Below are 72,089 nucleotides of genomic sequence, written 5' to 3' on the forward strand. Positions count from 1 at the left end.
AATCGAACGGGCAACGTCTGACTGTACCTGTTAATAACTTCTTATTTTGTCAAAGAGTTTATCATATATATATATATATATATATATATATATATATATATATATATATATATACCAACAAATCGAAGGTATGTTTGAGGTGAGGAGCACATTGTGTGCTATATAAGCAAGAAACCAAGCAATGCAGAAATGACATACCCATCTATTGAAAAATAATATTTAGGAAAAATAGGCTTTTTATTCCTTGAAATGCTATTTATTAGGCAGGTATTTCAATCTGGTAACAGATCATGTCACTTTGCAGTGTTTACAAAGGCAAACTGATGGCCAAATAATAGATGTGCCAGTTATATTATTACTCCAACTCTTTCAGTATACAGTGACCCATAGGCCCAGCCTAGCTAACAGAAATATTAATGGGTTGGTCTGGGTCCATTACTAATTGGTTTGATTCCAAAGCCTCTTGTTTTGTGCCATGAGGAAGGTAGTAGAAGCATACTATCTGTGAAATGTGTAATGCCCCATCAAAATGTCTAAAGTCATTTTACTATGGAGAATAGGAATATTCTCAGATAAGTTAGGTAGCTAACAAGGTTCTAGCTAACAATTCAGCATGAATAAAAGGAGGTTGCCTGAAAGCAGCAAACCAGGAAGTTATTCTCACCTAGAAGATCATATAAATCAAGGCTATGAAAGTATAGAATGAAAGCCCAAATGGGGCTCACTTCTAAATTTTACCTGTGGAAGGACTTGTACTTAGGCAGGCACTGAGTCTGGGAGAGGCTTGCAGCCTTGGATGTAGCTTTTTCAAACATTATACATCCTGGAGGTGCTGTGTGGATGTGTGGACTGTGAAATTTGAGAGGCTATACACTGCTTCTCTTTACTGGCCCCAAAACTATGACAGTCACTTCCTCCTGATTTAACTGTTCATATATACTACTCCCTGTTCAGGTCACAGTTCAAACAATGCTTAATAAATCAGTTTGAATGCAACTGTCCATCTAAAGGACATGTTAACTAAACTGATATCTCCAACTGCGTAGTACACTTACCTCTCACATACCCGACCCACCTGATTAACTCACTCATCCTAAGCTGTGATTCAGTTTACTGCAACAATACTGCTCTTAACCCACTACATATAATTTAATCCCCTCTTTCATCTTACAGGTCTGTATTAGCTTTCCTAATTGCGCTACTACTGCCCATATCTCCAGCATGTCTACTCTACCGCCTACTTTAACTCTCTTCTCCCTTTTCTGTTCCCCATACAAAACTGTACATATATTTTGTTTGTTATACCTTCTGTGCAAATATTGTTAGTCAGAATTATCCATACTTGCTCATAAATGTAAACTATTGTTACATCATGATGTTTCCTGGGCTGAGGCTGTAATTGGTCATTGTTATATCAGTGTTGCACCCTGCTAAACACATTTAAACAAACAAACAAGCAAACAAATTTGACTTTACAAAGCCAAGAAGGCTATGGTTTTGACTTGCTTACATTTATGAAAATAAATATGCTTTTTCTTTTTGTGTTTTAAGTAAAGCTCTTCCATATATCTCAAGAAAATGGCACTAAAACACATTTTAGAGGTAGAATGTTAAACAAACTGTGGCTCTAAGTTTCCGATACAAACACATACCTCTCCCCACACATATCCCAACAGAGAAGAATGGGCATGTTTTTCAGTAGGGGTCTTTGCAGCTCTTACTGTCTACTTAGTAAACGATTCTCCATCATAGGTTGCATAACTCTCTTACTGTCTACTTAAATGACTCTCCTTCATAGGTTGCATAACCCTCTTGGGTCTATATTATAACATCGAAATCTACAAAGATCGAATGTTATAATATCGAACCCTAAACACCGAAATCCGCAAACATCAAACAGTCAGAATAGCAATTTTTTTCCCAGGGAAAAAAATCTCTATTCCGAGAAACATACACACAACACAAACACACACAAAAAACAGCAATCCACACACATACACTTAAAATCCTACACCTAAACTAAACTTCACATACACTACTAGCTATCCACTTACCTTAACCCGACCCTAACCCTAAGGTCCATCACTATCGCACACTCACCTCATCCACGCCCTAACCCTAGCTCACCTAACCCGCCCCCTAACCCTAACCTACACACAACCGCACACTTACCTGAACCCAACACATAACGCTCCAACATATTGAACGCTGAAAACAGCAAAGCCACAGCAACGGCCCACCAAATTCTTTCCCTGGGAAGGAATTCGGTGTCCTGCACCTTCGCTGTTTTCAGCTTTCGACAAAACTGGTTTGATATTATAACATTCGAACTTTATAAAATTCGATGTTATAATATAGACCCACCCTCTTACTGTCTATCTAAATGATTCTCTTTCATAGGTTGCATAACCCTATTACTGTCTACTTAAATGATTCTCCTTCATAGGTTGCATAACCCTCTTACTGTCTATTTAAATGATTTTCCTTCATAGGTTGCATAATTTATTTATTTATTTTATATTTGTTGACTGGGTTTGTCCGACAGGGCTACAATTGCTCGTTTTCAGCAGAGGCCCGAGGAGAAAAGCTCAAACAGAAAAATAGAAATTTTACATATTGAATACATATAGAATACATTCATCAGTAATACACATTACTGCATTAGAGTGTCATGCATTACACTGTGGCAAGTGAAATAGATATAGAAATGCATTCATCAGAGATATACATTCTTACATAATTACATATTATATACATAATAGTGCAATAGTTACATAGGTGAAATATTTTGCTAGTTATGTTTGTACAGTGATGTAGCAAGAGGAGAAGATAAAGTTTTAAGTTTGTTTATTGAAGGGAAGGAAGAGAGGAGAGAAGTAGAAGGTTATAGTGGAGTGTTTATGGGGGATAATTACATTGGCAAGTCCATGTTTCATGAAGGTATTTTTTTGTAGCGGTTTTGAATTGATTGGGATGGTCAAGGGGTCTTATATCTAGTGGTAGGCTATTTCAGGCCTTGGAAGGGTTAAAGCTATAGACTAGGTGACCCATTTTGGTCCTTGGTTTGTAGATTTTTAGTAGGCCTTGTTCAGAACTGCGGAGTAATCTAGTGGGTAGGTAATGAGAGATTAGAGATGAGATAGTTGGACAGATTATACTGAAGCACGTTAGGCAATTCTAGCCAATTTAGTTCTTTTAGTGAGAGACAGTAATGGGACTTGTAAGAATTTTGGGCAGCAAGTCTGGCAATCCTGTTATAAGTTGTTTCTAACTTGTTTAGTAGTCCAGTTTTGAGGCTGGTGAGAATTTGGGAGCTATAGAGTAAAGTGGGTAAGAGGTAGGCATTTGAAAGGGTTAGTTTTGCTCTTTTGGTAAGATATTTTTTGTTTCTATAGAGGAGACTTAGCTTGAGATGTGTTTTCCGGATACAATTATTGACATGTAAATCAAAGGTTAGTCTATCATCAATAGTAACAGCTAAGAGTTTTGTACTGGTGTCCACCTGTATTTGAGTATTATTTTGTGACAATATGGAGAAGGAAGACTTTATGTGGTTAAGATTTTTAGGGAGAAAGAGGAGTAATTTGGTGTTCTTTGGATTAAAGATAAGTTGATTTTCAGATAGCAAGTTTTCTACAGAGTTAAAAGAGGAATGTGTGTGTGATTTTAGTTGAGTTGGTGATTTGGCAATAATGAGAAGTGTAAAATCATCTGAATATTATATTAGTGAGGACCCAGGACAGGAAGAGTAGAGAAGGTTGGTAAAGATGTTAAAAAGAAGTGGCCCAAGGTTGGAGCCTTGTGGAACACCTGTTAACAGGAAGAAGAAGGGAGAAAGCTGAGAGACATTTAACTGATTGGAGTCTATCAGGGAGATAGCTGTTAAACCACAATATGGTGGATGGAGAGAGGTGTAAGTTTGCTAGTTTAAGGAGAAGGAGTTTGAGAGACTGTATCAAAGGCTTTAGAGAGGTCACTGAAGAGACAGGAAATCAGTTTGTTCCTGTCTCTAGCTAGTGATACAGTGTTTAGGAAAGACAGGAGAGCTGTAGTAGTGCTGTGCATGGGACGAAAGGCATGTTGGGTAGATGTGAGTAGATTTTCTTGCAGAAGGTAATGTAAGACTTGATTGTGTATACATTTTTCTAGAATTTTGGAGAGTGGTGAGAGTATGGCTCTGGGTCTAAAATGAATTATATCTCTGGAGTTTCCTCCTTTGTGTATTGGAAGGGTGTAAAATTGCTTCCAGATAGAAGGGAATGTGGATTCCATGATAGAGCGATTTATTAGAATAGAAACTGGGAAAGCAAGAACATCAGCAGCAGCCAGAAGGAATGTGGAGGCAATGTTGTCTACAGATGTGAAGCAAGGTTTTAATTTAGATAGTAGAGTTTTAATATAGTTAGTGGAAACAGGTTTGAGGGAGAAGGTAGTGGTAGGGTTACTATTGATGGAAGAGTTTGAGCTATTAGGTCTATTATTGTTGATGGGATGGTTTGTGTCTTGATTTAGTAATTTGGATAGTAAAAACAGGAACCAAGAAGAACACAACCACGACAGCCAAAGTCTCCAGCATCAATCTTTACTTAGTGCACAAAGAAACACCAGCGCTTCATAATATCTTCATCAGGTGTAATGAAAAAGCACTACCTAAACACACCTTATATACAAAAATAGCATAGTCACATGACAAAAGCAATTACAAATTAAAAGGGTAACAACTATATGCTTATGTGAAACAATTTTAAAAACATACATATACATTTTATATCATAAAACTACTTAAAATAACATGTATGAGACAAAACATACATATACATTTCATATCATAAAACAACTTAGAATAACCTTCATAGTGCTGCATGAGTTTACTAAATAAAAACGATCTCTTTAGAGGTCTTGATTTCAGCCTCGGTCTAAGTGGTACACTTTCATTTAGCCCACTGCCTACATTTGTCCTCATCCTGACAATCCAAGTAGACTCAAGTTCCTCTGTTTTATGCCTCACGTCTCCTATTCTAATACTATCAAAAATTCTCCCACTATAACTAAAAACTTAAAACTGTGTGCAGAGTCTGTATCATGAATATGTTTAGCCAAGGCATTTACACAATTAGACTTACTTATGTAATAAATATGTTCCCTTATTCTATCTTTAAAAGGCCTGTCAGTCTTGCCTATATAACATTTACTGCATTTCTGACAATACGCAAGATATACCACATGTTCTGTTGTGCAAGTGGCAAAAACAGTAAACTTATATAACTTTCCATTACCGGAGAAAGAACAGAAAGTTTGGAACCAGAAGGAGCCTGGGCGAAGTCGGAGCAGGAACAACGTGAAACGCAAATGGGAAGGTACTGTGAATCAACAGAATACCATAAAGAAAGCCTTTATGAATGTGAAAAAAGCTTAGTTTGCAATCTTTCGAATATTGTATTAACAGAGACAGAATTAAGTGTCCTATGTAAAGGACTACCTTTTATACCCTCTGTTGTCTTAAATTATACTGAAGTGATTTTTGATATTAAGAAATTTACCAGAAACTTGATGTTGAAAATGATGTATAAAGATAACAGTGATACCAATATTGATTCTCAGACATCTAGAGGGTTGGTGTTTAAGAAACCAAGTACTTTTGTACCTAGAATGAACTCTTTAATAACTGCTTTTGAAAAACTGTGTGTCCAGGACATTTATGACCTTAATTTTAAAGTCAATGTGAAGCCGTATATTTTTAAAATGGCTAATTTAACTAGAGATGAAAGGTCAACTTTTTTGATGTCTGGAGATGAATACTAATATTATCATCAGACCGGCTGATAAAGGTGGACCCATTGTGGTCCTAGATAGGGATAAGTATGTCATAAAAATGGATGAAATGTTAGCAAATGCTTCTTTTTATATGAAAATTACACTTGTACAACTGACTACAATTATGTATGATATACACATTTATTTGAAATGTTTGCATGAAATGGCGTTTGATGATGATTTACTTTTATATTTTTTAGTTGCCAAACCTACTGTACCTTTAATACAGGGCCTACCTAAACTCCATAAGAATAGGTTGGATCCACCTTTAAGGCCAATAGTTTCAGGCAGGAATTGGAGCACTGAGACAGTATCCATTTTTCTTGAAAAGCATTTAAGACCTGTGTTGGATAATTTACAACATATTCTTAGGGACACATAACATTTTTAGGAGACTTATATGGTTATACATCTAAAAACAATTTGAAGAGTATGTTTATAACTGTAGATGTTGCCTCCTTATTTATGGTGATTCCCAACCATGAAGGACTTTTGAGTGTAAAAATTTCTTTGAGGAATTATTCTGATTATAGTCAGCAGAAAATAGACTTGCTTGTTAGGTTATTAGAGATAGTACTGAAGCATAATGTTTTTGACCAACAATACTACAAGCAATGCGATGGCGAGCCATGGGCACAGCCTGTGCCAATAGCTACGCCAATGCAGTTATGGTAGCATGGGAACTCAACTATGTACTCCAGGGTCCTTATAAAGAGTTTGTGTTGTTTTATAGAAGGTTTAATGATGACCTTTTTATCTTATGGGGAAGAACATATGAGCAGTTTTAAGAATTTTTTTGTATATCTCAGTAACATTACTTGCTATTTACGCTTTACTTGTAACCATTCTCTGTCTGATATTGAGTTTTTAGATGTTAAGGTTACTAGGGAATATACAGGTGAAATTATAACAAAATTATATAGGAAAGAATGTTATGTGAACCATTTGCTGTACAGAGAGTTCACATCCTCCCTACATTTTTAGGAATGTTACACAAAATCAGATTTATAGGGCTTCTAGGCTGAATGTAAGAGAAGCTGACCTTGAACAACATGTCAGTATAGCGGTTGACCATCTTTGTGATAGGAGCTATGAAGAACATATCATTGTACCCAATGTAGCAGCAGTGATTAAAGAGAGAGGTACAAGAGCGCAACTATATTTCTCTGATAAGAACACTAGTTCATCTAGTACAGGGACTGTAGGAAGGAACAGAGACATACATGGAGCTAGGTTGAAGGTCCCTTTATCTTATACATCTAATTTAGCTAAATATATGGGAATAATAAGGAAACATTGGAATATTCTCACTACAGATGAGGAAGTTTCCAGATATGTGGACTTTGAACCGAGGTTCACATTTAGGAATAGTAAATCTTTGAAAATGAGATTGTGTTATCCTAGGATTAGTGAACATCAAAGGGAAGGTATAGGTACCACACCTTATGGTGAGTGCAATTATAGTCAGTATTTGGATACAAAAGGTGTTTTTTACCATCCAGATCAAAAGAAGTTGTATAAGTTTACTGTTTTTGTCACTTGCACAACAGAACATGTGGTATATCTTGCGTATTGTCAGAAATGCAGTAAATTTTATATAGGTAAGACTGACAGGCCTTTTAAAGATAGAATAAGTGAACATATTTATTACATAAGTAAGTCTAATTGTGTTAATGCCTTAGCTAAACATATTCGTGATACAGACTCTGCACACAGTTTTAAGTTTTTAGTTATTGGAAGAATTTTTGATAGTATTAGAATAGGAGATGTGATGCATAAAACAGAGGAACTTGAGTCTACTTGGATTGTCAGGATGAGGGCAAATGTAGGCAGTGGGCTAAATGAAAGTGTACCACTTAGACCGAGGCTGAAATCAAGACCGCTAACTTTTTATTTAGTAAACTCATGCACCACTATGAAGGTTATTCTAAGTTGTTTTATGATGTAAAATGTATATGTATGTTTTGTCTCATATATGTTATTTTAAGTGGTTTTATAATATAAAATGTATATGTATGTTTTTAAAATTTTTCACATAAGCATATAGTTGTTATCCTTTTAATTTGTAATTGCTTTTGTCATGTGACTGTGCTATTTTTGTATATAAGGTGTGTTTAGGTAGTGCTTTTTCATTACACCTGATGAAGATATCGTGAAGCGCTTGTGTTTCTTTGTGCACTAAGTAAAGATTGATGCTGGAGACTTTGGCTGTCGTGGTTGTGTTCTTCTTGGTTCCTGTTTTTACTACTTTTGTTTCTGTGAACACAACTTGTGAGTTACTGGTAGTATTGTTTTTAGTATTTTTATTTTGCTTTGTTTTCTTTACCACCTTACTCACAATGACGGCTAATGTTGAAGATGTGGATGCTATAGTGGAGTTGGACAGTTGTCCTGATAATCTTGGCATCACTGGTAATAGACTTAATAACTTTATACATGACTTTAAGCTTAAAACTAATCCATTGTTCAACTGCTCCATGTTGGAAGCGAATGGGTCTGAAGAGACTGTTGACATCATAACTTTAAAAATGCAATTGTTTGTCCTTGAGAAGGATTTATACAAGATGAAACACAGTCAGTATCAGCGTTTTCATTTGGAAGTTTGTTTGGTAGAGAAAATAATACCTAGGGGCTTATGTGTTCTTAAAATGCCCTCTTACACAATTGGTGATGATGTACTGTTGATGGAATGGCAGAAGCTTAATTTACAGACTAGTTTCAGCTATCTTAGAATATTGATAGCTGCTGCACAAAGGGAGACTGATAACTTGATACATGCTGTTAATCTCAAGTATGAAGAGTTACTTAAGAGCTATTCTGATTCAGTACTTGAACCTTATTTGTCAGATCTGATTAATTCCCTGAAGTATATGAAAACAAATTGTTAAAAGGCAAGATCTCTAAGATCTGCAGACATCGTAAAGATTTTCAGCTGGGTAATATCTTCACTTGGCCAAGAACTGATGATTTGTCGGCTACCAATTATACCAGAGCATCTTTTATGCAGGCTGAAACAAGTGTTACAGTGGCAACACAGCCAATGACTAGTAATACGAACAGTACTGATAATCCGAATGGGCATGTTGTTTCATTGGTGCCCAATGATGTCACTACACAAAATTCCAACTCTACAAACAAAGAACTAGGCGCACAACATAAGGTTGTTGTCAGGACTGCTTTGGTACATTCGGATTCAAATAAAGTGAAGGAGAATGTGACGGAGCATATCAACGAAACGGATGTCCCTTTGGGAGAATATCAATTGAACTTGCCATTAACAGTGAAAGAAAAGAAAGTTTGGAACCAGAAGGAACGTGGGCACAGTCGGAGCAGGAACAACGTGAAATGCAAATGGGAAGGTACTGTGAATCAACAGAATACCATAAAGAAAGCCTTTATGAATGTGAAAAAGCTTAGTTTGCAATCTTTCGAATATTATATTAACGGAGACAGAATTAAGTGTCCTAAGTAAAGGACTATCTTTTATACCCTCTATTGTCTCACATTATTGACATTAAGAAATTTACCAGAAACTTGATGTTGAAAATGTATAAAGATCACAGTGATACCAATATTGATTCTCAGACATCTAGAGGGTTGGTGTTTAAGAAACCAAGAACTTTTGTACCTAGAATGAACTCTTTAATAACTGCTTTTGAAAAAAATGTGTGTCCAGGACATTTATGACCTTAATTGTAAAGGCAATGCGAAGCAGGATATTTTTAAAATGGCTAATTTGACTAGAGATGAAAGGTCAGCTTTGAGAGGTCTGGAGATGAATACTAATATTATCATCAGAATGGCTGATAAAGGTGGACCCATTGTGGTCCTAGATAGGGACAAGTATGTCATAAAAATGAATGAAATGTTAGCAAATGCTTCTTTTTATGTGAAAATTACACTTGTACAACTGACTACAATTCTGTATGGTATACAAATGTATTTGAAATGTTTGCATGAAATGGTGTTTATTGATGATGATTTACTTTCTTATTTTTTAGTTGCCAAACCTACTGTACCTTTAATACAGGACCTACCTAAACTACATAAGAATAGGTTAGATCCACCTTTAAGGCCAATAGTTTCAGGCAGGAATTGGAGCACTGAGATGGTTTCCATTTTTCTTGAAAAGCATTTAAGACCTGTGTTGGATAATTTGCAAGATATTCTTAGGGACGCAGAACATTTTTAGGAGACTTATATGGTTATACATCTAAAAACAATTTGAAGAGTATGTTTATAACTTTAGATGTTGTCTCCCTATTTATGATGATTCCCAACCATGAAGGACTTTTGAGCGTAAAAATTTTTTTGGGGAATTATTCCAATTATAGTCAACAGAAAATAGACTTACTTGTTAGGTTATTAGAGATAGTACTGGAGCATAATGTTTTTGTTTTTGACCAACAATACTACAAGCAATGCGATGGTGTGGCCATGGGCACGGCCTATGCCAATAGCTATGCCGTGCAGTTATGGTAGCATGAGAACTCAACTATGTACTCCAGGGTCCTTATAAAGAGTTTGTGTTGTTTTACAGAAGGTTTGTGTTAGAAAAATATGTATTAATGTGTATATTAGTGATTTTAAAAGCCCAAAAGGGTCAACACATTTATTCTATTTCATACTGCATAAATCCATATAAACTGCGAATGCTTTCTGACCTTGTATTTTGTCAGCACAGCTGAAATCCTGCTTATGCCTTTGGAAATTTACTGAGACGCAGATGATTTTCTGCTGGGTCAGGAAAATAATGAATAGAACAATACCGTTTCTATAATGTTATTAAACTTAGACAATTAGGTCTGTTTGTGCTATGAGAACATACACAGCTGCAGGAAGGATCGATAAGTACAACAAAGACTGCTTGAAGAATATGAACTATAATCTGTGTTTGCTTTGTGCTTGAATTAGCAGAGTACCTTGAAATGTAACACAACACTGTAGAAATAATTGTAACTAGCTAGTGGTCTCCAAGGCCATGTTATTTTAAAAAAAAAAGGTTTCTTACAATGTAATGTCATGTCAGCAGAAAATCATGACCAATATCTACTGTGAAAAACAATATTGTAGGCTTGTATTTGATTACGTCAGCTTTAGAAGGCAATGTCTTGTAAAACAGTATAAGAATAGCTTCACGTCCTGTTACTAATCAGACAAACTCTGTATTTTTGCATGTTTTTGTCTCCTTGCTGCAAGAATTAAAAGTGCCTTAACCTGAACCTTACGTGTATTGGTCTTTGAAGTTTTTTCCTTTGACAGTTTGTTGATGACCTTTTTATCTTATGGGGAGGTACATATGAGCAGTTTCAAGAACTTTTTGTATATCTCAATAACACTACTTGCTATTTACACTTTATTTGTAACCATTCTGTGTCTGATATTGAGTTTTTAGATGTTAAGGTTACTAGGGAATATGCAGGTGAAATTATAACAAATTTATATAGGAGAGAATGTTATGTGAACCATTTGCTGCACAGGGAGAGTTCACATCCTCCCTACATCTTTAGGAATGTTGTACGAAATCAGATTTATAGGGCTTCTAGGCTGAATGTAAGAGAAACTGACACTGAACAACATGTCAGTATAACAGTTGACCATCTTCGTGATAGGGGCTATGAAGAGCATATCATTGTACCAAATGTAGCAGCAGTGATTAAAGAGAGAGGTACAGGAGCTCAACCATATTTCTCTGATAGGAACACTAGTTCATCTAGTACAGGGACTGTAGGAAGGAACAGAGATATGCATGGAGCTAGGTTGAAGGTCCCTTTATGTTATACATCTAATGTAGCTAAATAAATGGGAATAATAAGGAAACATTGGAATATTCTCACTACAGATGAGGAAGTTGCCAGATATGTGGACTTTGAACTGAGGTTCACATTTAGGAATAGTAAATCTTTGAAAATGAGATTGTGTTATCCTAGGATTAGTGAAAGTCAAAGGGAAGGTATAGGTACTACACCTTGTGGTAAGTGCAATTATTGTCAGTATTTGGATACAAAGGGTGTTTTTTACCATCCAGATCAAAAGAAGTTGTATAAGTTTACTGTTTTTGTCGCTTACACAACAGAACATGTGGGATATCTTGCGTATTGTCAGAAATGCAGTAAATTTTATATAGGTAAGACTGACAGGCCTTTTAAAGATAGAATAAGTGAACATATTTATTACATAAGTAAGTCTAATTGTGTAAATGTCTTGGCTAAACATATTCGTGATACAGACTCTGCACACAGTTTTAAGTTTTTAGTTATTGGAAGAATTTTTGATAGTATTAGAATAGGAGATGTGATGCATAAAACAGAGGAACTTGAGTCTACTTGGATTGTCAGGATAAGGGCAAATGTAGGCAGTGGGCTAAATGAAAGTGTACCACTTAGACCGAGGCTGAAATCAGGACTGCTAACTTTTTATTTAGTAAACTCATGCACCACGATGAAGGTTATTCCAAGTTGTTTTATGATGTAAAATGTATATGTATGTTTTGTCTCATATATGTTATTTTAAGTGGTTTTATGATATAAAATGTATATGTATGTTTTTAAAATTGTTTCACATAAGCATATAGTTGTTATCCTTTTAATTTGTAATTGCTTTTGTCATGTGACTATGCTATTTTTGTATATAAGGTGTGTTTAGGTAGTGCTTTTTCATTACACCTGATGAAAATATCGTGAAGCGCTTGTGTTTGTGTACTAAGTAAAGATTGATGCTGGAGACTTTGGCTGTCGTGGTTGTCTTCTTCTTGGTTCCTGTTTTTACTACTTTTGTTTCTATGAACAAAACTTGCGAGTTACTGGTGGCATTGTTTTTAGTATTTTTAGTAATTTGGATATTGAGTCTATAAAGCAGTTGTTGAATATGGAGGCAGTTTCCTCATGTGTTTTGTCAGGATGAGGGTTAGGGGAGACTAGTGTACCTGGGTATAGTATTTGATTTACAGAGTGTCAGAACTTTTTCCTCTTACTGTCTATAACCTTCTTATTGTCTGTCTAATTTATTCTCCTTCATAGTTTGCATAACTCTCTTACTGTCTATTTAAATGATTCTCCTTCATAGGTTGCATAACCTTCTTACTGTCTATTTAAATGATTCTCCTTCATAGGTTGTATAATCATCTTACTGTCTATTTAAATTATTCTACTTCATAGGTTGCATAACCCTCTTACAGTCTACTTAAACGACTCTCCTTCATAGGTTGCATAATGCTCTCACAGTCTACTTAAATGATTCTACTTCATAGGTTACATAATCCTCTTACAGTCTACTTAAACGATTCTCCTTCATAGGTTGCATAACCCTCTCACAGTCTACTTAAATGATTCTACTTCATAGGTTGCATAACCCTCTTACAGTCTACTTAAACGATTCTCCTTCATAGGTTGCATAATGCTCTCACAGTCTACTTAAATGATTCTACTTCATAGGTTACATAATCCTCTTACAGTCTACTTAAACGATTCACCTTCATAGGTTGCATAACCCTCTCACAGTCTACTTAAATGATTCTGCTTCATAGGTTGCATAACCCTCTTACAGTCTACTTAAACGATTCTCCTTCATAGGTTGCATAACCCTCTTACAGTCTACTTAAATGATTCTCCTTCAAAGGTAGCATAACCCTCTTACTGTCTATTTAAATTATTCTCCTTCATAGCTTGCATAACCCTCTTACTGTCTACTTAAACAATTCTCCTTCATAGGTTGCATAACCCTCTTACTGTCTGTTTAAATGATTCTACTTCATAGGCTGCATAACCCTATCTCTGTCTATTTAAATGATTCTCCTTCATAGGTTGCATAACCCTCTTACTGTCTATTTAAATGATTCTCCTTCATAGGTTGTATAACCTTCTTAATTTCCACTTAAACAATTCTCCTTCATAGTTTGCATAACCCTCTTGCTGTCTATTTAAATGATTCTCCTTCATAGGTTGCCTAACCCGGGTGTTGAGTCAGATCTTGATACCAGCTGTTTAGCATATCTTACTCATCTCTCAGGTTGAGCACAATAGGAGTTAAAATCATCTGGTAGGTGTGATCTTCCATATTAGGATGTGCAGGAAGTCTTGCTTCCTCCTTGTCAAAAGGTTTTGCATTTATTGATGTTTTTGTGAACAATCAAAGTATGGCCAAATGTTGCACATTTTGATGCAGATTTTAACAGTGGTGTCATTCTATGATTGGACCATTTATTTTATAATCATAACGCATGTCTTTTTGTAAAATCTCAAGATGCTGCATTTATTGACCTTAAATTAGAGGTCATTATTACTACATTGTCTGTGTCTTTCTCATCTTGGGGAAGTTTGACACTTTTTATTGAAGTAATTATTCTACCCAGTTCGCAGTCATCAGCATATCTGAATATCCATTACCTATTAGCCATGTTTGTATCTAAGAAATAAAGCCCTTCTGAAAAAAGGAAAAAATGACACCAATCCAGAGTCCTGTGGGCTCCCCCACTCTCACCTGTTGGGACAGGTTGATAACTTCCCATTGTGACTTTTGTCCTGACTATTAAGTTGTTATGCCATTTATTGTTTTGTAGTGCATGGAGCACCATGATTATGCTCCAATGTCAGTTAAATGACACACTGGTTCAGCACTGCTCTACCTGTCTTATCAACATTTAGAAGGGCGCTTAGGAATTGTTAAGCACCAGCTACAAGATGTTAAGATGATGTCTGGAGCTAGGATCTAAAAGCCGACAGTGCCAGACAGTAAACCACAGCAGCAGAACATGAAAATGCTTCATTTCTGCTGTTACTAAATGACAACAGGTATTAGAATTTCAGACTTCACATCCTTCATAAAGTACATGCTAATATTCTATGCTTGTAAGGTCATTCCTTGAACTCTGTTCCTGATTTTATCCCTTGTCCCCCATTATTGTTGGCTTTGTTCAGAATTCTTTTTTTTCTGCTTCGTCCAGAGTTCTTGAGCTAAGAAGTTGAGTGGTATGAATTAATGGACTAATTACCTCATACATAAAATCACATACTGCTGCTTTTAATAAGTCTACTCCAATTTCATAACTATATTCATTAAAAAGAACTGTTGCAAAAATCTCATCTTTCATTAAAATTAAATGTTGAACAATTTTAAAAATAAACATTGCCAGAAGGATGTGTTGGGGCATGCACTCCAGAGAGTGAAGTATACTGACAGAACTGTGATTCTTTGTGGAGCTGTAAACAGATGGTTCCTTAATAAGCAAGCAATGCTATTCTAATTAGAATGCTATGTATTCTCTCTCTACACACAAATGACATTTTCTTTGTTTTTTCTAGTTGGTAGACTGGACCCAGGGGCCCTTTTCAGCTACAGCATTGTTACATTGCAAATCAAGCCATAACATGAATACAAAGTATCAGATTTACATTTACTTTACAACTGTACAATGCACATGACAGAATAAAATATGGTAAAAAGGTGTATAGTTCAGTGATTACATTCATGTACAAGGAAAGTGGAAGTTCATGTGCCGTGCATGGATATTATCTGACTATTCCTACTGTATGATACAGTTTTGATTTATCTATATTTTAATAACATCTATTAAATGTATTAAAGGTGAAGCTCAATTGCTGTACAAATTTGAAAAGGATTTTCTAGTGATAGTAAACAAAGAAAATAATTTAAAAGACTTGATTATTCTCACTCAAATGTCAAAAGATACCAGAGATGTGGAAATTACATTGGATAATGTCAATAATGCAGACTGACTAAAAAGACATACATGCAGAGCTAGTATACAGTATTTGTTGTTATGGTATATCCGGTAGTGTGCATGAACAATAAATACATAAATACACCCATATATAAATATTAAAAACACTATAAATACTAACATTTCATTATCTGTTGTACAAATGTCTATATTTACTTTGGTGCACTTCTAATAAATGGCACTTTGGAAGGACTGCATAAATCTTAAGTTCAGAATAAAAAAAATCATAACATACTTCAGTGGATACTCTTGTTGTTGGCACATTGTGATGCCACTTGCTGGAGATGTGTCCAACACAAAATTAATTCAATGTGAAATGGCACTAAAGCATATCAATTTATGAGTAAAAAAAATGGAATTATAGCTTTCATGCAATGAAAAAGGAAAAGAGTGGTTCTGTGGATCAGCTGATTTCCACAGTATATATGAAATGTGTATTCAAGTAGAATTTACTGAAAAATAACAATAACAACTGTATTTGGATTTATAGAAAGCATGCAGTCAACTCAAATTCCAAATGAAATTTTGCATCCTTATATTCCAGCATTTTACACTCCTTGCTATGCTTATGTTTGTTTTTAATTATTACAGTTTTTTACACCTTAGTCAGAAATATTTTGTTTTTTTTTCTTATCTCAGTTTGTTGTACATTAGTCATGAAATGCAATGGATCATACACATTTTTAAATGTCTTTATTAAAAGATTTCAACTTTGTAATTCCATCTTATTTCATCTTGCATCAGTAACAGTCACATTTAAATGAGCATAAAAGTTTGATGTGCATAAATCATCATCATTGCCATCGTCAGCCTCCTTTTTTTCATTTTCTGCATGGGGTCAGAGTGCCAGATTAGCTGTTTCCACTTTTCTCGATCCATTGCCATTCTCTTACCTTCTTCAATAGTCATGCTTGACTGTTGCAGGTCTTTTGTCATGCAATCTTCCTATTGCTTTGTTCTTGTCACTCCCATATCTTCTTCACCAAATCATCTTCTGCTCTCCTGCACATTACCTGAGCCACTCTAATTCCAGCTCATTGTCCTTCTGTGCAATTGGACTTACTTTGGCATCTGCTCTGATGTCATAATTTCCTTCACTTCTAGCATCCTCAACTGCTCTGGCTTTATTGCCCAGGTTTCTATACCATACAGTGTTACTGGTAGCACAACTATTTTGTACACCTTACCTTTCAGCTTGTTTGGCATTTTCTATCATATACTATACCTGACACTCTGTGCCAATTGTCTGCATCCTCTCTGATTCTAACTTTGACCTCCTCATTCAAACCCTCCTTCTCCTCAAGCACTGGTCACAGAAATTTGAAGTTGTTAACTATTCTACTGTTTTCCTTCTAACTCAATTTTCACCTTCTTCTACTTGCTGCCATGGCAACTACCTTGTCTGCTCAGTTTCATTCTACACACATCTCCTGCACATGCATATATTGTCTTTCCCTCTTTAACATAACTCCAAAATGTATTTGTTTTTCTCATTTAACAATAACTTGGCTTTTTATGCCATATATACAAATTCTATACTTGCGTTTTCTAAACTGCTACTCCTCCGTTCAACTTTCTATTAGCCTGCCATACATTTTCTACAAAATCTTTCTCTAACCATCTGATTTCAGCTGCAAACCATTCTGATATGCAACATTTTCTTTCTCCCCAAATCCTGATATTTTTTCGCCAAGCATCCTTTCTCTTTCTTTCTCTGTTCCTTCCATGGAATATTCCTGGTTACTTTGCCATTTTCAGTTCTGCATGGTTTCATTTCAGTCCAACTCTGCATTACCAATTTTACTTGGCTAAATTTTATGTACTCTCCACTCACATTGTTCAAAATCAAACTCAGTTTTTTAACATCTCAAAATCCTTAATTTTGCACTTGCCAACTCTTATAATAACATCACTTTGCACACCTTCTGTACACTTACATCTTTCTATCTATTCCTTTGTAAAACTCTTCCTTTCTTTTTTCCACAAGGGTTTCATTCTTTCTAATGCCTAGTAAATGTTCACTCAAACAATTTCCACCGTCATGTCTTCCCACTGACCGCAAACTTCCTGTCCCACACAGACCACACTTGTCATTTTACATTATGCATTGCTACTATATTCTCTTCTTTCACAGTCACACTAAAAAATCTAGAAGACCCAACACTCTCTATCCCTGCCATTGCATGTTGTAACCCTAATTCATGGTCTACTTCCTTTTGGAATATTTACGTCATGTGTTCTTTGCATTTTCACACTCACTAAAAGTTTTGCCCCTGCCTGAGATACTCTTTTGTTACAGAAAGGGAAACAAAATCATCATTATCATCATTATATATGTTTCAATATTTCCAAAATTAGTCTCTTTTCCATTATTTTGCCAGTAACATTTCTGTCTCCTCAGACAGTGCTTTTTGAATAACCATTACACTCTTCTGAATACCCAGTAACTCCTTCAAACCAAGACCTTTTTCTCTACTCAGTACTGCTGCTAACCCTTCCTCCCTTATAGCTATAAAATGCTTCCCTTCCCTATTGGTGCAATGAATGACTTCTTAGGAAGGTATCCAGTTTTGACTCCTCCAAAAGCTGTTTGGAAAGCTCCAGTAGTTTTGCTAACGCTTCTTTAATATTTCTAATATAACACTCAGATGGAAATAGTGAATAGTCCTGTGTCACTGCTAGCTGGGTTAGGGAAATAATAAGATCAAGTAATGAAACTTTGGTGCTGAGTCTATGTTTATTACTTGCATTTTAGTTATTCAACTTTTGATGAGATTTCACTGCAGCTGGCTCCAAGTCTTGCAAAGAACTGGTGCAAAGAAAGAGAGCTTGCACTGAATGGTAAAAATGCTGATTTTTTTTTTTATATTTGGAAAACAAATGTGTTCCATAGCCAGACCTGACATTCTTGCTTCAGATTTATTCAATAATTAGAGATCTATCTACCTTCATTGACAATTCACTGTCTTGACCGTTGCACTACAGCACTAGCTAGAAAATGCTTCTGTCTCATCCAGATAATTCTAATGTCATGTCATCTAGATCAAAAGAAATTATCTCTGCATACTCATCCCACATCTGATCAATTACTGAGTGCAGGGCACCCTTTGGCATGTATTTGTCTAAACATATCACACAACTTGAAAGACCCCAGAGATTCCTATCTTAAAAGATCAGAGGATTGGAGACCCTTAGCTACTAAAACAGACTTGAATCCCTATATTTTTACTGTGTGTCTTATAGACTACTTTGTGTGGATTTCAATTTAGCATTTAGGCACATGAGCAGCCCTGTCTCCCTTCACCTCCTAAGTTGTCACAAAAATAACAGCAATATAAGCACCCATAATAAGAATTCAAATCTTTAACAAAAAATGAACAGGACAAACTGGAATGACAGCTTCATTTCCCAGTGCACAACCCATCTGTGGAATCTACTGTCTCTTAATATTAAACATAGTGAAACCCTTATAACCTTTATGGCAGACCTTGATAACTGAATGGGTAGCCACAAATTCTCCCTGGGCCTTTCTTGTGTTACTCTCCTGCAGGCTGGAGGTGCTATGTAAGGGAGGGTTCTACCAATACTTTAGTGGTTGTTGGACTGATCTGGCTTGTAGGTCCTATGATCCTATCATCATCTTCTTTTGGCTGTTCCTGTTAGGGGTCACCACAGTGGATCATCTGTTTCCATTTCTTCATGTCCTCTGCATCTTGGTCTGTCACACCAACCACCTGCATGTCCTCTCTCACCACATCCATAAACCTTATCTTAGGCCTTCTTCTTTTCCTGTTACCTGGTAGCCTCATCCTTAGCATCTTTTTCCCAATATACTCAGCATCCCTCCTCAGCACATGCCAAACCAACATAATCTTGTCTATCTGGCTTTGTCTCCAAACCTTCCAACCTGGGTTGACCCTCTAATATACTTATTCCTAATCCTGTCCACCCTCGTCATACCCAGTGCAAATCTTAACATCTTTAACTCTGCCACATCCAGCTCAAACTCCTGCCTTTTTGTCAATGCCACTGTCTCCAACCCATATAACATAGCTGGTCTCACTACCCTCTTGTAGACCTTCCCTTTCACTCTTACTGGTACTCGTCTGTCACAAATCACTCCTGACACTCTTCTCCACCCACTCCATCCTGCCTGTACTCTCTTCTTCACCTCTCTTCCACACTCACCATTACTCTGAACTATTGATCCCAAGTATTTAAACTCATCCACCTTTACCAACTCTACTCCCTGCATCCTCACCATTCCTCTATCCTCCCTCTCATTCACACACATATATTCTATGATCCTATAAGTTCATGAATATATTATATTTTTAAATGTAATGGTATGCAATGATAAGATATGCTGACAGCACTAGTAATTGATTCAGGGATACAATGAGACACATACATTTGGCCTGTAAATGTTCATATGATTAACTGCACAAGCCAGTATTTGCTTTCTGTGTGCATAACTGTTCAAGATGGACTCCCTCAATGGCATAAGTCACTGCTGCTGATTTTCATGGCATAAACTTCTGTAAATGAGCTTTTGCTTCCTAGCTGTGAGTAGTTCAAATAGTTTGGTATAAAGGTACTAAAGTTTGGTATAAAGGTACTACTCAGCAACCTTATAGAAATCCTAGCAAGGGGGGAGTAGTCTTCAAAGATGCAAGATGGAAGAAACTGTTTAGAGCATTTAGGAGAGGCTCAACCCAAAAGTGTGTGATGCAGTACAATTTCATTCATACAGCTCTAGTGAAAAGTAATGGGAGTGTTTTTGTTTTTTCTGCAATTACTGACTGGTGCCCAGCAACGAATGTTATAAAAATATTATGCTTCAAAGAGGTCACTGTATGATGAGAGATCAAATATCTTGTTTGCCAGCCAAGCAGTGTGGATATATAAATAGTAAGTATGCCCTCATGAACTGATATATTTTTGGCAGACTTTCATTCAACAGCTGAAGGTCAAGAAATGAACACAAGTGCTTCACAGGTGTCATTGTTAAGTGGGGAGATAAATAGTGGCCATGGATACTATTTTTTATGTGCTGCCTTTCCTGCCAGTGTTCAGGGATTCATGCAGGATATCAACTGTCAAATGCTAGAGAGGAGTCTACAGAGAGTTAGTGTATCAGGCCATTTTGGACAGCTGTGCATTTCATAATGTGTACATAGATAAAGTGTATAACAATACATGATATTGACAATATTGTTATAATTGACAAGTATGATAATAGCTCATTTGTATTAGTGTATTTATAGAGGTAGGTATCATAACTATTGACTTAGCCTGCAAAACACTGAAGAATAACTATAGAGCCTTTTCAAGCTGACTGTGCATTCCCAGCTTATTATTTATTTGTATTGACTTCCTAGGGCAGTCGTACTGGGCAATAAATGCTCTTATCAGCAGAGGGCTGGGCAGAAAATATCCATTTACTAAGGATGCAGTGATATATTTTTAGACATTGCTATATGTCAGAAAATAATACAATCAATGTTAACAATTTTTAGTATGTAAGAGACATATATTGTTCACCACAATAATATACTGCACACATTTGTTTCATCAGGTGCTACTAGTTTTACTGCTCACATAGTTCTTTACTCAAGCAATAATGCCTGTCAGAGTGGGCCTTACTGGGGGGTGAAAACAGATTGACCAGAATGTCGTGATAACCGACACTGTAGGCAGAGGGCCTCTACATCCCTGGAAACTCTGTTATTTTCCTTATAATGTCCAGCCTGGGGGGGATTGTTGGGATTAGATAATGGGGTATTTCTTAAATTGTTTCATATTTGTTTTTTTATTGGTATATACATTTTTTTAACTATTTTTATGCAAAATAGTGCTTCCTCCTAATGGTGCAGTGTTGTTGTAGCAGATGCATTTGTTATTTGGGGAAGTATTTTACATCCCCTGAGACCATAGCCGCCGCTTATAATAACTTTTTCACTGAAACAATACAATCCCTAGCAAATCAACTAACCCCCACAAAACTAAACCACTCCCCTAACCAACCCACCAATCACCCCCAATTTAGCTTCCAACTGGTATCCACTAGTTTTATCAAAACACTTATAAAAAAAACTAAAACCTACCACCCTCGCTACTGACCTCCTCCCTGCAGAATACCTACAAATAGCAGCAGATGCCATTGCATATCCCATATCTATCCTAGTCAACAGAACCTTATCCGAAAGCACTATCCCCTCCCTCTGGAAAATATCCCACATCATCCCATTCCACAAAGGTGGAAGTTCTACAGATATATCCAACTATAGACCCATTGCCATTCTTTCCCTCCTAGCCAAAATAATGGAGAAATGTGTACACAAGCAACTAATGCAATACCTTACACAGAATAATTTACTATCTAACTCCCAGCATGGCTTCAGGCCAAACCATAGCACCACCTCAGCCCTCCTTTCCTTTACTAACACCATAAACCAAAATAGGAATAACAATAGGCTATCCTCTGCCCTCTTTCTTGACCTATCAAAAGCCTTCAGCATGGGCAACCATGAACTTACCATTATCTCCCTCAAATCTGTTTTCCTCAAAAAATCACACAATTCAGTGTTTCCAGTCCTACCTGACTGGTAGACAACAGGCAGTATTATGGCAGGGCAAACTCTCCTGCCAGCTACCTCTCACACTTGGTGTCCCTCAGGGGTCCATACTGGGTCCACTACTCTTCTCTATTTTTATCAGCAAACTACATACTGCTATCCCTAAAGCTACCTGCATTCAATATGCAGATGATTCCACTCTGATCTGCTCAGCTACCTCCCCATCCAAACTGCAAGCCCTAACCCAAAATACATTCAACACTATTGAGAACTGGCTCGTCAACCAATGCCTACTACTGAACCCCAATAAAACTAAACTTCTACTCTTCAAACCCACTAGCAGATCTGCCACACTTTCTTTCTATGTCACGTCTAACAATGGTATCACTATCTCCCCAGATCAACACACTAAACTTCTAGGGGTTATCATAGACAATAATCTTAAATTTGACCTACATAACCATACAGACCATCAATACGAAGCTTGGATCACTGTATAGAAACAAAACATTTTTAACCCCACTGGCTAGGACTGCAATCACCCGGTCACACCTACTCTCTACTCTACTCTCTACTCTACTATATGCCACGCCGGTACTCTCAAACCTCAACAGATCAGAATTAGGTAAGCTCTCCCATAGCTACAACCATATTGCCAGATTTGCCACTGGCTCCACTTACAGAACCCACCACTGCCAGAACCTGAAACAACTAGAGTGGCTAGAACTGCCCAGTCTAATCCAATTCAATCAACTCCAAATAGCGAACAAATTTTTGTACCACCCTGAGGATACCCCCTCACTTATAAATATCATTATAGTAACTTGAGATCCCTGCGATCAGCCAACACACTACTCATCCAAACCCACAAAGCTAACAATGCTGCTGGTGAATCCCTGTTTGCCAGCTTTGTTGGCAAAACCTTGTATTCGTTGCCAAACCATTTAACCCTACAATCCTCCATAGGTCTATTCAAAAATAACCTCAAACAGTATCTGAAAATGAACTGGCTTTGCCCGTGTACCAATCCTGATTAAGTGAAATACTAAAAGGAGAATCTCTAAATATCAAACAGGTAACTATTTCACCAAGCACTGTATGCTATCTAATGTCTCCTGCCTTTAATTGTGTCTCACCATGTGAATTGTGTGTCCCTATTAGGGAACACCACGAACCATTGTACATAATCACTTTGTTTTTTATTATTTGTTGTAAATGTTGTTTTTATACTTTTTATATTTTATATTTTTAAATGTTATCTTTGTAATTTGTCTAATTGGAGCTTTTCTCCCCGGGCCTCCACTAAAAATGGACATATATCCAGTCGGACTATCCCGGTAAACAAATGTAATATAAATAAATAAATAATAAATAAATAAATGTCTGTAAGTTTTTAACATCAACATGCACACTCATGCACACAAACACACACACACACACACGTGCACACACGCACACACACACACACACACACACACACACACACACACACACACACACACACACACACACACATGGAAAGGCAGAGACAGACTTACACACATATACACAAAACCCCCCAGTACATGTATGCACACACGTACACACACATGCACATAAATGTGCCCAGCACCTATAGCCACCTTTTTAACTGAACACACCTCATATATCTTAGTGTGACTAAATGAATGAAAGCAATTTATGCACTGCAAAACAATGCAACCTCTCCATGCCTCTCAACTGTTCCTGATTAGAAAACACTGCAACTTCCCCAGACCTCTCAATTGTCCCTGATTACAAAGCACTGCAAACTCTAAATGCTTTTCAACTGTCCCTGATTACAAAGCACTGTAACCTCCCCATGCCTCTCAACTGTCCCTAATTACAAAGCACTGCAACCTCAACATGCCTCTCAACTCTCCCTGATTACAAGGCACTGCAACCTGCCTATGCCTCTCAACTGTCCCTGAGTACAAAGCACTGCAACCTCTAAATGTCTGTCAACTGTACCTGATTACATATTACTGACACTTACCCAGGCCTCTCAACTGTCCCTAATTACAAAGCACTGCAATCTCTAAATGCCTCTCAACTGTCTCTAATTACAATGCACTGCAACCACCCCAGGCATCTCAACTGTCCCTGATTACAAAGCACTGCAACCTCCCCAAGTCTCTCAGCTCTTCCTGATAACAAAGCACTGCAACCTCCCCATGCCTCTCAACTGTCCCCAACTACAAAGCACTGCAACCTCCCCATGCCTCTCAACTCTCCCTGATTACAAAGCACTGCAACCTTTTCATGCCTCTCAACTGTCCCAAATTACAAAGCACTGCAACCTCCCAATGCCTCTCAACTGTCCCTGATTACAAAGCACTGCAACCTTCCTAGGCCTCTCAACTGTCCATGATTTTGAAAAACATCTGTAGCTTCTGGTAAACTGCTGAGGATTACTTTCCGTCAATAAAACCAGACATTATAATATCATACATCTTATTGTTTAGATAATATGTGTTGATGGAATTCCTCTTTTTTCCAACCCAAATTCTTTTTTTAACCCAAATTCTTGAGCAAAGAAGATGAGAGGCATGTGCTTTCCCTCTGTCACTCACTCATTCACTTACACACACACACACACACACACACACACACACACACACACACACAAACGCACACGCACACACACACTATCTCATAACTTTATTACCTTTTTTATTACTTTGCTAAATGCGACTTTTTAAAATTGCATTTAGATAAAGTTAAACAACAGTCATTTTTGATAGCTGAGTATTTTTTCTCCTTTTTAACTGATTTTTTTATATGCTCACTAGACAGCAAAGTCATATAAAAAATGACAACTGTTTTCTTCTTTTTTTTCAGTCCCTGCTTCATGGCAACTTAATATGCTGCCATGAAGGGGCACATTTGTTTTTTTTTTTACTTGACAATATCTGTGCATTAATGGCCTGGTAGAAACAATCATTCTACTACAGGATAGCAATTTACATTTTGCCCATTATCTAAGTTAAGAATAAGGCATGGGGAATGAAATTGTGGTTTATTTATATTTGCCTCTGTTAAGTGTTCTGTACAAAGTGGTTAACTTAAAACATTCTGCAATCTTAACTGAAAATTACTCTGCTTATATTTATTGAGTCTCACGCAATAAAAGTAGTACAGAAAGAAATCTGAAAATCTAAACCATATCCGGAAACTGCACACTGCCATCGTGACTTTAGAAGCAGTAAGTTTTCATGTATCTGAATAACTTCTCATAGATCCCAATGTTAATATATGTCCTGATAATTATATGCATAATGTAGGTATCATAGACACTTCTAGATCTAGTGCAATGATAAACCAATTATTTTGCAGTTCTGTGCCATATAACTGTGATCTGTTGGAAAATATTGAATACAAAAGTAGCTTTCTAATTTTTCTCAGTAGTACTTCCAGGGCTAGTTTAACTATATGTGTATAAAGTGCATATATCCAAGTATTCCCAGTCTCTTGGCAAACAAGTTTAATCTGGAAGCTTGGGTGACCCAGTGCATGCTTGGAATTCCTGGAATTTTCAGAGCCTTAGCTTGTTTTCTAGTTAAGTTTTTGTACAGCAGCTCACATTGCCTTGAAAGATAAATAACTGTTTGTGAGTGTGCATGCATGTGTATGTGTGTGTGTGTGTGTCTTTGCATTTGTGTACATCTGGGTGTGTGTAAAAAGTGCCATGCATTGTTTATGCATCTGCATATGCGTGTGTGTGTGTGTGTGTGTGTGTGTGTGTGTGTGTGTGTGTGTGTGTGTGTGTGTGTATAGAAAGAACATGTACATTGCTGAGAGGAAAGAGGGATTCTTAAGTCCGAAAATGTGAAGTTTCTGAAATAAATCAGTCATACAATATGTCCTTGGCAACAGCAAATATTGGAAAGTAATGCACACTTTTTCATTTTAGTCATTTATATAAAACATATGCCTTGTTTGTGCATACTGCCGACTAGACATAAAAGAATCTTTGATATTGTATAGTATTTTTAATTAAATCCTGGTCATTTATATCATTCAGGATTGTATCATTTCTTTGAAATTAGGATCTGCATTGCACAGCATGTATGTGAATATTTATAGCATAATATGGGTTTTTCTGAATGTCATGAGAAGCATGTGCTCAAAACTGTTATCATGCAGTTACAAGGTCTAGTAGTAAAGGCAAGGGAATATATGCTGTAGGCATAAAAAAACTATTTTGTATTACAATAAAACAAAAAGAAAAATACCATGCTTGTCCAGTCACAAGAAACACAAAAACACAAAAGTAATACCAACTATTTTTACTGCAGCAATAAAAACTATCGCATCACCTCTGTTTAGGTATTTTGCATTTTACATTCATAAGAGAATGCACTTTTCAAATTAATTTACACAATGTGTCATTGCAGTAAGCACTCCCATGCACATAGTACAAACATAAATTTATGGGCAATTTAGGGGTTTGTCACTTCACCTTCTGTGGTCCTTTGGAATGGTTAGGAAATTGGAGCACCTAAGAAAAACCCATTGAGTACAGGGGGGAATCCCAGAGGCTGCAATGAATTCACATCAGGTCAAGAGAGAAATTGTATAGCCCTGTGACAGTTCATAAGATAAGGCATATGGATCAAGAGAATATACAGTCCACCCAGTAGCAAAAGGTGCTTCTTATCAATACCGGGGTTTAAACAACATACAGATGTGAAAAAGCCAAAAAAGTGTCTTTTATTAACATGCATGCGAGCATCAGATGTGCAAAACAACAGTAGTTATGTAGGAGTAGTGGCCAAATTCTCATTCAGTGTTGTGACAGTGTTAATCCACTTGCAGAAACAACCATGCAAATTAATAGCACCAATGTATTCTGTGTGCAGGCATAAACTATAACACAAGGTGCACATGAGCAAGGTTATTGCACATCTGTTATATACAGAGTACATGCATAGCGGACGGAGGCAAATACGTCATTGGATGTGAAGACCCAGGTGAAAAAACGTGTAGGATGAACTGATTTTTAGACATAGTGAGAAGATAAAATTATGATGAGCAGCATATCAGGGATGCAACAATGTTGGATAGGTAGGATACAGGGATAAAAAGAGGGCTGCACATCTACAACTGCACTGTTGCTAAAAAGAAGACAAAGGCAGGAAGCATACATAATACATACTCAAAGGGATACACATGAAAAACACATTTACTAAAACACACACACATGCACACTATGTATTCTTATATGAATATAACTAATTATTTGTAGAATCATATGTCCATGAATGTACTTACATACTCTACTATATATAGGATTTCCTTAAAGCATCTAATAGCAGGGACTGTTTTTCATTCATAACTTTGTGGTTATTTTACTAACAGACATGAAAGTCATTGCAGAATATAACTGTAGCTTGACAATATTCTACCAAAATTGCTCCATCAATGTAAAAGTTATATTATATCAAAAAGAGTTGTATAAAAGTTATTTTATCTTACTCATAAGGGAATAATTTTACCAGAATGCTTCACAGATAACTGGACAGTTACTAATTTTGAAGACTATTTGGTAAATCAGTAACTAGCAAAGCTACCATGCACAACTTTTGACATGAGTTATCATGTGTTTCCTTACTTAATCATCTTGTAATGCTATATGTCAAAGCTGGAAAAATGCAATACATTTTTTAGGTTTTTGACAAAACTGTAAGACTACACACAATACATTTTTGGGTATATTAGGTAAAACATGAAGGGCAGGGCACATAAGATAGAGACTGTCCCCTAGATTTAATAAAATACATGTAGGCATAGTGTAGAGCCAACACGGAATGTTACCATGTCCATATACACGGTTACCCCTTGGCAGTGCACCATGCATATTAATCATGGCCCATTGTGGAGGGAAAACTGTGTAACATGGTTATTGAATCAGTGTAGGGAGTGTGGTGCTAACTGTGTCTGCAGATGAGTAACACACTCCCTGCACTGTACAATTGTATTATTATCAATATAATTTAATTTTTACATTTTTTTTAAAAAGCATGTTTGCACAGCATGGCACAGAGCACAGAAATGCTAAGCCATGCTGAGACACCTACCAGACATCTAAAAATAGAAACTGGATGTATTTAATTATTTATTTAAAGGTCAAGTTTAAGTGTAGCTGAGCACGTTTGCGAGGCACAGTGTGGTGCTCAGCAATGCTTATAGGTAGCTCAGAGGTATATGTAAAGGTATAGCAGAAGTTCACATATCTGTGTAGCGAAATGGGTAGAGTTATGGCCTTAGGTGCAGGGTTTGAATACATAGAAAGGCAAGTAAGCATTTATTTTTGAAATACAAATTATGCAAATTATTTTAAAATTCTGGCCTACTGTGTTCAGCAAAACTCTGCTAAGACCCGCTAAGCACTGCATAAACAAAATAATGGCTGATAATGTTTATGCACTGCTTGGCTGGTTTGCACACCATGAAACACTGCTAAGCACTGCTAAGCACTGCTTGGCTGAACTGAGTAGGTTTGAGTGGTGCTAAGCGACATGCGCATTTTTAAATGTTGCACAATAGCATTTCAGAGCAGGAAAACAGGCTATATTAAGCTTACTAGGTGGGAATACAGCATTATTTGTTAGAGTTCTACCTGTGTAGTGACTATGGCTGGTGTTGGAGAGGGTGCACACTTCCGGGCATAGTGGTGGGGCATTCAGGAGTCTAGTGTCATGATTGGACTCCTGGTTAAAAACCATGATGACTGGCTGCTGCAGGGAGGGTTCCAAAGCTCAGAGTGCAAGGCAGAGGCCTGGGAACTGTTGGCACATGAACTCACCAGTGTGATAGGTATCCCTCACACAGGTGACCAGGTTTGTCACCACCATGATGACCTCAAGCGTAGAAAGGGGGATCTTTTAGACACATGGGTCCGAGAAGCTCATGCAGGGAATGCCCTGCAAGTTTGTAAGTAATTTTACCTTTGTTTCACCAATACCTTATCTGAATGTCTGATAAACTAGTATGCATAATAGTGTGCTTTTCTCCCAAAATCTGCAGAGGAGAGGTCTCGCAACATCAAGGCGCATACCAGGCACTTGGCCAGGTTGTGCCGTGAGTGTGGTGAGTACAGATGTATTTTGCTATCTATAGTCAAATAAGCAAGAAAGAGTAAAGCATTAACTATGATTAGCATTATACAGTCAAGATGTATTGCAATGAATGTGGACTTACAGCTGTACTGCAATAAGTAGATACTGCTAACTGTAGTGCAATAAGCAGAGAAGACTAAAGCAATAACCATAATAAAGTATATGCAATAAAGTTTGCAGTGCAATAACTGTGGAATTATAGCTGTATTACAACACCTGCATAATGACAACTGTTGTGCAAAAAAACTCAAAACTATACCAATAACTGTATGAAGGTATCTCTAATAAAGTCTTTTGTGTAATAAGTGTGGAATTAGGGCTGTTTTGCAAGAAATCAATTATGACAACTGTTCTGCAATAACACATGAACCAATACCAATGACACCAAGGTAAATTGTGTGCATCAGGATTGTCTTGTTTTCACAATTGCATTTCAGTTATATGCATTCAGGCTGTGAGGTATGGTGCTGCAGTCGAGTATAACAGTGTAATAGTTGCAGACAGCAAATAATAACCCATAATCTTGTATTGTTTGTTGACTTCACAAATATCTCAACCCAATAACAATATATTGTGTACACCTGCATTCTGTGTAGTAATGTATAGGTTACCTAGTATATCTGTCATGCTTGAATTTCATGCATGTGTGTTCAACTGTCCCTGCAGTCTAGTATAAAACTGTACTACTATTACCAGGTCATATTTTCATTCCAGGTGAGCTCTAGGTAAATATTAGTCAGTCAGTAATCAGCAGTGACTCAGTAGCGCAGTTTGTTAAATGCTCTGTTGAAGTACATTTTGCCAGACACAGACTGGGGTTCAAATCCAGTGCTATATAGCACTAAATATTACAGTATCAGTCACGTAATGATTACAGATTTTCTCTCCACAGGAACTACAGGTAAATGAGTGAGGTAGCCCATATTATGAGTAAATAATTGTGTGTTTAGATGTCACAGACTATTACAGTCATTACCAGGAATGTAAAAATACAGAATAAAATAAAGGAAATAAGTATAATAATAATAATAAAAAAATAAATAAATGAAATACAATGTTAATCTCTGGTTTGGCTGTATGCCTGGAGTGTCTGTTAAAGATTGCTGCAGTCATTTAGTACATTCAATGCAGATGTCCTCTGCAGTCACTGCTATTGGGTTCTGTCGTCATGCCTGCCAAGCAAGACATGATAGTTGTTTAGTTTCTGTACTGTACACATTCATGTCTCTCAAGTGTCGCGCTGTCACATAATGTAATTAGTAGTGTGTAATCCCTCTGTCACAGATTTATCATCAACACGATTATATAAATAGAAAAATACATCAGCCCACAGTACACTAGTACAATACACCTTGGTAGTTATATAGGTCCACCTGATGTGCAAGTGTTCTGTGTAGTTGTGTACCTGCAGTTGTTATTGCTTGGCCCATACTGTTCCATGTGGATAGCTTGAAAGGTATGTATGTGCTACAGCAGCTATAGTGTACTTGTGCACATAAAAAAGTGCAGACCTATAGAGTAGATAGCAATACTGTTGTCAACTATATAGCCTATAATGGTATTAATGGACTGTATTTCTCTCTCTCCCCACCCCTTATCTTCATGTATTTATATTGTTACATTAAACTTTACTTTGGGGCATGTTTTTTATTATTGTTATGTATTTAAATGGTTGCATATTAACTTATCTTGTTGACTTACTTATTTTGTTGGCCTTATGCCGTAACTGTCACTGGCTTGCTGTTAATATATTGACTGTTCTGTTATTTATTGTTGCATTTCACATAATACGAATTGAAATGTAAAGGGGTTATTTCTAATGTTCTGTCATGCTGTTATTACTAACAATGGTTTTGTTCATAACTAACCTATACTCATTGATATACTTCCATCACTACAGCATGACAGAGTAGGCTGGTTCCCAGTGATCTTCCTACTCTACCTCAGCTGGCTATGGCATGGGGTCCTGGCATGTCTGGGACCCAGGCCGGTGGTGCCCTCTCCTCTGCCCCTGCACCACCTTTGGGTGGAACCACCTCAGGGGATGGGGCCCTGCCTCCTCCGGGAGTGGTGGCAGAGGGACGGTAGTTACCCAACAATGACTACCAGCCATGGTGTGCAGGATCATTCATCTGAGCTATGAACATCATCTGTGCTAGACTGAGGGCACACTAGCCAACCTGGTGAGGCAGGCAGGCCCTGGCACCCAGCCTCCAGCACAGCTACCTTTGGGCCAGTGAAGGACCAGTGCTGACTGCCCATGTATGGGGATGTCAGTCATGCAGCTGCCTCCTGGAGGCACATGCATCTCTGATTCCACAACACCCTCTCCATCCAAGTTATTTACCCCATCATGTGTCACACATGCCACCCCCCTCTGCTGTCGAGTCTGTCTTGTCTCTCTGCAATTGCATCCTCTTCTACCCAACATTCCTCCCCACATGTATTAATATCCCTTCCCAACATTCCACTCTGTCATATTAAAAAAAAAAAAAAAAAAAAAAATTGGGCACCTGTCCCACAAAAAAAAATATTGTCCCATACATAGCTCTCCACTTCGACACATGTCCACTGGACACAACTTATTTTGACTAATTGGCTTGGCAACACATTTATGCTGTCCTCACCCTCTCTCTCTGGGGTTTGAGAGTCCAAATTCATCCACAAAATCTGTGAAAATGCACACCTATTGCTGTACAAGAAATTGAAAGCTATGATTCTTTCTTACACCCATCCTACACATCCCTACCTGCCTTTCACTATGCTTTCCCCCCTGCTTGCCACCATTTCACTACTGTCCTATCACCCCCTTTTTCTTTTCTTTTTAATTTTTTGCATGCATTTGCTCAGAGCTAAGTGAAGTGCAACAATGTGCTGCACCATGGAAATCCACTTAAATGAGCTTTAATGAGCCTTAATGATCTTATGTCTTTCTCACATTGTTAGGCACATGTACAAAATAATGACCTCTGCTATGTTTCAAACACAGACCCCTGTCAGATATGGCCTACAGCATTAAGTCACTACGCCACATAAATCTTAACTACAGGAGGTGTTTCCAGCAAAACATACTGATTCCCACTGACAGACTGCAATTAAACTTAATGTGAAAAATGGGAGTGTACCTTCGACTCAGATGCAAAAATATACCAGTAGACACCCAAATAAATAATAATGACAGTGTGTGAGGCTTGGGATAGCAGCTAAATGCTCCCTTTTAACAGCAACATCCGAAAATACACATGCTAAAGCATCAATGTCATATAGACATACAAACACCAAATAGCCTGGAGTGAGATGAGAACCCCTACCTATCTAGTCTTACACACACTATAAATCACAAAAGTTATCATATATGCCACGGCTTAAGTGTCTGCATATGTTCATCTGGGACACTGCTGCAGAAAAACTGCCTTTAAAAGCTATGCACATACTGATGGGTGCAGACAATGTGTGTCACAGCCTGTATGTCTGCACATATATCTTGCAAATGCAGCTGCTACAGCACTGCCTCAGTAGCTCAGTCTGTTAAATGCCTCACATGCAGTAAGTTTTGCCACACACACTCCTGGGCTTGAATCCACTGTGTTGCACTTCAATTACATTGTTGCAAAGACAGCAAGTAATAACTGAGTCATGCAATTTTAATCGCCATAGGTTACTGCTATTGAATTATCTGTTACCTAGTTTTGCAAGGAAAAACGACTACAGGTAGGGACACACTGCACATATTTGTATAGCATAACTATATGTCAGCTACTACTCTGCTATTGGCACTGTTGCATAACAGATGTACCTTAAGCACATGCCTCAATTGGACTCTAAAACATACCCTTACCCTGGCTCTGCTGTAACAACAGAGCTGATACTGCTGACACAGTTACACATACAGCTTACAGTCTTTCAAAGTGTTCACACTTCCCCCTATGTGTCTTAGACTGCAGCTGCAGCCTGGAGCATACAGAGCTGTATGTTAGGTAGCTGCTACAGACCGACCATACCTCCCAATCCCCTATAACAAGGGATCTGGACATAAAACATACATAAGGGGGGGTCAAAGGTCCAGAGATAGGGGCAGGTTTAACAGTTTGACCCTATAAGACAATAAGTTGATAAAATAGCAGCTACTGTATTAGCATGCATATTCTGAACCTCAGCCCACAATGTTTGTCAGTGAACTGCCAGATGACCACAATGTCATGGGACACTGACCAAATATATGAGGCAAAACTGCAGACATACTTCATACATATCTACAGTGGAGAGTATTTGTACCTACCCTCTGTGATGCTGTAGTCTCTACACCTCAGTAATGTCCATCCCAAAAACTAAGAAAGGGGCCATGGTCTACATGAAGGCGTTATATATTGCACTGTGGTGCCATGTCATTGGCTAATGATAGTGCAATTCAGCTGTTTTGAGCCACAGATTGTTGCAGTGGCAATTACCTGTTAATGAGCATTACCTACAAAAGGCAAGCAACTGCTTATGGGAAACAGGTCTGTATGTGGTTTTACTCGGGTTCATATCAGTTCATCGAAAGTTCAGCAGTTCAAACACCATATGTTCAAACTGTGAAGTTCGAAAACTGATTATCGTGAAGCTGTGGAACACCGAATTCTTTACCAGGGAAAGAATTTGGTGGGCCATTTCTGTGGCTTCGCAATTTTCAGCACTATGGTAGAAAGTTAAGGGTCGGGTTCAAGTAAGTGTACGATTGTGTGGATGTTAAGGTTAGGGCATGGGTTAGGTGAGTTAGGGTTAGGACGTAGGTGAGGTGGGTGTGCGATAGTGACAGACTTTAGGCTTAGACTGGGATAGGTGAGTTAGGGTTAGGGCACGGGTCAGGAGAGTGTGCGATAGTGACGGACCTTAGGGTTAGGGTTTGGGTTAAGGTAAGTGGATAGATAGTAGTGTATGTACAGTTTAGTTTAGGGTTAGATGTAGGATTTTAAGTGTATGTGTGTGGATTGCTGTTTTTTTTGTTGTGCTTGTGTTGTGTGTGTGTTTCTTGGAACAGCGATTTTTTTTTCCCCTGGGAAAAAAATTGCTGTTCTAAGCCTTCAAAGGTTTTGCACTTTGAGGTTAGAAGTTTGAACATATGTTGTTCGAACTTCTGCCTTTTCGACAAAGTGATAGACCCATTTTACTCACACAGAGAGTGTATGTGCAAAGCAGTTGCAGAGGAACCCTTCAAAAAAAGGAATACATCACTCTACCAGGTATGTACTAGATTTCTCCATAAAATGGGATGCAGATGGGAGGATGCAGGTATAGGGAATAGGGATTACAACAGTAGACTTGTATTTGATCTATGCTATTGACATGTCAGTGATACTCTGCTGTCCAGCACCTACAGGCATGCCTCTCAACTGTCCCTGCTTTGAATCACATCTCTGCTTTGTCCCTGTCAATCCCTCCTACAACAGTTGGCTGTTGTAGTAAAGATAGTGGATTACACGTAAGACATAATGAAACTAAGTAAGGGTGTGCACTCCTCTAATGTCAAACAATGTACTATAATTCACCTCCTCTCAGTCTGTCAATGTCACACATAAATAGTTCTAACATTGCAAATGTGTTTCTGAATGTTGCTGATGTACTCTGGCTAAGTCCCTGTTTCATGGACATTCATCCCTGTTTGGTTGAGAGCTATACCTAATATACCTCTCAACCTCCAATCAACCAAGCAATCAGGACAAAGCCATAATTAATGGGGGAATAAAGGCCCAAACCCAGCGACAAAGTATATATATTGGCCATACAAAGTAAGAATGTGAATACACTAACAGATATTACTGCAGCAAAAGTGTTTTCTGAGGAGTCAGATTCTATTTTAATTTTCTGATAGCAACCATCAATGATTGAGCAACCATTTGTCAGATATCCACATGTTTGTGCAAAAAGGACCACATCTGTGAGGCAATCGTGACATTCTGCAAGCATCTATATATTTGAGAGGTATGATGCCTACAGAGAACATATACTACAGCAGGTTTGCATTACTTTCTGTCATTATGGCACACTGGTGTTGCTGGACTGTCCCCATATAGTTGTTGTAATAGCAGACTGCTATTTGTTTGACAGTGGCCGTTTGACATTTTAGTGGGAATTTGCTCATAGGGAACCCACCACAGTAGATTGTAATGATGGGTGTAGAGACATACAGCAGAATCTGTCTGGCCATAAGTGACTGCTTGCAGTTTGGTAGGCCGACATGTGGACAGGGACAATACGGCCTGTCCAAGGCATGCATTGCAGGTATTGTACATTACATCACCTGCATACCTGCGTCTGTCTACAGGGTGAACGTCTGCACGCACAGGGGTCTGTGAGTGAGTGGTTTATGTACTGTTGCAGCCTTGGTCTGGTTCCATCGGACAAGTGTTGTAATGTGTAAGTGCAGATAACCCCAGCATTCTGGGGTATGTGGGGACATTCATACATTCCCACCCATATCTATATAAATGTGCAAAACAGGGATGTTTCCTTAAATGTTGTTTTGTGTGTGTACATTATGTAAATGTGTTATGTAGATATATGTGGAGAGTCTATGCATCATTGTACTTTATATATATATATATATATATATATATATATATATATATATATATATATATATATATATATATATATATATATATATATATATATATATGTGCCACATACTGATAGATACAGTCATCAAGCGTGAAGGGGATAGGGAGAGACAGATATGTATACGTAGCTGTATGTATTTACAGACATCTTTCCACATAGCAGGTCTTTGGGTGGTAGAGGCGACAGACTTGGGCTCAAGTTAGCATGTAGTGTAGGTGGATGCCCAGTGTCACTGTCACTACTTACAAGATGTCTATAGGCCAGGGCTATCTGCACTCCAGTCTGGAATTATGTGTGCTGCAGGCCATTGGCTGCTGCACCTGTTATCACAGTACTGCACTTCCCTGATATTATCCAAGGCATTCCCTGCCTGCTTGCTGACCTTAATAAGTAACTCATACCTCACAACTGTACAGAGCTTCACAGACTGCCCAGCATTTTGCCTCATATGTTTGGTCTGTTTTACATAACATTGTAGTTTTCTGGCAAATTAATTAAAAAGAACAATGAGGAACTTGTCATTTTACAGCAGGATATTTCTGTATATTACAAACGTATGTCTGACGATTTGCAATTCGATTCTGGCAAATGTTATGAAATTAGAAGGGATGTTGATTCACACTGTGAAATAGTATTAAACCGTAAATACAAAAAACTAAGAAGGGATTTGGTAGAATATGAACAGGGGCGTCAGTACCCTAATCCACCTCCATTTAAACAGCAATTTTATCACCATGACCCTGAGCAAGAATTTCCCCCTAACAGTACGTTTACGGAGGCTCCTGTAGAACAGATGAATAATGAATTCCCACCTGGTGAAGGGGATGAATTATTTGGTGACGGGGAGCATGCCCTGCCTAGGTCAGAGCGTATACGCCAACAAGGGCAGCAACCCCTTAACAATTGTCACCCTTTAGATCAAGCCCCCCTGGCACAAAGAGGGGGAGGGGGAGGGGGATATACTCGGGGGTGGAGGAAAAACCAGAGGCAGAAATGGTAAATAATTATGAGCATGTTGTTACAGCTTTGAGACAATATACTTTACATACCTGTAACAACTATCACATTTACAACTATAGTGATTTTGTGATTTCTGATCATTGTTTTCAGTTGTTTACTAAGGGGTTTAAGTATGTCCCTAAAAAACATAGCAATTTAATTCATGCCATTTTAGATCTTAAGCTTTTTACCCGTAAACTAAACCTGGAACACCTGATGGGGTATTCCAACGGTGCTCCTGGTTTTCTTTTGAAAAAATCTAGCACCTTTAACCCCCCCCTCCATCCACAATTAAAAAACTTTGAGAAAAGGGTAGAGGGTAGGTTTAGGAAGGAGTTGGGGTTGGATCATTTGGTGGCTAACTTAACATACCAGGAAAGACAACTCCTTGACCAACTTAAAGGTGATCCCACCCTTAGGGTTATGGAACTGGATAAGGGCGGGGGGACGGTCATTATGGATTGTCTTGTTTACCAGGGTAAAATGTATGAGATCCTTCATGACCATCAAAAATACACTTCCGCCTCTTTGAATGAAATCAATATATCTTACCACAAGATAGATCTAGTTGTGCAAGATTTATTTGATCAGGAGGTTATTGATTTCCAAATTTATACTTTTCTCTCAAATACCGATCCCAGGATACCATCTATTTTTGGGATACCCAAGGTGCACAAAGACCCCCTTGATCCACCATTAAGACCCATAGTAGCATCACAGGGTTCAAAGACCCACCCCATATCTAAATACTTGGACTGGAGAATGAAGGAGTTATGGGGTAGAGAGGAATACATTCTCAAAGATTCATGGGCTTTTTTGAGGAGTATTACTCCAGATCTGCTGGCAACTAACATGGTATTTTTAACCATTGATGTAGTGGATCTTTTTTCTGTCATTCCCCATGAATTGGGACTTGAATGGTTAGAAGAAGCCCTTTGGGAATGTCCCCACATTACTAACAGTGATGTGCATGCTATTACTGAATTGATGGGTCTTGTGTTAAAGAACAATTTTGTGTTCTTTATGGGTGAATATTTTCACCAAGTGACAGGTGTTTCTATGGGGGCAAATTGTGCACCTACTTATGCTGATATTATCATGTATATTTGGGAAAAGAAATTCATCTTGGACAGCCCCTTTTCAAAATTTTGGAATTTCTACTGTAGATTCCTCGATGATATTTGTATTTTTTGGACGGGACCAATGGATGGTATAGGGAAATTTATTGAGTACATACATTCTACCACCAATTTTTTAAAGTTTACACATCATATTTCCCAACACAGTGTTAACTATCTGGATGTGACACTTACTGTGGGTGACCATGGATTTAAATCCAATGTTTATCGTAAACCAACATTTTCCAATGGTTACCTACATTACCAGAGTTCCCACCCCAGTTTTCAAAAAAAGGGAATCCTCAAGGGACAATATGTTCGTATTTCACGGATGACTTCCCTTGATGAAGATTACCAACAAGAATGTTGTACATTGCAACATTTATTTTCGGAAAGGGGTTACCCTGTATCGTTGATCAATACGGTACAAGAGGAAGTAACACTGGCTAGGACATCTAGATTTGCTCCCATTCTAGGTAAAACTGAAGTCAATACTGAAAATGTTCCCACATGTAATAGGACAGATCAGTTTTTTGGTAGTTTTACTTTTATTACAGAGTTCAGTGGAAATGCGTCCCATGTAAGGAATATCATTGAAAAAGAATGGGATATGTTCAGGGAATTGACTGACCTAGATGTTTTCAAGGACAGAGACATTAAAACTGTATTTAGGAAGGGTATTAATATCAAAAAGACACTTGAACAATCAGATTTTTCCAATGTAAACCCTAGAACCAACACAGGTACCTTCAAGTGTGGCCATTGCTCCTCCTGCAAGTACATTTTACAAGCTAGTCATGTTTTTTTGGAAAGCAGAAGTAGGGACATCAAGGCAAGGGGTCACTATAACTGCAAGACAGGTGGTTTGGTTTATTTGGCAGTATGCCAAAAATGTCCAGCATTTTACGTTGGAAAAACTGAAAGGCTATTTCACAGACGCATATATGAGCACATATATGATATCTCTAAGTGTAAAAATACCAGTGCCTTATATAAGCATACCATCTCGTGTGTAAATGCAAAATTTTTGTTTTTTGTCCTTGAAGTAGTTCCAAAGGACATTAGGGGGGGTCCATGGGAGGCTCGTCTTGCCCATAAAGAAACATACTGGCAGATTTTGTTGGAAGCCAACAAATCCCCTGGCCTTAACGAATCCATCTCGATTGCTCCATATTTGAAAATTAGGGCACAGTATATCAAGTAAAATGTTCCTAATGTGTATTATTATTAGAATATACTCCTAAAAATATACAACTTTTTAAATGTAAATATATTTGCATATTTAGTATTAAATATGTAAGTTGAATTTGTTTTGTTTTTCATAAGATTTTTAATCAATTCTATGTTTTTAGTTTTTTTATTTCAAGTTGTGAAACTTGGATACATGTATTTTAAGTATTTGTGCTTGTGCATTCACACACCTTTTAGGAAAATGTTTTTCTGAAACCTGGTTTTTTGACTTACCCTAGTTAAATGGATTAATTAATCAATTAGTGTTTTGGAACTAAGTATTTAATCTGGGTGTAAACAGGAAATTGATGTATCTGATGAAGTCTTCCTGAGAGACGAAAACGTGTGTGTTGCCTATTGCAGGAGTTTTACACGTTAATAAATCGGTTTGTGGAACATTTTTGCCTGATTGTGAGCTCTTTTGGCCTCAAGCTTTTGGACTGGTGTGGCTGCTTGTTTCTTGTGAAGTTCGTTACTTTTGCAGCATTGCTTTTGGGTTTGTTTTTCTGGCAAATTAGTGACAAATCAGTGAAGACTGAAGTCAATAAATAACGACAGACATTTCAGTTTCAGACTCCATACACATCAGGAGATTCATGCTAATGCAAGACCTGTTATTCTAACACCATTCTACATTTGTAAGAGCAAATATTTAAATCCTGTCCTTATTTGTGGTCCTTGTTCCCACTATTCATGGCTTTGGCTAGATTTCCTGCTCTAAGAGGTTTAGCGGTATGCTGTGACTGGGGTACATGATGCAATACCACACACAGGGTGACAGTCTGCATACCTCTCCCTGTACATGTTTTTGCAGAATGTCCAGCATTTCGCCTCATATGTCTGCTCTGTTCTTCATACATTTGTGGTTTTCTGGTACTATACTGTAAACAGCAGTCACTTAATTGTAACTGCTGACAGATTTTCAGTGATGGCCTTTACATCCTGCAGCTAATCTGACCAGTTGCAGCCTGCTGTTATACTAGCCACCTGCTAGATTACTCAAAGCTTGTATAATGTCTGTAGGTATGGTCCTTTGTCCCCCCATACACTCTGGCTTTGTCCAGCTTTGTTGCAGTAACAGATTGAGGGGAGGAATGCCACCACATGAGTACCTCACATGCAAAAGATGTTGGATGCTGCCAGATTCAAACCATCAACGCCATTGCCCATGCTATTGTCCGTGACCCAGTGAGCCACACCAGCTGCCAGACAGAGAGGTTTCATTCCTCATATCAACAACATATAGGAATTGTCTGGTCTTCTGGTATATCATTCCAGATTTACTGCTACAGCAGTTGTATGGGAACACTGATGTGTTTGGGGTGTGGCACAACCAGACCATACTTTGCTGGTACAGACAGTCGTGCAACAGTATTGTGATCCCACTGTTTGGTATCAACCTTGGCTAATGTTGTGGAGTTTCTAGCCAAGTGGCCTAGTGGATATCATGGGGCACATACTAGTGAACAGAGTACCTGTTGTCCCAAGTGGCTGCTAGATCTGTAAAAGTAGACCAGTAGCCCATTATAGATCTCACAAGTAGTCCAGTAGCACACTATATTCCCTTGCATACCTGTGGCAGGTCCATACATATGCTACCATATTGTAGTACCCTTTACAAGTGGTGTATAGGAGAGTGACTTACCTTGTGAATGCAGGTGACAGGCCTGTAGTTCTGGGCTACCTCTATCTGATGCATGCAGTCTACAGCCAATTCATGGTGAGGTACAGGTTGTGTGGTCTGGCTGGCATCATTTTTACTAATATGTATGCAAATCAGAGTAAGGTGTCAGTCCCTAGACCTCTAGGTTGTCAGTGCATGTGCTATGCTTTGTCTCTTGGCCAAGACCAGGGCATATTGGGCATGCTTATGTCTGTCTACAGGGACAGCCTCAGGAGGTTCCTCCTGTGAGTCCACCTGTGGGTGTGTCTGTGGTCTGGTGTTGGGCTGTGTATCCCTTCCCTTTGCTGATCCTACTGTAGCTGTTTCTGCAGCATCATATTGTGTAGCATGACACATCTGTGCACGTGTGTCTGGTGAGTCCTGCAGTGCTCCACCAGATTTATCGAGGCACCAGAACCGTGACGTCAACAGGCCAAACACATGCTCTATGATGTTCCTAGTTTATGCATGTGCCTCATTATAGCCTTCTTTGGTGGGTGGGTGTGCATTTTTTATGGGTGTCATCATCCATCGTTACAGTGCGTAGCCAGCATCCCCCAGTAAATGGCCGTGTGGGATGTACCCCATACAAACATCTGGTACAACTGTGATGCAAGCTAGATATGGGAGTTGTGATAACTACCAGGGCTGTCAGCACACACATTCAGGATAATGCCCTGGGCATTGCACATGATCTAGCGGTTGATGGACTGGTACTCCATGCTGTTGACATAGATTCTATCCTCCTCACCGGGTGGTGCATTGATGTGTACATGAGTGCAATCTATAACATCCAGTACCTCAGGGTAGTGTTCTACATGGTAAAAGAGTCACATACTACTGGCCCTTTCCTCAACGTTGTGGGGGAAATAAATGCACTCACTGGCATGTAGTAGCATGGGATCCAGGAACTGGTGGAGTACCCTGGAAGCAGATGCCTGTGAGACCCACATCATGTCCGAGTTGAGCTTTGTAAAGTACCTGTAGCTAGTATCCCAAGGGCTACACATACCTTTGCTGCCACTGGGATGGTTTCCCCTCTGTTGGCTCTGGGTTTGAGTTGAGGTCGGCAGAGATCAGTAAGTTCTTGTAGTATGTCCCTGTCCAGCCTATAATACTCTACAATCACCAGCTCATGTAGCTCCTAGTAGGTTACTCTGGGACTTAACACTCTTCTCCTTCTCAGTTTAGGCCTATGATCAGCATCAGAAGCAGCTGCATTGACCTCAACATCTAGCACATACATATCTAGCAGACCTGCAGCAGCCCCTAGCATTCTCTCAGTTAAAATTCCCAAGTCTGTGCTCTAATGGTGCAGAGTATGGGGAAAAATGAGATTTTAGGGTGTATGCATACTTTATACGGCTCTGCTGTAGGTGTAGCCTGTGTGAATGGATAACTATGATGCATTCCACTTGCCAAGTACATCATTAAGTGGTTTTAATGGCCCTAGTTTATGTGAAACAGGGCTCATCAGTAATTAATATTTCATTGGCTTTCTCAGCCAATTTTTTTTGACAGCCTTCTTTACTGAGGACTGCGAATTGCCGCTCAAACCTATGCTGCAAAGGTAAAAAGAACTTAGCAGTCCATAGACACACCCCGATGGAAGGTCACACTCAGCACGGAGACACACTGTGTAAACACATGCAAGCATGATGAAACATGCGCCTCAGAGGTAAACACATCTTAGCAGTCAGTGTACACACCCCCCTGCTCAGCCCAGTGGCGCACCATGCAAACAGGCACTGCTGAGCTCCAATAGGCTTACAAGCACTTGGACACACCTCCTTTTGATGTCAGCTACCTCTTCTGTGGACACCAACATGGTTCTGTGCCTACACAGATGGGATCTAAGGACACAGATCCCCAGTTGTGCTATTCAGTAACCCCAGCTCATTTGCATACAGATCCGTGCACAGAACCTGGAAACTACATGGTTACAGGCCTGCCTCATTAGCAGCCACAGCTGTGTAACATTGTACATACTCCACACAGGGTCTTATAATACATTACTATTACAAACTCACAAATTCTGGTTTTTACACTCTTTTTATATATTTTTTCCATAAAGGCATGTTTACGCACTGTGGCAGGCTGTGCAAACATACCCAGGGTATTAAAAAAAATAAAATTATTTTACATTATTTTCTATACAGTTTTAGACACACAGTGGATAGTTTTTAACATAACTGTGTCCACTATATTATTTCGGACACTTTTGCAGCCCCTGGTGTCATTTTAACATCCTGTACATGGAATTTTTCAGTGTACATTACGGACACCAACACAGGGTCTGCAGGACTGCCTATCTGCTTGCTTGATCGCTCCACTGCCCTCATTTGCATGCATTTAACCTGCTTATGAGGCGATTTGCATGCCACGGACACTTGTGCATGCCCCTGAGCTCCGTTTACTGGATCACACATCTGCTTACTGTAAGCAGTGTGCCACTATGCCTACATGGAAAATAAGACTATGTAGGCTTTATTAAATTCCCCCTTGTGTCTTTTCCTGCTTCAGATTCAGTGTGTTAGTTATGAGATGGTTGTACCACCATTTCCAAGTTTTCAGAAGATTCATTAAACTTGCATTACAAATTCCTAACCTTCACTCCACTGTAGTTGTCGATTACCTGAGAGCTGAAAAGTTTAGGAAATATTCATCTCATGTCCTTTATATGCTGGCCAGTAGCATCATTCAGCACTATTGAGACATTAATGCTCTGGTTTAAAATTTCTGATTGCTTTAATACTTTTGTGTAAGAATAATGTATATCATAATGGTATAAAATGAAGTTCCATTCATTTTGTATATGTCAAGTGTTCACTGAAGCCCATAGAAATGTTTCCAGTATGATGACTTTTGCACCGAAGTGATGAAGACAAAAACATTTTATCATTTCATTGAAAACAAACTTGTGCATTATGAGTATACACTGAAAACAACATAAAACATTTCTGAAAATGTCAACTCATACGTTTTTAACCATTTTACTGAGTAAAAGCAAAGCATGCCTCAGGATTCTACAGTAACATTAGTGAGCACATTCAACATGTTCTTCAGTCAGCAGATTGTGTACTTTTTCAGCAAGTACCAATTCTTTCTAACAAACTTGGCGAAAGCCAATTTTTGTGTTAAAGAACTTTATTCTTTATTCACAGAGCAGAAATATACAAGTCCGGGGGGGGGGGGGGGTTGAAGGTGGTGCCCCTGCAAAAAAGAAGTTACTTCTGTGTTCATGGAAAGATGCTTTCATTAAGTTTTCAATGTGGTAAGTAGAAGAATTTGCCACAATATTACACTGTATAGCTTTCTAACACTACATATAAAATGTACTTGATGCAGGTTTTGTGACTATTATGCAAGTGTTTCATTCTGAAAGAGAGGATCTGCAGGCATTGCCATTGATTTTAACCAAACTACACAGCTACCGATAAATTGTGCACACCTTACAATTTAGGTTATTAAGGATAATCTAACCATATATGTATTTATGTATGTACGTGTGTTTGTGCATGCATGTGTTTGCATGGGTGCACATCTGTGTATGTGCATGCATGTGTATATGTGCTCGTGACACATGTACATATGTTTTTGCACACATACACACACACATATAGACACGCACAGAATATAATATTCTTCCTGTCATTTTATTGGATTTATGTTGTAATGAAATGAAAATAATTATTTCCTTTCCTTGAGCCACCTTTCACTGGGTAACCATATATCGCAAAATATCCATTGAGAGCCAGACTTTGAACCCAGTCCATTTAGACCTGACATGGAGAATATAGGATTTAACTATCTGCAGGACTCTTGTTTGGACCAGGAAAAGGAGCTTCACTGAGTCAGGCTGGATGAATCAATTGACAAGTATTGCAAACTGATGAACTGCAGCTTGATGAAAACAAATACAATCTATATATGTGTGTGTGTGCGTGTGTGTGTGTGTGTGTGTGTGTGTGTATATATATATATATATATACCCACATACATACATTATGTGTGTATATGAGTCTGACTTACAGTATTAAAAGGTGGAAAATAATTTAAGGTTTCCTCTAAATCTCTACACATCTCTCTCTCATTACTTGACAACCACCGTTCATAAGAAATGCAGTAGTTCAGTGTGGAATACAGTGACAAACATCACATATTAATTGCTCCCTACCTAGTGACTCATGGGCATAAACAGCAATTTGGGAACTGTCCTGTCAAATAAATAAATAATGTTATTGTATATTGAGAGCTGCCATTAATACATAGCTTTGTAAATAATTAATATTCTGAGTGTCATATTGAAAAAGTAGCCACAATAATGTCACCTTGCTCAAAAATTACCACTTTTTACTTGTGGTTTATCAGACTCCTCAGTTTGATGCCTGAGGCAAATTTCACTGAGCAGGATGAGACACAGTCTAGGACTGGAGGGAACAAGCATAAGAAAGTTATTGCATTAAACATATATGCTGGATGTTGAAAAACAAGAAGACATGTTAAATCTCTCAATATAGGACTGACATGGGTGGTACTATAATTATGAATGAAAGAAAGCTGAAAACTATATCTCTATCAGAGGAGGTTTGATGAAGTCCATGTAATAATTACCATCTCCTTATTCATTATCCTCACCAAACCATCAGCTTGTAATCGCAGTTTATACAAATCAGCATCACTAAAATTCATTGCTTTGTCAAGTCTAATATTCTTAGTCTGGGCCACTTTCAATATCCATATAATTCACTTAATTTATTTTTAACTTGAATATCTAATTGGGAAAATCCCATATAAAACATAGAGGGCAACTAACAATAACACTGATGTACCATGTCACAAGTAAATGTCTTTTTTCTTAAACAAAATTCTTCTGTACTGTTAAAGCATTTTACTACTTGCCTGTGGTTTAACAGGCAGCACATACTTTTGGTGGTGAAGGACCAGAAGCATGTGGGTTCTATTCCCATTCCAGGTGACTAGATTGCTAACATTGTAGTGCAGTATTGGGGGGATGCTGCACTACTGAATGTACCATCTTTTGGATGAGATATAAAACAAGGCCCCATTTGTTTGGTGACTGAGGTGGATGTAAAAACACCTCTTTGTAAGCATGAGCGAAGTTCCCAAGTGCCTTGGCCAAATTTCACCTAGTAATGTAAATACCATCTTGAGTTTCCACTGAAAAGAAGCCACTAGTTTAATGGGATTAACCTGGTAAACAAATATTAAATAAATAAAAATAAACTTGTGAGATGCTTGTAAAATAAGCACCACATCTTGACACTTTAAGGGGAGCGTGCCAGACTAAATTTTGATCTTTTGAATCCAATCAGCTAGTGCACAGAGAGTGCTTTTCCCTGTAGTCTTATTGACCAGTGTTGTGCAAGGGAACTAGCTGGGTGTTCACAAGGGAAGACATGAACTACTCATCAAATGGACTGTGCTCCTTGTTATGGTGGGAAAGGGATTTAGTAAGAACATTCATTTTGCAGGATATATTCAGCATGTTATAACAGTTTACAGTCTAACTGTTACTGTTATCTAGTCATTTTTAACTCATGTTATTTATTTGTTTCTTCTTTATATTGCAATGTTCTTGGATTTGGACATGTAAAAAGTACTTCAGATTCAAATATGAATCCTACTGGTGGAGCCTGGATGCATAAACACTGATTAAAATGGGCAGTCACAGTTGATACATATATCACATATTTAAATGTCTATGTATGATAGAGTGGCCTTTCTGTGTAGCTGTTTCAAGGAAGACAGGTAGGCAGATGGGTAAACAACTGCCCAGAGAGTAAATACCTTAGGTCAATCATATGACCCACCTGTTGTCTTCTTTTTGAAAAAATTCTGACACAACACAAGAATCTGTTCACATCAACTGATGGTGACTGTTTGCTCTAAAAGAAGCATACCTTGACCCTGGGAGAAGGTTTGACTAGGATGGGCTTATTGGGCTAGGTACATAGGAGAGACAGAAGATGGTCAAGATATGTTGGTACAACCTCCAGGTCTTAGTCTTGTATAATTCAGTAAAACAAATTTTGATCTTTCCATCAAATGTCTACTCTATGGCTGGAGTCAGTGGAAGAACTATTAACTCATTCCCTCCAGTACAGCTCTTTTGAGTGTGTACCTTTAACTCCTAGTGGGTATGGCTTGAGCTTTAAAAAAATGAAGTTATCACCTTACAGTTCTAACAAATACCCAGTGACAAAGGTCAAATATCAATACAATTGTTTTTTTCATCATATATACTTCAAGATAAAGTATTTTGATATCATGTATGTAGATGATTTTGGGATTATTAATGCAAATATGAGCAAGCAATATTTGATGCCTAGAGGCACAGTACGAGTTAAGTGTAGAAATGCCTTGAGGCACACTTGGCTGTAATGATTGTATTTAATTTTTGGAAAGGCTGTCAGATTTGTCAACCTGTTTATATATCTTCCGATGTGATGCTTACTGAAGGTTCTGTGTCATGCTAAAAGTCTAACTACCACTTCTCTAACCAGATCCAGGGAACTCATGAGCATTAGAAGTCTCCATGCAGCAGTTATAGTTGTGTTTTTGTGCAGGTATTAAGTACTTTAAGAACTTTAAAAACATCCATTTTATATCATTCAGTATATTTTTATGAATTTTAGAAAGCTGTCTGTTGCATTTTTTTTTGTCCATTGAAGGATATCAGAAAACTGTCAGTGTAGCAAGCAGTAAGAGATTGCTAAACATGAAAGTATATAAGGATGCTGCTTTGGTTAAAAATGGAGTCATAAAGAGCATGCCACACTACCAAAGTTTTTTTTTTTTTTGGTTTTGTTATTATGACTGCAGAAATGTATTCCTGGAAAAGTACTTGCAGCCTTTGGAGGACAGCTTTATTTATTTTTGTTACTGATTCATTTTCTAACAGGATAAGCGAACTGGGCTAAGAACATTTTTCAGTCATCACCAAGAGTTATGTTCTGTACAAAACTCAAACATTTCAAGACAGATAGTTACAGAAATGAATATAAAGATAAAAAAACACAGAAATAAATGTGACTCAGCCAAACACTGTTATGAGAGAAAGGCTTGTTTGCCTTTCTTATATTGCTTTCTTGTCATTTGTATTGCTTCATTGCCTTCAACTATTTTATATATTGTGGAGCATTTTCATTGCACTGTGTTTTAATTGTATTCTGCTTTCAACTGCAAATTTAAACTAGGTAAGAGACCAGAGCTGTGTCTTTTATGAGTCACACAGAAATTAGAACTGGTCAATTAAGGTTAATTAATTATGTGCAGAGCTCATTCTTGATGGAACAAACTATACTGAGACAGAAGATATTGCAAACCTACTGGTAGACAACTTTAACTTTAACTTTACTCCTCTCTCCCCCTCAGCCTCCTCTCAGGAAATACCAACAAATACAAATCCCCTTACTATCACTAGGGAGCAAGTCCTCAGTGCTATCTCTAAGGCCAAGAACACTGTATTGAATAGCAGAGACAATATCCAAATATGCCTTCTAAATAGCACTAAACATGATCTATCAGACACATTAGAATCACTATTTAACTGTAGTCTCTAAATAGGCTTGGTGCCTTATGAACAGAGAACAGCAACAGCCATCCCTCTGCAGAAAGGTGGGCCAACAACAAACCCTGGAAGCTGCAGACCCATAAGTCTCACTATTCTCATATAAAAAAAAGCCATGTAAAGAATTAACATGGTAATGATCAATGATGGTATGCGAAACCTCCAGACACTGGACCCAACCCAATTTGGTTAAATCAAGGGCAGGTTTTGCCTACTTAACCTGGTGGATTTCATTGAGAAAGTCACCAAAGCAAAGCAATGGATGAGGGCAAAATGGTTCACAATGCCTCCTGGCCAAGGCATTTGACACAATATCCCATTCAGGCATAGTGACACAATATCCCATTCGGGCGTTGTTGACAAACTCAGGAGGCTAGATATAAACCCTTATGTCACTTGGTGGATAGCAAACTGGCTCACAGACAGGAACCAAGAAGTTAGAGCTGGGGAGTCTACCTGTACAAAAAGACCCATCACAAGTGGAATCACTCAGGGATTAGTTCTGGGACCACTCCTTTTTGGCATTTACTTCCCTGAAGTCAGGGCCAGTGTCAAGGACCTCTGGCTGACCAAATTTGTAGATGATTGTAAATTAGGAGCAGTCATAGAATCCTTTACAGACACTAATGTTCTTCAGGAAGGGCTGATACAGACAAATAACTTGTGTCAGAGCCATGGACTAAAACTGAATGCCAAGAATGCATAATAGTATCCTTCAAGAAGTCATCCACCCCTGGCATCTATCATATTGACAACACACTCCTAAGAGTCAACCAAGTAGTCAAGGACATGGGCACACACACACATAGACAATAAATAATACTTTGACCATCATATATCTATAGTAGTGAGGAGACCATTCTGTGTTGTACAATTTATAAACAAAAGTGTGGCATCTTGGTTCAAGGAGGTCACTGTTCCACTATATTCAGCATTCATCAGATCTGTCATAAAGTACAATGTCTTCCTTTTGTATGTACCTATCCAAGCACATCCAACAATTGTAATGTCTACAGAAGTTCTTCACTAAAAGAATACAGGGGATAAGTAACATGTCTTATGCAGACTGCCTTAAAGCCATATCTCTGACTTATGTCTCCTAGAGGCTGTTGAGGGGAGATCTATGCCTGGCATACAAGGCATTGTTAGACCCCTCCTTGATGGATCTCCTTCATATCTGCAAAACAAACAGCACCAGAATTACCCATTTTAAAGACATAAACATTGCCTTTGTTACAAATAGGATCTGCTGGACAGACAAGTATGTATCCCAGAGACTACCCCTTCTCTGGAATAGGCTCCCCATCCATGTGAAGCTGAGTTCCTCTCTAACCAATTCAATTGTAACTTAGACAACTGGATGTTAAACAGCAAATTCATCACTGGTTTGGCACCTATGTCTCTAATGATCACAGGCAGCCTGTAAATGCTTCATCTCCCTGGCTCTTGTTTGTAAATGTTTCATCTACCAAGCCTCTGCTTATTCTTATCAAGGGTACCAGAACTTGTCAAGAGACTTGGGAATCACTGGACTAAGTGAAAAATGTTATAGCGAAGGAGTACACAAAATATTTATAAGTAATACTTGCAAGGGTTTAGACAACAGTTAGTGCAGACTGCAGTGTTAAGAATGCAGGATACTCCAGTTAGTATTAAATACTAATTACCTAAAAAGTACTTTTCTTTAGTCAGAATGTATTCAGTAGCTGCAGCACAGAGCATTTCCTGTTTTCCATGAAAAATGAAGCAGCAAGTTGTCATGTAGTACTTACAGTACTCAATACAATTTTCATAACATAACCACTGTAAACATTTGCTCTGTTGGGTACAACAGATACCAACTTGTGAAAGTTGCTGGTACCCTCTCTGAATGTAAAATCCAACAGATCCCAAATTGTAAAAGTTGCTGGTACCCTGTCTAAATATAAAACCCAACAGATCTCAGATTGTTAAAGTTGCTGGCAATAATAATAATAATAATAATAATCAACAAAAAACACAGATAAGCCCACGGGTAAATGAACTACCATTGAAGTACAAGTAAAATAACCACAAACAAATGAAAACGGCAGTAGGAAACACGGCAATCATATCATAAAGAAATTCCAATTTATTACAGGCAAGCGCTTTCACCACTGATGTGGCTTCTTCAGACCATCTAATACAAAAAGGAATATTTCATCACATCATTTATACAAAAATTTTAAATTAAGAACATCCAATAAAATCACTTACTTTGCAGTCCACCATATTCAATTACTTTCGTATCTAATATGTGTCTCCGTAATGACATCATCATCTAACCTAATCTTAAAGCAACAATACAAATATATTATATATTCATATACTAACTAAAATCATTTTACATAAATATCTAACTCTACATCTCATCTAGGTATCCCCCTCACTTTTAATATGGGTTTAAGGGAGATTACCTTGTTGGGCCCCAGTGGCTCTCAACCTTCCATTTCCAAAATGAGGAACACTAGCCCTCATAATGTGGAACAAATGGGCAAAATGTGGAACATGTACTAATGGCTTACTAACAACTTCAGCTACGAAGGTCATGGGATGGTTAAAATATGCTGATTTTACTTATAAAGAAGATCTTTTAATGAATTAATATGATTTATTTCTATTTACCATGGATTTCACTTAAAAAAATTCCCAACACTGAATGTGTTACAGACCCTTTCAATGTGGAACTTTGTGGAACTTCGAGGAACGTGAACTTTTTAAGACCCCAAATGAGGTACGTTCCTCATAATGAGGTACAGTTGAGAGGCCTCCCTTATTGGCCCTCAAGTGTAATATCCAGCGGAGCTCTGCTCCCTCAGTCTTGTTCGCTACGTTACCCAACCTAGCAGTCTCTCTTATAACCTCAATAGCTCTGATCTGAACTTAAAATTATGTTGTAGTGTAGTGCTATTAATATATTTAGCTATAGCACTATTAGTACTCCTATTCTGCACACTATATAGGTGTTCCCTAACCCGTTCCCTAAGCGAGCAGTCGGTCTTTCCAACATAAAACCGTTCACAACAGAGACATCTGGCCAAATAAACTATTTGTTTAGTGTCACAATCAGCCTTAACAATAAACCTGTATTTCCTACCTGTATCAGGGTGTATGAACTCATCAGTATTACTATTAATATGATCACAAAACCTACACTTCCCACAGTTGATGGATTAATGAGGAGGAAGGGCGAAACCATATTTTTCGGAACAAGTAATGGATGAAGATAGTAGTGTTCCTGAGACTAAAAGAAAAGATGTGAAGGATACTGGTGTTAAAATACCACTATATTACACTAGTAATATTAATAGTATTAAACAGGTGTTTGAGAGGAACTGGTCCATACTGCTTATGGATGATAAAATTGGTAAGGTTGTTGGACCAGTTCCGAGTTATTGTTACAAGAACTGTCTCTCTATGAAGAGGATGCTTTGCTATCCTGATCAACAGATATACAGAAAACTTGATATTAAAGGTACATTTCTCTGTGGGAAGTGCAGGTTTGGTAATCATATTGATAGTAATACTGATGAGTTCATACACCCTGATACAGGTAGGACATACAGGTTTACTGTTAAGGCTGATTGTGGCACTAAACACATAGTTTGTTTGGCCTGATGTCTCTGTTGTAAACAGTTTTATGTTGGAAAGACCAATCGCTCGCTTAGGGAATGGATTAGGGAACACCTATATAGCGTGTGGAATAGGAGTACTAATAGTGCTATAGCCAAACATATTAATAGCACTACACTACAACATAATTTTAAGTTTAGAGCTATTGAAGTTATAATTGAGACTGCTAGGTTGGGTAACGTAGAGAACAAGACTGAGGGAGCAGAGCTCCGCTGGATATTACACTTGAGAGCCGATAATGGAGTGGGCTCAATGAGGTAGTCTCCCTTAAACCCATATTAAAAGCGAGGGGGATACCTAGATGAGATGTACAGTTAGATATTTATGTAAAAATGTTTTTAGTTAGTATATGAATATTTATTTTTATTGTTGCTTTAAGATTAGGTTAGATAATGATGTCATTACGGAGACACGTATTAGATATGGAAGTAATTGAATATGGTGGACTGCAAAGTAAGTGATTTTATTGGATGTTCTTTAAAATGTTTGTATAAATCATGTGATTAAATATTCATTCTTTTATTAGATGGTCTGAAGAAGCCACATCAGTGTGGTGAAAGCACTTGCCTGTAATAAATTGGAGTTTTTTATTATACGGTTGCCGTGTTTCGTACTGCCGTTTTCATTTGTTTTTGGTTATAATAATAATAATAATAAGTGTTATTGTTATTATTATTACCCAGGTAGGAACACTGGACACATCATCCCTTTTCAGGGGTAACTAGGTAGCAATGTCTGGTTAATTGACTTGCTCAAGGTCTCACAGGAGGAAAATGAGAGCAAATGGAATCAAACCCTGTTCCATAGGAACTACAGATTTCAGCTTTAACCTGTGCACCATCTACCAGACAAAACTATCTGCAGTCTAGCTTTGAACCCTGCATTACCTCTGCAGTTTCTCCAAACTTACTGCATTAACACCTAGAGCCGCAGAACGGTATCCAATCAAAATGTAGAATTCAACAGATCCTAGGTTGTAAAACTTGGTGGTTCACTCTCTGAATGTAAATTGTTTAGTGGGTACCACAGTGATCACTCCTGGGCCCACTCATCTTTGGGATTCATTTTGCAGACATCCAAACCAGTGTTCCATAACTGTGATTCACTAACTTTGGTGATGACTACAAGATGAGCATTGTTATTTGCTCATTTAGTGATATAAGCTGCTCCGGCAATGGCTGTAATATGCACATATCTGGAGCAAATTCAAGAAAGTGCAGCATAGTATCATTCAGTGTAAAATGCATCCCCACCTCATGCATTACAAATAGTACTCCTGTTTATACAGATACAGTTATAAGAGACCTTTGTAGTTATGTCAACAATTCTCTCTCATTCAATAATTATGTTTCCTCCATAATTAGAAAATCCTATTATCAGGCCCAATTAATTTACAAGGAAGCATCCACTGTATTCTTCCCTTATCAGAATCATCAACAAGTAAAATTCCCCTCCCTTTTTTGGCATGTACAAATCCAAGCATACTGCTTAACTGGAAAGGTTCCAAAGATTTGTAACCAAAATACCTTAAATCCTTAAACTATCCAGGAAGATTAGCAGGCCTCGCCTTAATGTCAGTAGTCAATAGGCTGCTGCATGGTGAAACCTGTCTCACCTTACAGGCCATGAAAGACCACATCCTAGTTGCCCTCCCATTTGTTGTGCAAAACCAGTAGCTCTGCAAACGACTACACAGGAGACCTAAGTCTACACCAACAAACAAACCAGACTTTATGGAGGGCTAGGTTAGTAAATTAACATATTCCCAGCCTATGGGATAACTTACCACTAAAGTCCAAACAAAGTAATACTTTGTCTACCCTTAAGAATAATCTTGATGTCTGGATAAATCGACACACATGTATATGGGGCTAACATATACAGCTCTGCATAATCTGACAGGTAAACACTCTTATGTGTTTCAAATGGTGTCAAAAACTTTTAAGCATGTCTACTTAATGATGTCTATGGCTAGGCATCTTATGGCCCCCATGATTGCTTCCATAGTTCATAGGTTAGTACTAAGCTAACTGCCTTTGTGAGACATTTTAATAAGCCCAGTCAGTTATCCCTTGTGAGACTCAAACACTGCACCTTGTATTTGTAAGGCAAACACCTTAACCAGTATTGCTACTATGTTCCTTTTTTGAATGAGAAATATATAATCCATCTCTGACCTGTTGTGAGATAGGCCTGACATTCTGTCAAAGTAATACAAATTAAATTTTTTGGTAGTTTATCTAAGTTGTACTGACAATGAGGCAGCTACAAAAATATATATCCCATAAAATCACAGATATCTTCCAAATTCAATAGGAAATGGAAGACAAAAAGAACGGAGTGAAAGGAACATATCAAGAACATTCTAAATATCACAACAAAGAAAATGCAGCTTATTAATTTTAAAGTAAGAGAGTTTATAATGGAATCAAGCGTTGTTAATATAGTCAGCACTTTGTAAATGCATTTTTCTCTTGTTTATTTGTTTGTTTAATAACATCTGCAAAGGGTTTTTTTCTGAGAAAAATTATTGTATTTGTAATGTATTATTTTGTTTTGGTTCTTTACTAATTGGTATTATGTGTCCAAGTTTGTGAGTGTCAGTGTTTTCAGTATTTGTGACTCACTGATCTAGTTTTTTTTATATATATATATATATATATATATATATATATATATATATATATATATATATATGGATCCCCTTCAGTAGATCGACCTTCTGAAATGCCGAACATCATATGGTCGAGACCATATGACTAACATTTCAGAAACCTCAATGTACTATGATCTCGGATTTGGTATATTTAATTAGCAGGTATGTGTGGGGTGCAGGGGGGCTTGCCCCCCTCCAGAAAAAAACAAACAAAATTGCTTTTATTGTTTATTTTAGTTTTGACCTTCTGAAATGTTGGTCATATGGTCTTGGCCATATGAACTGAAGTAGAACTCTCTCTCTCTATATATATATATATATATATATGTGTGTGTGTGTGTGTGTGTGTGTGTGTGTGTGTGTGTGTGTGTGTGTGTGTGTGAGTCTGTGTGCATGAGCATGTGTGTGTTTGTGTGCATCTGTGAGAAAAAAAAAACTTTTTTTTTGCAGAGGCACCCCTGTTAATTATATATATAAACTATGAGATGTTACCACGGTGGCTTAAAGGCAGATTCCTTGCCTCTCTGCAATGCAGTCTCACACAGAAAGAAGCCATTAGAATAGAAAATTAATTTTCTGATTGTTCATGCTTATTCCCACCACAGAAAAAAAATAATTTGCTCTTCTGACCATTTGCTGTTATGAATGGTTTTGTGTGTGTGTGTGTGTGTGTGTGTGTGTGTGTGTGTCTATATCTATATTCCTTTTTTATTTATAAGGTATCTTATCAAAATCCAAGATGCAGAGCAACAGAGTGAATAACAAGCAGCATCACTATAATATAGGAATTGGCATGAAAATGCAAATAGTATCAGATGCACCATATCATAGGTTCATAGGTTCATACTAGGCTATCTGTCCTAGGGCATTTATAAGCCTAGCCAGAGTGTGTATGGCTTTCGCCACCCATTTTAAATTAATTTTGCTATGCCCTTTTTCGGACAGAAGCAACATGATGAAAATACTAAGTAAAGCAAAAATACATGGTTAAAAACTGGTATGCAATACTTAAGAGTCAAGTGGGCACTGCATAAAATATCTTTTACCATAGTTTTATAAACTGGTTTTGTGTTGAGTTGTGAACTGTGTTCCCTAGTTATGCAGTACAAGATATTTCAAGTATCACACAAACCAGAATCCCTTGAATTCCCAGTAACCACGTTTCGGGGTTTTTTTATGTTAATGTAGCATTTCTGGTTAACTTCAGTGGAGTGTGCTAATTGCCTAAGATTCTACTGATTATGGCTTTAGGTCTTTTGCATATTTTTTACGAATGAAGGGTCTTCTATATCTCTCTGCTGTAGTTTAATGTATTTTTGCAATGAAAGTTCATTTATTTGATGTGTCTTACTATATTTGTAGGCTGCTATGGTGCAGCGGTTAGGGTTGTCACCTCACAGCAGCAGGTTCTCCTGTTCGATTCTTGGCTGAAGCGCCTTCTGGGTGGGGACTGCATGTCCTCCCTGTGGTCGAGTGACATTAAAGACATGCAGGTAGGTGCGTGCGTGAATGGGGTGTACCTTCTTTGAAGGTTGGGTGTCAAGCTGGCACCTTGGCACTGTAAAAATCCACTGCCAATCCTGAGCAGACCAAAGTTCTGCTGTGGTGACCCCTATCTGGGAAAACCTGAAAGATATTACTAAGAAGTGTTATAGTTTAGTTATGTTTTAGACAGCTGGAATCAGTCCATTGTGCATGTAATGTTTTTTTTTTTTTGGCTGGCTGTTAGAAGGCTGTGTTTTTATATTCCTTTTTATTCTTTCTACTTTGTTTTATTTTATCATCACTCAATTTTACTTTAAGTGAGTTGGTTTAGGTGGACAGTGTTGTCTTTTGTGACTGTGTTTTAGAATTTTGTGTGTTCGGTGTGTGAATTTACTTTCTTCCATTGTAGTGAATGGGAAATACAGTCAGTGTTTTCGCTTCTACTTTAAATGTTTCCATTCTAATAAGAACTAATCTAATTTCTAGTGGGCTAATTTAGATAGGCAATCATATTTCTGGGAGACTTGTGTCTGTGGATTTTGAATGTAAAATATGTGAATTTCTTTTTATAGCGAGTTGAAATAGAAATTTAGTTTGAGTTTCAGCTGATTTTTTACTTGCTTGTTAAACTAAGTAGAAAGTTGGATTTAGGGGATTTTTTGAGGGCTAGAGCATATCTGTCAACCATCCATTTCCAAGCCATGGAATACTGCTTCTTGTAACATAGAACAGATGGACAGCATGTGGAATACTTACTAACATCTTCAACTAGGAAGCTCACAGCATGGTTTAAATTAATTGTGTTATACTTTAAAAGATTGTTTAGATAAAGTAATATGTTTCAGTAATATTTGTCATGAATATTAATTAAATTCCTAGCAATTAAAAAAAAAACAAAAAAAACTTTGCAATGACTAACAGACTCCTTCAAAGTGGAAGAGTTAAGAACCTAAGTTATTTAGTACTCAAAATATGGAATGTTTCTCATAATGAGACACACTTAAAAGGTATGGGCAATATTTTTTTGGGGGGGTGGGTGTCATAATCTTTTGTTTTCTTTTTATAGCATGGAAGGTTTTACTCCATTTATTAGATTGTATGAGATGAATTGTTATCATTTTGATAATGTGTCAAGGGTCAGATAAACTGCTGGTGATGCAGTAAGAGTTTTAAATAAATATTGGTGATGAGTGCAGGTAAAATATGTATATGTGGGGCGGTCCCCTTCCGATTGTCAAAACCCCATATAATCGAAGATCATATAGTTGAGACAACAATATCGAACCACCGCAACAACAAAGATCTTCTTAGGGTAACTAATCTGTTGTCCAGCAAGGTGAACTTTGTCTTTTTCCCAGCTGTAGTGTGATCTGAGAGTTGGTATATTTAGTAAGGAGGGATATGGGATGCATAGCCCCCCACCTGGGGGGGTTAGGGGTGGTGCTGTTTAGGTTTTGCTGTTTTTTCGGATGAGTGGTTACTTACCTGCGCGGTTCGCTGAAATGGTTTTCAGTATTGTCATTTCGGCGATGTGGTCTTCGATTATATGGGGTTTTGATGAAGTAGACCCATGCACACACACACACACACACACACACACACACACACATATATATATATATATATATATATATATATATATATATATATATATATATATGAATGAGTCTATGTCAGAAGATCAGGTTTTCAGAAACTTGAAATTCATTAGGCTGAGACCATATGACTGAGTTTCCGAAAACTCAAAAAAAAAATAACACAAAAAACACAAAAATCTACCTTTCTGCATGAATTTCAAGTTTGTGAAAACTCAAACATATATATATATATATATATATATATATATATATATATATATATATATATCGGTCTACTTTAAAACACCGACACGCAAAACACCCACGACAAGAACACCGAGACCGCAAGATCGTCATCTGAGATGACTGACAGTTTAAAATCCCGACACTGAGAACACCGACATGTTAAGGTAAGTGTGTGATAGTGACAGACTTTAGGGTTAGGGGCGGGTTAAGTGAGTTAGGGTTAGGGTGCGGGTAAGGTATGTGTGCGATAGTGACAGACTTTACGGTTAGGGCCGGGTTAAGTGAGTTAGGGTTAGGGTGCAGGTAAGGTAAGTGTGCGATAGTGACAGACTTTAGGGTTGGGGTGAATTAAGTGAGTTAGGGTTAGGGTGCAGGTTAGGTGAGTGTGCGATAGTGATGGACCTTAGGGTTAGGGTTTGGGTTAAGGTTAGTGCATAGATAGTTGTGTATGTAAGGTTTAGTGTAGGTTTGTAAGGTTTCTGTTGTGCTTGTGTTGTATGTGTGTTTTTCGGAAAAGGTATTTGTTTTGTTTTGTTGATTGGCAGGATTGTGGTTTGTCGGGCATGTGAAGTTTCGTGCTTTTAAACTGTTGGTCATCTCAGTTGTCGATCTTCCAGTCTCGGTGTTCTTGTCGTCGGTGTTTTGCATGTCGGTGTTTTAAAGTAGACTCATATATATATATATATATATATATATATATATATATATATATATATATATGTGCATACATATATATATATATATATATATATAGTTATATGTGTGTGTATATATATATATATATATATATATATATATATATATATATATATAAATATATATATATATATATATATATATATATATATATATATATATATATATATATATATATATATATATATATATATATATATATATATATATATATATATATATATATATATACGGATATAGATATATGTATAAAGGGGCATATTGCATGTGTTTTTATCTCTTCAATAATCTGGGGTCTACTGTTAGGATAAAGGAAAAATATATTTATTGTAATGTAGATTGATACAATGATGTAATAAAAATGTATGCTGCATAAATGGAATTTAGAGAAACCCTCAAGAATTAATGCAATCAGATTTTTCTTTCAGTTTACATAATTTCAAGAAATGTGGTTAGATTGCATCTCAAATATGTGTTTTTGCACTTGTGGAGGTATAAGTTGTGTAGCTAGCCCTTTAACCACATTCAGTGAAACAATAAAAATGAAATAAATACCTAGTCTTAATTAATGCTTCACATAATCTCTACTGTATTAGCATACTTCCCACTGAGTATAGATATTTTTATCAACACTCTTTGTGCATCATCAAGCATGCACATCCCTGCCATTTAACATGATAGCTAATAACAGTAACCTAGCTCTGTTCATGCTTAAAGAAAGAAGATACTTCACACACACAACACTCACGTAACACTACAGTCAGACAACACAAACAGCACCATGCCTACTTAAATCATAGTCCTATGAGTGGAATTTAACGAAAGTAGAATTAGTGCTTATTACTAATTTTAGGGATATTTTTTGACAGGGTTAGTCCCAGTAGACCAGTGGCCTATTTTCAGGGGAGACCTAAGGTGATGTCATACTGACTAGGGAAAATTTAGCCGCGGCACTTGGAAACTCTCATACTTTTTAATAAGCTTAATGAGATATTTTAAGTTTACCTGAGCTACCACCAGCTCAGACAGAATGGACCTCAATTTAATTGGCACACTCAAGAGTATAGCAACCCCCAATGCCCCACTGCAGTCCCAGTTATTCCCAGTTATGTAGAATGAAGTAAGATACCAGGAATGAAAATATAACCACAACTTTCTCTTTTTCCATCATCAAAAGCAGACACGTTACCTGTTGAGTCACTGAAAGTGACAATGAGAACAATTAAAGTAAAATAATAAAATGTAAAAGAAAATCAGAACAGCAACCAGCCAGTCTGAAAATTAAATTAAAGTAAAAAAATACAAACCTGGTTCTAAATAAATAAACTAAATAAGACAAAAAATAACAAAAGGTAATTAACTATAGCACTGACATATCTGAACATTAACCAAATTACATTATTAAATAATACAACAAAATTATCTGACCTTACAAATTCTTTCTTTATTTTATTTTTATTTAAAGTTTCTTTACCAGGGCAGTGCACTGATCATAAGTGACCAATTTTAGCTTGAACCTAGTAATGAAAAGAAAGTAAAAATTACTTTTACTGAGAGATAACAAGAGCATAATGAAAATGCACATCTGTAAAATACAATTATCAGCTAACGAAAATGTAAGAGTATATACAATTGCAATATACATTATTTATAATACTTTAAGACAAATCTCATTTAGAAAATGAGTTAAAATTATAGCTTTGTGCTGTCTATGTGTTAATAATAGGATAGCTGAGTGGAGTGAAGGATGTTATACATAGATTATGAATAGCTGAAAGGAGAGATCATGTTAAACAAAAGATTACGCAAGATGTGTAAACTGTTGTGGCAGAATGTGCTGCATGAGTAACTGTAAGCCTGATACTAACTGGAGAAAGAGAGACTGATGTAGTTCAGGTTAGGTGATGTAGTTGGATGACACCCAATGATATCTGGCCAAGACAGAAGGGGATATGGACCTTTAGTTGACTTCCTAGTTTAGAGTAATGGAGAATACTTTCCCAGTGTTTGGACATAGTATAGAGAAGCAGTGAAATGTACACTGAAATTTAATTTTGGGGATTGCAGTGTGAAGACAGAGGTTATAAGTGTAAGGTTGTCTAATTATCTAGCTGCTAAAAAAAAAAGGTTGACTAGGTGTTTGAATAGTTAGGATCCCAGGAGGTCTACTCTATGCTGAACATGGAGTCATAATGTTTTTTTCAGTATTTTATAATGATGTTAATTTTTAATGGACTAGTTAATAAATTTATGCATTTTATCAGTTATCGTTTGAATGTGTGTTCTTGGGGTGTGGGCTATGGGGTGAAGGTCATATTCAGCTTGGAAGAGTAGAATGCCTTTGTCTGTAGCTATTCTGGATGCTTTAGTAAGAAGGAGTAGATTTTATTGGCCCAAAATAATTTAACATAACTTTTTTCTTTGTGCAATTGAGGTGGGCAGAGACATTAAGGTAGAGGCGAAGCCAAATGTCAGCTTTGAAAAGAATGTTCTTTTCATTTCAAAGATAGATGAACTGTCGTCTTACAGATGAGCAGCCACTGAACAATGCATAAAAAGTCTATAGCTTTTTTTCGGGGGATGGTGGTTGGTTGCTTATCACAGTTATATTACGGTCAATTGCATGATAAATATAAAGAACACACTACCTAAGCAGTTGCAGAAGAGAACTTGCAACATATGACCAGTTGTCATAGACTATATGACAAACAGTAGCTTCTTTACTGCGCTCTGATTGGTTAAATTTGCACAGTATTCTTTATGCTACACTGCATCTCTCTCATTTTTCAAGTTAGCCATGACTACAAGAAATTAAGTTACATAAACAGAAACAAATTTGCCCAGTCATCAACATGGTGGAGGATAATGGCTAATATAACAATGCTACCAGGGAATTAGAGTTTTGAAACCAAGAAGTAATAATTATGGCCCTGTGAGGCCATTATTACCACACATTTCAACAATCATAATTCTCATGTAAACATTATCAAATTAGAACTGTTCTGAATTTTTAGTGTTATTTGAAACATTCCCAGATTTAAAATTCATTTCAAACATACCCCGCTTCATTTTCCTACATTTTTTCTCAGACGATATGTGGTATGAATTAGTTATTGTTATTATTTGCATTTCCAACACAAACATGTTCAAAACATAAAGAAATACACTAATCTGAGGTGCACCCTAGAACCCCAACATTTTGGCCACCTGTAGATATGGGTGATTTTGGACAGAGACAATTATGCAGTGAAATGAATATGAAACATATCTAATAGAGAAAGACATGAATGCATTCCTTTAAGGTTAGCCAATTTGCTCTTATCAGGTGTTACTTTCCTTGTTTAAAATATACTGATTGCTGTTTTTACATGCATTTACAAAAACAGGCCTGTATTTCTTACTACTCTTGCTAAACGAGGGCATAAAAAACTGCAAGCACATAACTGCTCTATTGAAAAATATTGTTTAATGTCATAAATTTAGCTTAGGAAGAAGTGCATTCTGCAAACTGCCTGACATCAAGGCAATAAAATGTTCCTAATAAATGTATACACAAAAGCAGAGGTTTACATTTATAGTAATTAAAAAAAAGTTCTTTATTCTTGTTAAATATCAGAGTAACAAGAGTTTTATGTTAGCTTAATCAGTAACATACTCATAGAACCAATTAATTACTTAATGACATCCCTGACCAAAAAGAAAGAATTCCACATCCACAAGGGTAAATATTTTATCTTTAGTCAGCAAGCAGATACAGGTATACATGCAATGCACTGCACTGGGCTTCAGATTTCCCAGAAAGCAAGAATAATTTTTGAGTAAAAAATACATAATAAAACAAAACTCACAAAGTCACAGCAAAGCTTTCGCAGTTGTAGCTGGAGTGATAAATACATGAGTGTGAGTCAGCAGACGGGAGTAGCATGCTAAAATTGGAACAGTGAGTCTGTAAAACAGTAAAAGGGTAAAACAGAAAAAGTTAAGTACACCTGTTTTTTATATTCTACCGAAGCATCCTCATGCAAATAAACTCCAGGAGTGATGAACTATATGAAAAATTAATTTAAAAAAGAGTAATTATAATCATGAACATTAAAAAAAGTTATTTCACTTATTTAAAAATGTACAGAAATTTCTTAAACAAAAACTATATTAGAAAATCTGTAGAAAAATTAGCAACAGCCTTGACTATTTAGAACAGCAATACTTTATAATATCAGCAGCTTTAGCAACTTACACGTTGTGTTTTCTAATTGTTACTGCTGCAGCAGTCCATCCAGACTGCAGTGCAGCATGATGATCAGGGTGAACACACTTGTAAGTGACAGTCACACCATACAAACTTCTTAATCCAACCTTTCCTGCCAAATTAAACAACAACGAGTACAATCATGACTTATTCACTAACCACACCACAAAATGGTGCCAGATTGTATTGTACTGCTACATTTGTTGAGATCTCTGATGCAATGACATATAGGATTCTCAGTCTTGGCTCCACACCCCTGATTGTTTCCAGGCTTACAGCTGTTAAGAAAATGATTATAATGTTGGAAAATAAGTATGAGGTGCCTTGCTTGATCCAGGTCTTGATTAACAGTTAGTATATCAGGGCTGTGCAGTTTAAGGAGAGCATCAGCCTGTTCTAGTTTGTTAAAAAGGCTTTTTGCATTTATTAATAGACGAGAGCTGGAATGGGCCAGGTATGGTTTCAATATTGCTTCTGATGAACAGAATGAAAAGTGTGGGTGTGTGTTTGTGCAGTTTTTGGGAAGTTTTTTTTTTTTACATTTTTGTCTGGTGAGAAGCTTGCATGGAGGTGGATACCATGGAGATAGTTTATGGTTAAGCTGGGTGTTGGTGTTGGATGGTTGGGTCATGCCAGTGGTTGGGAAGTTGTTGGTGGATATAGTACTTGAGAGATTGGTGAGATTGTTTGCATAGGAAATGAAGATTATAACTGGAGGGTTGTGGGGTTATGGTGGTTTGTATGTATGTGTGTTGTAATCTAATGTTCTGTTTGTTGAATTTAAGATTATTCAGGAGCAACATGGCTAGCTTGAGCAGTGTCATATTCATCATATGTGATATGGACTTTGGTAGCTGACCTGTCCTACGTTAGTTGTGGTGTGTGATGAGAGTATGATTTGGAGTGAGTATGTGTGTGTTTGGGGGGGGGGGTGCTAGTTATTATGTGTTGCAATATTTGTACGTTACTGGTTTGGATTGTGGCACATTTTTAAAGCTGGTTTGTAATGCATACAAAAAGGAGAAGACAATGTGGAGTATAAATGTAGTGATCTGTGGGTCAGTTGGGGAATTGGGAGTGAGAAGGGGAGTGAAGCAGGCAGAACACAGCAATTGGACTAGTGGGAACTAGTCTGTTTTAGCATGTCCAGAACTAAAAGAAGCCAGCAATATTGTGCAGAAGCAGGTGAATGCAGTACGTGTTTACAAGAAACTTGAGCAAAGTGTAAATAAATATATGCATGAGTTTATATTTTGGGCATGCAGTGCTGTACTATTCCAATATATATCACATAAACAGCTACAAGGGAACTTGTACCTCAGGAGTCAAACAAGCAATGGGGAATATATAATAATCAAGACTTTTCAGAGACAGAAATAGTATAAATTAATTATAAATACAAGTTCATAACAGTCCAGTAATTACATAAAAAGTGAAGTAGGTGCAATATAACAATCAGGGAGGAGGGTCTATCCTACACCAGCACAATTTTAATTCAGTCAAAGCTGCCTAGTAGTACAAATGGTTAGAGGCTGTGTTCCACTTGTGAGTGTGTAATAATAGGATATAAGTAAGCAGGGAGGCCTAAGAGAAAAGAAGAAAGGAAGGCCGAAGTTTAAATGATTATCAGTCTAAATGCTTTCCAAACCTTGCAAGATAGAAAAACAAAGCAAAGATATGACATTTTATATGCAATTCAGATCATGTATCCCAGGTCAAAAAAAGTAATTCTCCTTAGTTGCACTTATTTGCTCATGCATTATTCTTGACAGAGTAATCCTCAAGGGATTTTTAAAGTCTGGCAGCTCAATATACTCCAAGAACATATGCTCCCAGGTAGCTCTTTCTTCTCCATTGCATCTCTAACATTTGACTTCCACCTGAAGAAAAATTCTTTGGAGTCTGCTTGAGGTATAAAAGTATCTAAGCAAACACTTCCAGGCAAAAATCCTAAATTTTCTTGATTTTGTTGCATATTTGGGAACTATACATATGCCCAAAATTGTACAAGATTGGTCATTAATTAATTGGAGTATATCTTACTGGATGATGTAGTATATATAAATGTATTTTAGATAATTGTTTTTAAATTCTGATAAAGTCCACGGGTTAGTGGATCAAAGTGTGGAATTGACTGAATAAAATACTATTTTTTGGTGCTTTATATGACTATTTAACAGGTCTTTATTGTCCTAAGGATTATCCAGTGCTGTCTGAAGTATTTCTGTCATCTTGTTGTTGGGAAATTATCCCTTTTTAACCACAGTTTCTGTTCCAGATTCAATTAAAAACTCAACCACCGCAGGTCTTTCATTTTGGATTCTCCTATTTCTTTCTCTTTGTCTTTACTCTGATATCAACCCCTGACAGGGAAGGCAATCACTAGCCTGCAATCAAAATGTTTTTGTGGCCTCTTCCCATTCTATTACCATTCCCTCTCTAATTATTTTCTGCCAACAGCTTGGTTGCTTTGTCAGCTTCCTAAGGTAAATTCCAGCCCCTTTTTGCCTTTTCTCTGTACCCCTAATTATAGGTTATTGGTTATAGGTAGGTACTAGGCTATCTGCCCGAGGGCATTTATAAGCCTAGCCAGAGTGTGTCGGCTTTCACTGCCCTATTGATTAATTAACTGAGCCTCTGTCAAGCAGAGCCAATGAAGTGATCCCAGGGGTGTATTTTCTGTTACTCATCCACTCGTCAAGGCTTCTCTTGAAGAGTGTTAGTGAGGGGCTCTGCCTAATGTAGTTAGAAATTTTGTTCCAAAACATGGGGAGTTTCTGTGACAAGAATCTATCCCTCCAGCATGTTCTATTTATTGTTGTGGCAAGGTTTAGCTCACTAGAGTGCGTGGCTTGCAGTGACTTGGATTTCTTTAGGTGGAGCATGTCCATCAATTCTGAGTTGGACATGGCTTTGTAAGTCAGGCAGAGATCACCTCTGAGTAAGCACTATGCCACTGAGTACAGCTGGAGTTTTTTCAGTCAGGCTGCATAGGACATATGTTTGAGGCCAGTAATCCTCTTGGTGAGGTGCTTTTGTGGTCTTTCCAGCTGTTGGAAGTGTCTTGTGAGGTACATCCCAAATAGGGCATTGTACTCTATGATGGGTCTGATGAGTGATGAGTAGAGGGGCACTATAACCTCTTTATTTCTAGATGCGAACCCCTTAGTAATTAGATGGGCCACATAGAAGGATTTCCTAACTACTTTGGCAATATGATTGTCAAAAGAGAGATTACTATCTACCTGGGTCCCCAGATCTCTTATTACCTCTTCTGTATTAAGGGGGCTGCCACCTATGTGGTAGTTCGTGGGTGTTTTGTTTTACCAAAATGGGATGACTATGCATTTTTTGGCATTTAGCTTGAGGCCATGACTTTGACACCAGGTGTCTGTCTCAGTAAGGCTTTTTTGAAGGATGTCTGTGTCAGACAGAGAGTTAATTATGGCTCCCAGTTTGCAGTCATCAGCAAACTTGGTTAGCCATAGTCCTTCTGCGTTTGCCTGTACTTCTGAGAAATATATGCCGAACAGTAGGGGTCCCAGAACCGAGCCTTGTGGGACACCACTTGTGACTGGTTGACCTGGAGCCCACTATTCTTGCTGTGTGAGTTCTGTCTGTAAGCCAGTTGGCAACCCATCTTGTGACGTAGGGGTTTATAACTCAAAAGAAGCAGGATCCAAATGAAGTTCCACAGCAAACTTTATTGATTGTGAGCGCTTTCGTCGGCCTTAAGCCTCAGACTTCATCAGAAACACTTGAAATACATTGTAACACACTTAAATATCCTCATGGTATAGTCACATGATATTAAAACCACACCCCCTTAATTAACGCAATTAATTCATAAAGAAACACAGTTCAATAATAGAAACACAATTCATTCATAAAAAACAATGCCTAAAATCAAATGTGCAAAGCTCTTACAATTTGGGCTTTTTCATAAAGTGCATATGCAATACTTAAATTATTATTAAAATGTAAATATTATTGTAGTACTTAAAGTTTATAATGATTATTTTAGTACTTAAAATACATAGTACTGCTTACAATGTGTAAAACCTTTGTTCACATGTGAAATTCCGATTTGAGTTTTAAATAACTACTAATAGACAAGGTCTCATTAAGGCCTGGAGGACTGGTAGCATTGACACGGAGTTGCCATATCAACTCCCTATACTCTAACCATATATCTTTTGGCCCACCCCTCATGTCTTTGTCGGTAACTTGCTCCAAACCTGAAAACCTAAAGCAGTGCCCACTATATTCAAAAACATGTCTAGCTAAGGCAATGGACATATTAACTTTCCGTATGTCATAAATGTGTTGGTAAATCCATTTATTGAAGGCATTTTTAGTTTTTCCTATGTAGAACATACTGCAATGTTGGCAAATTGCAATGTATACTAAACACTTTGTCATGCAATTCATCTTATGCATAAGCTTTACAATTCCATATCCTTCAATGTGCACAAGATCTGTTTCAAGAACATAACATTGTGCACAATGTCCACATCTTCTCATACATCAACCCACACTTTTCTATACATTCCTTTCTAAAATGTTTTTAATGTTAGAACTTCTTTTATAAACAACTACTGACCTCGATCTCATTTCCACTTTGCTTTCTTTAATATCATTTAATATACTCCAATTGTTGTAAATGATTTCTTTTATCTCACTAAAAACAGGACTAAATGTCAAAATCAATGCCCTGTTAAAACCTCTGTCAGTGACCCCTATATTCAAGTTATCTATCCCACCATCCAAGGTGTGCATAGCATTTGTGTTTACCCGTTAGTTCTTTTGTTAGTAACTTCCTGCAAAATAGGGTCAATAAATACTTCGGGGTATCCTCTCTGAATTAACATATGCTTGAGAGTGTTTATTTCATCAATAAATTGTTTATAGTCACCGACCATTCTTGATATCCTCACCCCTTGTCCCTTAACTAATGATTTTTTCTGGTGTAAGGGGTGACAACTTCCAAAATGTAGCAAGGTGTTCGAAAAAGTGGGTTTTCTATATATTGTTGAGTTAAACCCTTTTTTGACCTGGTCCTTAGTAATTTTAATGTCTAAGAAATGTATTGTGTCCATGGTGGATTCCATAGTAAAGGACAAAAAAGTGGTACTATTATTTAAAAATTCAAAAAACTGTCCAATGCTTCCTCCGTACCATCCCAAAATATCAGGATATCATCAAGGAAATGCCCATAAAATTTTCAAAATTTAAATAACTCATGTTTAAACACAAACATCGTTTCCCATTGGGTAAGGACAATATTGGCAAATAGGGGAGCACATGCTGCCCCCATTGCTACACCAATCTTTTGTTTAAAGTACTGGTTTTCAAACACAATACAATTGTTCTCAAGAATTACTTCCATAAGTGTTCTAAACATCAAAATTCTATTGTGTCCAAAGGTGGTGGTGTTGCAAAGGAAATCATAAAACCACTGAATACCTAAAACGTGAGGAATGACAGTAAAAAGATCCTTAACGTCTATCGTGGCTAATATCAGGTGTTCACAAAATAAGTTGTCCTTAATCTTGCTCAAGCAGTCCCAGGAATACTTGAGGACGTGATGGTATTTTTCCAACACATTTTTAAGTTGAAAATCCACAAATTTTGCCAAGTTAAATGTTTTAGATGCCTTGGCATCAGCAATGGGTCTCATAGGGGGATCAGCAATATTTTTGTGAATTTATGGGATACCAAAAATAGTCCGTATCCGGGGTGATTTTTGTTGCAAAAAGTTAAATTCACTGATAGTGATCTGTCCATCGAATAACAAATCATTCAAAATAACATTGATGTGCCTGTAGGCTATGTTCAATTCATCCAGCGATGTTTGTTCATAACAGTCACTAAAAAGGTGCTCATACATTTTTTTCTAAATAGGACCTTTTTTCCATTACCACAATGCCCCCTCCCTTGTCAGGTTTCATTAACCTGATATTCATATTGTCACAAATATTTCTTAAAAGGTCACTTTCTTCATGGGAAAGATTAGTTGTACAATCATTTTTCTTGTATTTAATAAGATTCCTGACTTGATTACTACATAAATTTTCAAAGACCTGTAACAAGGGATGTAGTGGGGGATTAAATGTACTTGATTTTTTACATTGAAGTGCTTGTGTACTGTTGATCTCATTGTCAAAATAAATACACAAATTGATTTTCCTAACAAACATTTTAATCTCCAAAATAATTTTTTCCACCGCTGGAACCTTAGAAGGAACATAGTTGAGCCCTTTTTGAAATAATTCTGCCCACTCATTATCTACAGTTCCATTACTTAAATTAAATATTTAAAAATCACCCTAATTATTTGTAACTATGTTTTCATTTGGGTGGCAGAATCTATTACCACCTGTTGTTCCCCTTCCCTCGTCCCCTGTAGGGGCGACCCCTGTTAGAAAATGTATTCCCGAAGTTCCCATTGCTCTCTACATCCCTGCCCTGGGCAAATTGCCTCGTTCGATTCTGAAGGCATTCTGACCTCCTCAATGGCATGTCTAAAGAGACTGAATCATCACCATTCTCATTTACATCATCCCTCAAATCCTGGTCAGCATACTCATTTTGGTACATATTTTCTCTGTCGCTGACCTGCTGAATTCTGCTAAATCCACTTCGTGTGGGGTAAGCTTTACCAGCTTCATAGTCTTTTTTATCCCTTGCTAACTTCTTACTTTTTTGTTAACCAAGTCCTCCACATATTTATCAGTGTTAACAAACGTAGCCCTGTATTTATCAAACTTTTGCGGAAATCCTAAATCATTTTTAAGCATTGCATCACATTCATCTACAGTTTTTTTTGATAGAAACCATTTTCCTGTCATTTTCCCTCATAATGCATTCAACAAGCTCACAACCATGTCTATTAAACATTGAAACAAGTTCTTTGTAAAAATCAGTGCCTTGAATAGTACCTGAGGGAAATCTCCATGTCCTTAAACCTTTGGGCACTTGCTCCCTCTGCAAGCATTCACGTGAATAGTTATTTTCCACCTGCAATTTATGAAATTTAATAATTTCCTTTTCAAGGTGTTCAAGTTGTTCATCTATGATTCTGACATAATTGTTGACATTCCTATTGTCACTAAAGTCTTTGAAATCACTGGATAATGCTTTGTTCATCTACTCCAAAAGTGAAAAAGACGCTACACCATTCCCAACGTCAGTCACCACATTAGCACCTCCCGCTGCCTCTCCTCATCCAATTGCAGTCATTATAGGTGCAATAGAGGTGGAAACGGGACTGCCTTGTGCTGCAGGGATGGAACTTGTAATGCTATCTTGCGACCGGCCTCTCAAGCCGCTCACTTGACCAAAAGTAGTAGGTAGGGCAGATAAATTCCTTCCCAGACAGCACCTGAATTAAGGCTGCCAGGCTCCCAATAGAACTAGTAAGTTCACGAATGGGACCTGCTGGGATATCTCCATTATCAGGAACCGGCTCCATAACACGTAAACCAGGAAATCAAACACACGCCAAAAACCAATAACTCAAAAGAAGCAGGATCCAAACGAAGTTCCACAGCAAACCTTATTGATTTTGAGCACTTGCGTCGGCCTTAAGCCTCAGACTTCATCATAAACACTTGAAATACATTGTAACACACTTAAATATCCTCATGGTATAGTCACATGATATTAAAAACCACACCCCCCATTAATTAACACAATTAATTCATAAAGAAACACAGTTCATTGACAGAAACACAATTCATTCATAAAAAACAATGCCTAAAATCAAATGTGCAAAGCTCTTACAATTTGGGCTTTTTCATAAAGTGCATATGCAATACTTAAATTATTATTAAAATGTAAATATTATTGTAGTACTTAAAGTTTATAATGATTATTTTAGTACTTAAAATACATAGTACTGCTTACAATGTGTAAAACCTTTGTTCACATGTGAAATTCCGATTTGAGTTTTAAATAACTACTAATAGACAAGGTCTCATTAAGGCATGGAGGACTGGTAGGATTGACATGGAGTTGCCATATCAACTCCCTATACTCTAACCATATATCTTTTGTCCCACCCCTCATGTCTTTGTCGGTAACTTGCTCCAAACCTGAAAACCTAAAGCAGTGCCCACTATATTCAAAAACATGTCTAGCTAGGGCATTGGACATATTAACTTTCCGTATGTCATAAATGTGTTGGTAAATCCATTTATTGAAGGCATTTTTAGTTTTTCCTATGTGGAACATACTGCAATGTTGACAAATTGCAATGTATACTAGACCTTTGTCATGCAATTCATCTTATGCATAAGCTTTACAATTCCATATCCTTCAATGTGCACAAGATCTGTTTCAAGAACATAACATTGTGCACAATGTCCACATCTTCTCATACATCAACCCACACTTTTCTGTACATTCCTTTCTAAAATGTTTTTAATGTTAGAACTTCTTTTATAAACAACTACTGGCCTCTGTCCCATTTCCACTTTGCTTTCTTTAATATCAGTTAATATACTCCAATTGCTATAAATGATTTCTTTTATCTCACTAAAAACAGGACTAAATGTCAAAATCAATGCCCTGTTAAAACCTCTGTCAGTGACCCCTATATTCAAGTTATCTAACCCCCCATCCAAGGTGTGCATAGCATTTGTATTTGACACATTAATACCGAATAGGGTCAATAAATACCCGTTAGTTCTTTTGTTAGTAACCTCCTGCAAAATAGAGTCAATAAATACTTTGGGGTATCCTCTCTCACGCATATGTTAATTCGGAGAGGATTTTATATTTTGACCACCATACTAATTATATCCTTGAATTTCTGAGTCCCTTATTTTCTTTGCCAATGGCTCTAAAAATAATGCAAACAATAAAAGGGAAGGAGGACATCCCTGCCTTGTTTCTCTGTTCGGACAAAATGCATCAGAGAGGAACCCTCCCTCTTTGATTTTTGTCTCCTATCAAGAACATAACATTGTGCACAATGTCCACATCTTCTCATACATCAACCCACACTTTTCTGTACATTCCTTTCTAAAATGTTTTTAATGTTAGAACTTCT

Source organism: Protopterus annectens, chromosome 1.part1 (assembly GCF_019279795.1).
Source record: "Protopterus annectens isolate FY-2018-M chromosome 1.part1, PAN1.0, whole genome shotgun sequence".
Classification (NCBI taxonomy): Eukaryota; Metazoa; Chordata; order Ceratodontiformes; family Protopteridae; genus Protopterus; species Protopterus annectens.